Source organism: Tasmannia lanceolata, unplaced genomic scaffold (genome assembly GCF_043159265.1).
Source record: "Tasmannia lanceolata isolate RefF3 unplaced genomic scaffold, GAP_Taslan_0.1 ptg000004l, whole genome shotgun sequence".
NCBI classification, from domain to species: Eukaryota; Viridiplantae; Streptophyta; class Magnoliopsida; order Canellales; family Winteraceae; genus Tasmannia; species Tasmannia lanceolata.
This window is the reverse complement of record NW_027518681.1, coordinates 13,282,917-13,349,279: the sequence shown is the minus strand read 5'-3', so window position 1 is coordinate 13,349,279 and position 66,363 is coordinate 13,282,917. Positions and strand designations below refer to the sequence as shown.

At 38.4% G+C, this 66,363-nt stretch overlaps 4 protein-coding genes and 1 pseudogene across 7 annotated transcripts; 3 read left to right on the top strand and 2 right to left on the bottom strand.

Moving 5' to 3' along the window:
• Positions 1-1,862: 1,862 nt before the first annotated feature.
• Positions 1,863-11,276, top strand: LOC143875569 (putative protein phosphatase 2C 55). Its single transcript, XM_077377160.1, has 5 exons — positions 1,863-2,281; positions 3,085-4,009; positions 5,467-5,791; positions 6,266-6,415; positions 10,324-11,276. Exons 2-5 carry the CDS (start codon positions 3,258-3,260, stop codon positions 10,615-10,617), a joined length of 1,521 nt encoding a protein of 506 aa, XP_077233275.1. The 5' UTR covers positions 1,863-2,281; positions 3,085-3,257; the 3' UTR covers positions 10,618-11,276.
• Positions 11,277-13,057: 1,781 nt separating this feature from the next.
• Positions 13,058-14,288, bottom strand: LOC143875568 (uncharacterized; annotated as a pseudogene).
• Positions 14,289-31,526: 17,238 nt separating this feature from the next.
• Positions 31,527-33,056, top strand: LOC143875663 (scarecrow-like protein 15). The gene has a single exon (XM_077377269.1). The coding sequence runs from the start codon at positions 31,527-31,529 to the stop codon at positions 33,054-33,056; it is 1,530 nt and encodes a 509-aa protein (XP_077233384.1).
• A 2,593-nt stretch (positions 33,057-35,649) lies between these two features.
• HVA22K (HVA22-like protein K) lies at positions 35,650-51,522 on the top strand. 3 transcript variants are annotated; one of them, XM_077377156.1, is made up of 8 exons: positions 35,650-35,880; positions 37,531-37,598; positions 38,020-38,117; positions 39,639-39,690; positions 44,242-44,305; positions 49,889-49,984; positions 50,426-50,498; positions 51,027-51,522. In XM_077377156.1, the coding sequence occupies exons 1-8, from the start codon at positions 35,842-35,844 to the stop codon at positions 51,131-51,133; spliced, it is 597 nt and encodes a 198-aa protein (XP_077233271.1). In that variant the 5' UTR covers positions 35,650-35,841; the 3' UTR covers positions 51,134-51,522. The 3 variants fall into 3 exon arrangements, with proteins under 3 accessions (XP_077233271.1, XP_077233273.1, XP_077233272.1); XM_077377158.1 differs by lacking the exon at positions 51,027-51,522 and adding an exon at positions 50,648-50,838; XM_077377157.1 differs by having other exon boundaries at positions 35,651-35,880; positions 37,540-37,598.
• A 1,012-nt stretch (positions 51,523-52,534) lies between these two features.
• On the bottom strand, positions 52,535-63,431 carry LOC143875565 (G-box-binding factor 1-like). 2 transcript variants are annotated; one of them, XM_077377154.1, is made up of 13 exons: positions 63,193-63,431; positions 63,111-63,149; positions 57,597-57,713; positions 57,475-57,522; positions 57,277-57,366; positions 57,086-57,172; positions 56,747-56,922; positions 56,561-56,618; positions 56,401-56,449; positions 56,067-56,323; positions 54,568-54,645; positions 53,323-53,448; positions 52,535-52,953 (listed from the first exon to the last, which is right to left on the bottom strand). In XM_077377154.1, the coding sequence occupies exons 3-13, from the start codon at positions 57,654-57,656 to the stop codon at positions 52,741-52,743; spliced, it is 1,242 nt and encodes a 413-aa protein (XP_077233269.1). In that variant the 5' UTR covers positions 57,657-57,713; positions 63,111-63,149; positions 63,193-63,431; the 3' UTR covers positions 52,535-52,740. The 2 variants fall into 2 exon arrangements, with proteins under 2 accessions (XP_077233269.1, XP_077233270.1); XM_077377155.1 differs by lacking the exon at positions 63,111-63,149 and having other exon boundaries at positions 63,158-63,431.
• Positions 63,432-66,363: the final 2,932 nt, after the last annotated feature.

Genomic DNA, 66,363 nt, shown 5'->3' with positions numbered 1-66,363 from the left:
TCTAGTGTATAAAAAAAAGTATGAAATTTTAGAAATAGTTTTGCTTTCCATACTTTTTCAGAAAATCTTGGAATCCAAACAGGACCTAAATTCCTACAATCCAAATATGGCCTTTGGTAATCACGCTCTGTATCAGAGGCGAAATGAATTCCTTTCTGTATGGCTTTGTTGAATGTAGTCTTTTCAATGGGCCCTACTGGGATAGTATAATCCTAGCCATTTATTAATCGTCGTTTGCCCATTGCACAAATCCAAATGGTTAGTTAGTTTTGTTTTACAATTCATCTTACAGGTTAATGAGTTCTTAGGGATTTGCTACGGATCATGTAGAAGGTATTTTGGGGCTGCCTATTGCATGAGAGAGCAGCACATAGGCTTGGATTTTTTTATTTTTTTTTAATGGTAGCAAATATCCTTCGTAAGAGATAAGAGATGACCAAGGAGGTCATCCCCAAAAATACAAGAGAAGAGCATACAAAAACAGGAAGCAACAGAAAATACACATAGGCTTAGATTTTTGTCTTATTCATTTATTTCATTTGAGGGTTGCTGCAATCTCATGCAACAGCTGGCCCGCGAAATGCCTTCTGCAACTGTCCCTTGCAAATCCCGAGCTTTTATATGGTGCGTGGGCTGTATAGATCAGAGGGTTAAGATCATCTACAGTAATTCTTGAAAAATATTGGGCTATATTGCCACACACCATATAGAATCTCTGGTTTAATAATCGAATCGGTAGGATTATTTGATCCTTGAGATTTCATATTGCCAGCCTTATCAAGTGTGTATTATCTGAAGCATACATTTAGTAGGACAATTGTTCATGGACTATTTCGAACAATCCTACCCTTTGGATCGTCAGCCCGAAATATACTATCAGTATGATCAGGACCTTCATCTCGGAGGCATCCAATCAGATGACATCACCTTAAAATCACAACAACTAGACAACATTGATGATGATCCGGAAATGGATGGCTAAGAAAAGTTGCCCACATTGAAATACTCTGATCGAATGATTAGGATTCTTTGATCAAAGTGATTTTAGGGTTACATGGTGGGTACTCTTAAACAATGATCAAAACACAAAAAGCTTTGATACCACTTGTGGAAAACAAAGATCAAAGCACTAAAAAGCACAGACCTAAAAATACAGAGGCAAAGGAGAGAGAGAGAGAGAGAGAGAAATTTTGCTCTTGAATATTCAAGTTTTACACATGTTTTTTCACGTTTTACACCTCTATTTATAAACACAAAAAATAGAAAAAAAAATAAAACAAAACCTAAAACCACCTACGATTCAAACTCCACTACCACATTCCCATTCTAACAAGGGCTCTAATGCCTAACCCATCTCTACTCAAACCATAACGTTTCCTCTTTTTAAGAGAACTCAACTAGTTTCACCCAGTCAGACAAAAACAAAATCCCAAACAAACTACACTTCCTAGAACTAGAAGTCCTGAAGCTATTATGATTCCTATCAATTTAACTGCTTGTTTTGGGGTGATTGTAGGAATTTCAAATGCATGAGATCTCCCGGAGATCTGGAAGCATGTTTGGTTGTCATTTACACCTTTGACTATTAAACAACTTCTAGACATCATTATTGATTTTTATCTGGTAGAGATGACCCTCCCCTCATAATCTCCTCCCCTTTTTTCACCAAAATGGAGAAATTTGTTGGGGGAATTAGGAGAAATTCTTGTCTCATACTTTTTCTCTCTCTTCCACCTATATTTTGATAATAACACCCTACATCTTCCGCTAATTTCCTCGCGCAACCAAACATTACTCGCTAATTTCCTACATCTTCCATTCTGTTCCATTCTTATCAAATTCTCTTTTGACTTATTTTTCTCATATTCTCCCGGCCATCTACAAGCAACCAAAAATAGCCCGTTCCTAAAATAAAGTCCAAGTTTAACTAGGAATCCACCTACTTGGGCCCGACATCCAAATATCTAGCCCTCGGATGATTGGAATTCCCGTAAATTTATAAAAACAGAAAGCCAATTTCTGGAAATTTTGTTCTCACAACTAGGGTCCCTTTATATTTATATTTTCCCAAAGTTTCGGTATACTTCGTGTTATTATAGAAAGAAAAAAACTCGTGTTTGCCACCTAACAGATTCTCCCCTCTCTCTCTATCTGTCTCTCTATATATAAAAGAAGCTCAAAAGAGAGGTCGCAGAAAACCCTAGAACACGAATTACGGTTTGCTCTTCTTCTATTGAGGGTTAGGGTTTCGAGCGACAGATACCGTGATTCTCCAAAGCAGGTAAAGTAACTATGATTTTTATAGTTTTTTATTTGTTTTCAAGATTTTCTATCTTTTTTTATGATTGTAGGTTTTCTAGGAACTATTTTATTTCTTTCTTATTCGCAGTAGATAATTTTTTTTATATATGTTTTTTACCGAGAGAGATATCGTTGGCGAAAAATCAAATTTTGATTTTGTTGTTGTTTTTTTTTTTTTTTTGCTTATTGGTGGGAAAAATTTCTCTGGACTTGAATGAGGGATTTGATTTTGGTACGATTTGAGGTTTTTTTTTTTTGAAACAGTTCTTGTTCTTATTTAGAGTTTTTCTTTCTCTGATAAAATTTTTTCTTTTTTATTTTTCTTCTGTGGAGCCTGTCTTATTGAAAAAAAGGAGATTTTTAGTCTTGTCGTGGGTTATGATATGATAAGTAGAGGTTCTTTCATGGTTTGATGTTTTGGTTTGTTATTTTTAGGTTTCTTTCGGCTTGTCTGCTTTGTTTATTTAGGGTTTCTTATCAAGATTCAATCCTCTTTTTTTCTGGATTATCAGATTAGATAGGTTTTCTGGCTTGATTGTGTTCTAGGGTTTCAGAGTTAACCAACATTAATAATTTTGTTTTATAGAAATTCTAAGACAGTTAGGGCGTTCTAACTTTGTTTTTTTTTTTTTGTGGAATGTAATGGGATTTTTTGTATGGATGAAGTAGTTATTGTTTTATGTAGGAACCACATTCTTTGTTCTTGTTTTATTTTCTTGTTTTTATCTTGTTACACTTGTGTTTTGTTTCTCTCTTTAATTTTATGTATTTTATCCTTGTCAGGTTATAGATTCAGCAGATATTACCATAGAAGTCAGAGGCAGGCTTCTTACTTATTGATAATACTTGATGATTTGGGTTATTGAAAGTTATGAGAATTTATTTTATATGTTGTGTTATTGAGTGGCTCTTTTGTAAGTCGAATTCGTCTTTTGTTTGCGGAATTCTTTGTTTACATGGGTAAGATGCCATTTTCACATTTTTCAAGAGTGAACATCGCTTTCCGATCTGGAGTCAAGAAATTGATCCAAGGGCAACAAGGATTGGAAAGTTCAGTAGATATTTTGCTTGCGAGAGAAAGATTGTTTGGGAAGCCCAGATTCTCTCTTTCTCTACCATTTTCGACCGCTGCAGATGGGCATCTAGTTCCACGATCTGGAACCGGGGTCCCGAGATTGGAACCTTGTGCGACTGATCGACGAAGGCCACTATCTATTGTTGGAGCTCTTTCTCGCACATTTTCTATTCCTTCAGTATCTGGTCGTTCTAGTCAGACTTGCTTATATAACGTAGATAGCGAATCTACCAGAAATCCCCTTGATAATTCATTTCAGAGGAAACACATGGCTGCCTGTGGTTCTCCGTCAACTAGAGCTGAATTGGGTGCTTCATGTCTGGAAAATTCAGCTTTGAGGCGTGGGACCCACGCTAATCTTTCTTACACTAATAAAAGTCTTGATTATTGCGGGCGAAGAAGCATGAGAATGAGAAATCGAGAACCATCTGGCAGTAATACGGTTTATGGGTATTTCTTTTTTGATGTTATTGGAAGGAGTTGGAAGTCCAATCTGTTCGGTGGTCTCTCATGCGCCAAAGACTTCCATAGTTCATGTTCTACACCACGTTCTGCTGGAGCAGCTCCTGATGTCTCTTTCGATGGCTCTGCACGAGAAGAGCAGCATGGGAGTTCTGGTGTTTCTTCTGACCAGTATGTTCTCTGCACTTGTTTTATCTTTCTTGCATTCATTCTTGTATTTTATTATTGTTAATAGTTTTGGTATTATAATTATTATTTCATTTCCTTCGCATATCCTACCTGCATTCACTAATCCATCTCATTGGTGGTATTCATGATCATTCAGCTTTTTTTTTCATCATAATTTTCAGCACCTCTGATCGTTCAATGCAGTCTGTTTGAAACTGGTGCAAACCCAGGATGTTCGCGGTAACTATAAAGAATTTAGGAGCTCAATGGGAGAAACTTATCGATTAAAGTAGCCAAACCATACCAAAACAAATAACAATTAGATTTAATAAAACGTAGTGGAAAATTTTACTCAGATTAGCTTTTGAGATAATCAACAAAAGAGAAAGATTCTACGTTAAGCATCTGTAGCATATAACAACTCTCAATAAAGAAACAGGGTATCCAAACAAGCCAACTGTACTAAATAAAAATCAATATGCAATCAATCCGCACAAAATAAAATATATCTAGGGCCCAAAATCATCACCAAAATAGGGTAAGGGATCTAAAAGGGTTAGGGTAGTGTAGAGGGATCGATCATAAGGGTAAAAAGGTGGTAAAAGGTATGAAATAAGGCTGATATGATAATGGAAAGGTCTCACCCGAAGAGAAGCAGTCCTTACGCCTCAAATCTGTGCGAAAGACTGAAAGAGGGCCCAAGAGCACTGGGGAGAAGCCTGTGGACACGATCCGTACAAGTGGACAGCAGCGACCTCCGAGATGGTATGTGATATAAAGAAGTTGTGGATAATAGGAGAAGAATAAGGGAAGTAGGGGAAGAAGGATAAATATAGGAGGTGAAGAAGATGAAGGACAAGAAGTTTTTGCAATCTTCGAACTTAAGGGTTTTTCTCCCCCCCTTAGCCCTCTTTTATATGTATTCTTCGAATAATCTTGTAGTTTTCACCCAATAGGATTCTTTTCTCACTTAAGTGATGGTGAAACGACCTCAACGCCCTCTTCTGCAATAAGAACAAATAATAGTTTGAGAGGTAAAATAGGCCAACTAAAAGGGGAAATGAAATATGGGAAATAGGAGTGGTGTGTGCATGAGTCCTCTAGATGATGTGGACAATCCCCCATATCTAGATCCAAAATAATGTCCAAATGTAATCAATTAACATGGGAAATAAACAAGGTATCAACTATAATAAAAAAATCCAATGGTCGGATCACATCAGAAAGTATTTTGACTATCTACCTTTTGCGATGTGCCGCTTTGATTCTTAAATTTATTATTTGTCCATTATATTGCAACAGCCGAATCTACGAACTCAGCTATATACATTGTGCCAAACTATGTGTTGTAAAATTTTTGATGGTAACACGCCTAGGGATGGTTGAACTTAAACATCTTACTGGTTTGACAATCTCCATCATATCAACAAGTCTTTGTTGCTTGGCATTTTTAATTGCAGGAAGATTCTAGGTGAGAGGGCCTTAAAGCTTCTTTCAGGATCGTCTTACCTACCACACCCAGATAAGGAGGAAACTGGTGGGGAGGATGCACACTTTATATGTATAGATGAACACGCCATAGGTGTGGCTGATGGTGTTGGTGGTTGGGCTGATATGGGCGTCGATGCTGGACACTATGCTCGAGAACTCATGTCTCATTCGGTAAGTGCAATTCAAGAGGAGCCAAAAGGTTCCATTGATTCTGCTAGGGTTTTGGAGAAAGCCTACTCAAGCACCAAAGCCAAAGGATCCTCAACAGCATGCATTATAGCGCTTACTGACCAGGTATGCAATTTCTTGATTCCCCATGCTCCTGTAAAAAGGGCTATTCAGATTCATTGTGGTTTTTTTATGCAATGGGCAAAGGAATTTTGCAATAGCTGATCTATGAAAAACATGGCAAACCTTGGAGCATCACCCGGTATGATCGAGAGTTGGATGGTCATGGCTCACATATAACACCAATCAGATGATGCTAATCTCCGCATCAATAGATTTTTGCCATTGAATGTTGAACCTCATGGCCATGCCACTGACTGCAATGGTTAGGATTGTCTGATTGGTGTGTTTTTGGCTTTGACCAGCCAAGGTGGTTGTTTAAAAATTCTTTAATCCACATTTACTACATGATTGAAACCTTGTGTGTGACCTTTGGAAGACAACTTGCTATTTCCATCTCTATCTATTGTTGTTTGCCTTGTTACCGTTTTTTTTTTTGAAAATTACTGAGCTCATGCTCATTTAATTTTTCTTATGCAGGGACTTCATGCTGTAAACTTAGGAGACAGTGGGTTTTTAGTTGTTAGAGATGGATGCACCATCTTTCGATCCCCAGTACAGCAACACGATTTCAACTTCACATATCAACTTGCATGCGGCAATGACAGTGATCTTCCGAGTTCTGGCCAGGTCAGTTGATGCACTTCAATTTCCTCTTTCCTTTGCAGGCTACATCATGACTAACGTAAATTATGGCTCTGATGAGTGGTTCCTAAATGTTTGAGGTTTCTAACTAATATGAGTATCTTTTTTGCTATCACACAGATATAATGCTTAATTTTGTTGATTTTTCAATATAAATTAGCAAAGCTTGCTTTGAAGAACTCAAAGAAAGAACTTCAACGCTAGTATTAGTATCTATGGCACCCTGTGTATGCTCCTGCAGACATAGAAAATTGTAACAGATTTGAACCTATGATTTGTGGGCACAGACACGGAGTGTTGGACATGGCAACCCCCAAAAATTTAGGAATGAGGACATAGTTAAAACAGAAAATACATATAATCATGATTTGTGAACACGGGTTCGTGTGTCGCAACTCAACATGAATACATGGTGTCTGACATGCCAACCCCTAAAATCTAGAAATTGGGACACCCATATACGTACACATAGAATTATTGATTACTGTCTTAATTTACAATAATATAAATATGGTATTCATTTAACAAACTAATAACGGAAAATGATATCAACACAACCATATTTTGATATTTTCACAAACCAACTTGTCTTTTAGTATTTAAAGAGCTGTCAAAATGGTTATTACATTTCGGAGCCAATTAAAGAAGAAAGGACAGGTGGGTTTGTGCAAATATCAAAACATGGTCATGCCGGTAACATTTAGGATTAATCAACTGTAATCTAGAACAAACGTGGGACAATCAAATAACGACAAGTTCATCAATTTAATATAAGTTCTCCTCACTCTCCGATATGCAGCGATAAATGGAGACCTATATGATACAATGAATATAATAATAGAATAAGAGTTTATTTAGGGTTTTAGTTTATGGGAGGGGATATAAGAGCAAATATTAGTTAAAGAAGAGCTAAAAGAAAAGTCTATAATAAAAGAAGAGTTAAAAATAAAAGAGGTAAACACAGTATTCAATAGTAAAAAATGTCACACTTGACACGGAGCAAAAAATGTGTTGACACTCCCACATTTGTCTGGCGGTACATTTACAAGTGTCGACACATGTTGACACGCGTGCCAGTGTCAACACGACATGTGTGTCAGCAATTAATTCAAATTATTGGGTAAATCATAGATTTGTACGCGAACTGGTGTTAAGTCTAGTTGCTAGAAGCAGGGGCGATGGCACTTGAAATGGAAGGGGGACAATTGCCCCCCTTAATTTTTTGGGAAAAAAAATATACCTTTATTTTTTATTATTTTTTTATACTTACCCCCTTCTTAAAAAAAATATGCCCCCCTTTCCAATCATCCCTAAGATAGAAAATAAGTTTAAAATTTTAATTTTACTATTGTAAGATGTCATTTTTGTTTACCTCAATGTATGTTGGTGATGGAATATATATGAGGGTTTTTTTCGGAAACTATAATATTGCTTTCATTTGTTTGGAGAAAAAAATTACTATAATTTTTGCCCCCCCGTGCAAAATTTATGGCATTGCCCCTATCTAGAAGCTTCCCTTTTCTTTTTTTTGAATGGTTAGTTGCTAGAAGCTTCCTAGTTGGGTAGGAAGCTTGCTTCCAACGGAAGCTTGTTTCGAAGGGTAAATTCTTCATGCTTTGAAAGCCCGCTTCCAGCCCGCTTCATCTTAATTAAGAGTACACATCTAGGGTTGGACCTATAACTCCATGGTCGAGGGCTTGAGGCTTTGTATCTCAACCTTGAGGTCGTAGGTTCAATCCCAGCTTACCTTAAAAAAAAGAGTACACTTCTTATTTGGGTTATTATTTTTTCCTAATAGAATGTTTTCTCCTCTTGATAACTTTGAAGGAGTTTTTATTTTTATTTTTTAAAGGAGTTTTTAAAACTTGAAAACAAATCTTAAGTTTCAAGTAAAACTTAAATGGATCTTATTTTCAGTAACTTTGTTTTTGATTGACCAAAACATGTAAAATTATAAATCCCAAAAACTTGTAATTCTAATTAGTTTCAAAGTCCTCTTTTCTACGTGTAACTCTTTTTCTACATTAGCCATTCCTCCCCTTAACTGATATAACCCTAGGGCTGCAACAGGGTCGGGTTGGGTCGGGTTTTTCAAAACCCTAGCCAACCCTGGATCCCATTATCTCGGCCCTGATCCGCCCTGACCCTGAGTCAGGGCCGAAAAACCTCAACCCATTGCTCGCCCTACAGGGCTCAGTGCTGGCCCTGGCCCGCCCTGATTGGCCCTGATTGGGCAGGGCCGGCCCGGCCCTAATTGACCCTAGTGCAAATACCTGTTAAGAGTGCCAAAAATAAAGCAACCACTTATCATATAGAACAAAATGATCAATAAACAGAGAAAGGGAACAAAATAAGACAATATGAATTCAACAAGAAGACGGGCAACAGAGACAATTAATAATAATAATCTAAAGAAACATCAATCCAAGATAATAGAAAACATTAGCAAAAGAAACATGCACAGATGGTTCAATTCTATGATACAAAACTAAGGGTCGGGCCGGGTCAGGGTACCCGAGGCATTAACCCAGAACCCGACCCAACCTGAGTCAGGGTCCAAAAAAATGAACCCTGACCCGCCCTCAGGGTTGGAAAATCCAGCCCTGACCCTGTTCGGGCTCAGGGCGGGTCAGGGCTGACAGGGCCAAACTTGCACCCCTATATAACCCTATCCCTTTAATATGCTTCTTGTTCGCTTCCTATTAGGTTTATTATGTGTTTCGTGTTGAGTTTTTATGATACTACATACATTTTTTCGCTTAAAATTTCCTTGGATTTCACTTCTCACATTTATCTTTTTAAACGTCCTTTGGAGATATTCGCTTCTCACATTTATCTTTTCTAGACCGCTCCCTTCCTGTTTCTCACACTTTCTTTCAACTCTAGCAACTGTGGTCAAGTCAATTCCAATGTCACTGGGTTTTTTATTTCCAGAAAATTCTAATTAAGTTTTTTGAGTTTCCAACAGAGTTTTGCAGTGTCTTTCAAAAAAAAACAGAGTTTTTCAGTTCTGTGTTGAATTTTATAGTTTCTACCTGGTCTTTACTGAGTTGACCTGGTCAACCACATGTTGGTTTGTTTGGAGAATGATAAGTCATAGTTGTCTCTGCACTCCAACATTTTCAATGCAGCTCTCCAATTTCTTAATAATGCTTTAGAGTTTTTTACTCCTAAGTCTTAGTAATTATCTACTCATTTCAAATTCGAGTATCAACTGACTTCTCAAACTGGAGATAAAATTTCAGATCGAAGCTGGTGGATCTAACAAATTGACATTGTCTTTTGACAGAAAATGTTATTTGCTGCAAAAACTTGCTGTTCTTTTATAACTATCTTGGCCTTGTTTTTTTAGTGTTCCTTTTCGAATAGTCTTTTACCATCTTTACTCAGCTCAACATTACCTAGATACGATATGGGTATGTCATGTGGCTAGCATAGGTTGTGTGACCCTCCAAATTTTATCATGTTGTACTTCATTTGGAAGGATCTGTGAGAAGAATTCTTTATCTAAGTATTCCATATTTGATATTATTTGGACTACATGCTTGAAGGACATTAACACCATACGCAGCTTGCTGATTTTTTTTCTCTAGGCCCTGTCTCCTGTCTGTTTTGGATTTTGAGTATTTAAGTCCAAAACTGATCACTGGACGTGTTTAAGTCCAAAACTCATTACTGGACTTGTTTAAGGCCCCTTTTGTTTTGGATTTTGAGATCCGATTGTGAGTTGAAAACTGATTATTGAAACCAAAATCAGTTTTTTTTTTTTTTTAGGACGGAGGACACAAAATCAGTTAACATAGCTTTTTTTTTAATGGCTAAAATCAGTAAAAATATCTTACGAAGTTAAAGCATCCTCTGATCTGTATTTTATTTGTATATTGTAAAACCAGGTATTTACAATCCCTGTAGCGTCGGGGGATGTGATCATCGCGGGAACAGATGGGCTGTTTGACAACTTATACAACAATGAGGTGACAGCCATTGTGGTTCATGCTATTAGAGCCGGGTTGGGACCTCAGGTGACAGCACAGAAGATAGCAGCCCTTGCACGGCAGAGGGCACAAGATAAGGACCGCCAGACTCCATTCTCTACAGCTGCCCAAGATGCTGGGTACCTCTATTATGGTGGCAAGCTCGATGACATCACTGTGATTGTCTCCTATATTACCAGCTCCATCGCATGAGTAAGAATTGTCTTGCCCATCTTCCTCCCTCCTCCCTCCTCCCCTGTATATTTTCTAGTTTGAGAAATAGAGATTATAGGGTGGGAGCTTTTGTCTTGCTCAAATTTCTGGTCCAGTCATATCAGGGAGCATTGATGTATAGGATATGAGAGCAAACCTTCATTGTATAGGAATTGTGGGAGTGTTTTAGATAGGCTTGCCAATGGACCCTGATTGTTCTATTGATGGTCCGACAGATCCTTTGGATCGACTCTAAATAGGTGGGACATGAGACAGAGATACAACCCTTTGGATCGACTCTAAATTAATTAGAAGAGACCTAGACACTTGAAAAAGTCCAATGAAGTTATACCAGATCTGAATATATCTTTTCATGGTATGAAGTTACCCTTCAATTTTTTTACTTTTAGAGGAACATACAATGCAAAGTTTTAGTATATTAACATGATAAAACTGAAAAAGTCTCATTCGAATGAATACTCTCTTGTTGAAGAACCCCAAAACTCATTTCTTAGTCGTTAATTCCATTGACAGGTCAGTGGCTGTTATGCTCCTTTGATTTCATTCAGAGCAGCCTTGTGATTGTGTTTGTCAATTCACAAATTTGCTGTTGCTTGTTGATTGTGTGTCAATTTACAAAATTGTTGTTGTTTGTTGCCTGGATTGTTTGTCGCATGTCCAATTTTTTTGCTGTATAACACGGAGTACTAGTTAATTCCCATTGAACATACAAAATGAAAAAATCAACTTCGTATAAAGTTTAATTGTGTAAAACGATAATAAGATCTGGGATAAATGAGACTGAAAAACAAACACACAACTAAAGTAAGACTCGCGGAACTGATTTGAGTATACCTAGCTGAGTTTTTTTTTTTTTTTTTGCGAAGTAACTTTTGTTAAATGCATCAACGAACATTACAAAGAGGGGACAAGAGGTCCCCAGAGGAATTACATAAAACTGTTCATACCCCCAGAACTGAGTGATAGGAATGTTCACCCCCTCTTTTGCCAGAGTATCTGCCAAGGAGTTCGCAGTTCTCCGCCGATGTTGTAATTGAGGGTGTAGGATTCTTACTAAGTCCCGAATCTCATCCAGAATCCAAATTGAGTATCTGAGTTTTTTTTTTTTTTGATTAGTAGAGTATCTGAGTTTTGATTCAAATGAATTGTATAAAAGATAGGTGGATCTGATATAAATTGGGTCATATAGACTTAGGATTCAAATGGATTGTGGCAGAGACAGGTGGTGGTGGTGGTAAGAGTGGGGGTCACCTATCCGAATTGGGTCCGTATGGACTTAGGATTCAAATGGATTGTGACACAATTAGGGTTTAAATGGATTGTGACAGAGACCTAGATGAAGAGTTAATGTTCAAATGGATCGTGACATAGGTGGATCCCATCCGATTGAATTGGGTTCGCTAGCAGCTGTTGTTTGGTGGAGAAAGTTGCCCTCGGCTTGTATTTCCTTTTACACTTTTAACGTGACCAGATGTTCTCTCATTTCATCAGTCTAAGATGTGAGTAGGCTGTGTTGGTAAGAATTCCAATTGGTATAACACTAGCAGTTTGTAGAAAGAAAGCGACGCATGCGGAACTGTCTAGATAGAATTTCTACCCAGCAGGATAGGGGTCCCAGCCAAACCCCAGCTTTAAAAAAATTCCCTGCAAGAGGCACATACCCTAGTTTTGTTTACTCTTTTCTTGTTAGATGAACGAATTCTGAAATACCCATTAGCCTATGACCGAATACATTATATCTGATGGGGTATTCATTACATCTTCAGCATTGTAACAAACCCTAAAAAGCTAATTAAGTGACCAGTGCCATTATCAAAATTGGGTGTATACGATGCTGGACCTCTTCATTTATTGGAGGTGATATGAATCTTATTTGGGCTCCACCTGATTATTGATTCAGAAAGTTAATTTGATTATAGCATTAAAAGAAAAAAGTTAATTTGATTTTAACATTCAACAGAACACTGAAACATTTTTTTATATTTCCAACACAAACTCCTTTCTATAGAGCATTTGGTAATAATTCTCTTGGCCACTTGCTCCTCTGAACACCAAAAAGGAAACAAGAAAAAATACATGAAAATTTGATATTACTAAAACGAATCGTAATGAAAGATTGGCAAGAAGGAATTTTGGTTGGATTTTTTGGGATGTGTCAGCCTTGTTCCCTTCCTATAATATCCAAGCTAGAATTCACAAAAATTTGATATCATTAGGCCTGATTACTGACATAACATGTGAAATTAAATGCAGCAGTTATGAAGCTGAGCAAAACACAATTTCAGTGACAGTTTTCTGATATAAAATGTTCCTCTATAGAACATTTCCAAAACTAGTTATGAGTTACATGAGATGAACTTGAACTCATTGAGGTCAAGCTTTGTAAAAGCTATTTGAATGGAAGCATGCCACTCTCGAATTCAGAAACTGATGTGCAATTATTCAATTGTAGTTCGGCATCGAGAGACAAGCACAGGCTCGTCATTGTAGTTCCATTAACAATAATAGCATGCATCTGCACGCCCATGATAATAAACTACAATTGCACATCTCATCACATGTAAATGTCCATTTACGAACAGAACACAGAACATGAAATGAGATTACACTCACGAAAACTAACATGGAAAAAGCAGAAGACAAAGTTTAACTCAATGCTGTAAAAGGAACCCCATATCAGCTAAGGCTGTTGGGATTTCCACAACTCATCAGAGAGAGACCCTACACTATTCCATCCCTTTATTCTTTAAGTACCCATTGCCTCATTCTCCCATCCCCATTTCAAATTCTCTATATTTCCTTGTAAGCTCTTCTTGGTTCCCGTCCTCCTCCTCCCTTTTCTTCTCTCTCTTCCTCCTCTCTCCTTTTGGCCTCTTCTTCTTCCCTCCTTTCCCTTTTTTGCCTTTCTTGTTCCTCACTTCTACCCTCTTCCTCCTGCCTTTCCCTTTCTTCTTCCCTTCTCTCCCTTTCTTGCCTCTCTTGTTCCTCTCTTTTAGCCTCTTCCTGCTGCCTTGCCTTCTCTTCCTCTTTCCTTCTCTCCCTTTCTTGCCTCTCTTGTTCCTATCTTGTATCCTCTTCCTCCTGCCTTTCTCTTTCTTCCTCTTCCCTTGTCTCTCTTTCTTGCCTCTCTTGTTCCTCTCTTTTAGCCGCCTCCTCTCTTTTCCTAGCTTCCTCATCCTCCCTCTCTTTTTCCTCATGCTTTTGCCTCTTAATTTCTTCCTCCATCATCCTCTCTTCTTCCTCAGCACAAGAATTGCACTCCAATATAATTGACTCAGCTTGAGAAGATAAAAGCGTCTCTATTGTTGTGTTAGGAACATTGAAAGACATAGCCAAGATCTCTTTATCCAAGGTTTGAAGCACTGATCTCTTCCCAGATAGGAATTGAGGGCGATTATTCCTCGCCATGGTGCTAAATCCCATGAACACAAACGAGTCATTACTAAAGGACATCTGAGCCATTGGGTGGAACCGCGGCACGGCGAACACATCTCCTTCCTTAACTGTGAACCTTGAATTCTGGCACTTGTAGGCGCCGTCTCCTTCGCTCGCTGGTTAGCATTGCTGGGGCAAACCACTCACCATCCCTTGCCCATGTGTTACAATGGCAATCTCAGATGCCCTTGGACTCCAATGGGGACTCATCATAGACCCCTACAAGTTGCAAAATCCATATCATGTTAGCAGCTTATTAATCATCTACTTGAAAGCATAGTGAGAAAATGCGAGGATGAAAATATTCGAAAAAATCAGGAATGCTTGGGGGAAATCGAGAAATAAATTTGTTCCAAATCTACTATCTATACTTCTTTTCTGTATAAGAATTAACAAATGAGCATAAAACACAAGTTACGCAAAATCAGGCTTTCAATAATTTTGAATTGGTGATGAGATTTATAAATAATATACGTGAAATTTAGGACTTATTCATGTATCTCGGATTTGGAACTGGTTGGGATGAATTTCATGAAAAATTCAGAAATAATATACTTATTTTTCCAAAGTAAAAGAGGCTTTCGGTGGTAATAAATGCATGTGTTCTCTAGATTAAAATCATTGAATGTGTTCTCTAGATTATATCATATCTGCCGTTATGTATCCATGTACGCTAATATTTTAACCATGATCATAGTAATACAGGGGTCTAGAGATGGTTCGATCTGGAATTCATTTGGGGTATTCACTTTTAAGTCATTCTACAACTATCTAGCCTCTTATCTTCTATCTTCACATATGGCTAGAGTGTAGAATATTCCAACCCCACCAAGAGTGTGAGTTTGGGTGGACAGCCCTCCAGAATAAGATTTAGAGCGTAGGTCACCTGTGTTTTAGCTAGATGCATATTATTGACCATTGTTCCTTATGTATTAAATCAGGAGAAACAATGAGCCATATTTTTACATTGCACTTTAGCAGAGATATCTGGTGTTGTATTCTCTTGATTAGGCCTAGTCAGAGATGATCATAGTGTCTGACTGAATGGGCCTTGTCTGGTCCAATTGGGATAATGGATTCTAATGAAGCGGAAATGAGAACAATCTTCCAAAGGCATTAGAATCATTTGGGAAAGTAATTTAAGAAAGTTGATTGTTGAGGGTGACTCGATCAATGCCATCAGATGGATGGGTGGTAGAAATCCCCAACCTTGACTATTTGGGGACATAGTAGATAAGATCTAGGACTGAGTGACAGATTTTCATGTAAGCTTCTAACATGTGAAGAGGTGTGCGAATAGTGAAGGGGACATGCTAGCTAGGGAAGGCATTAGTAGAGAATTGTTGGAGATGTTTCATTATCTTCATTGAGGGCCTATACTCTTTATCTTTGCACTGTTTTTTAATTTCCTTGATCAGACCAACTCAGTTGTATACTCAGTCTTCTTCTTTCTTTTAATGAATTTCTCTTTACCATTAAAAAAAAAAACATAGAGCCACAGGAAGGTCCTTTTATGTACTTTCTCCACCTTTTTTATTCTATGATAGAGAGGCAAGGTAAATTTAGTAATTTACTAATCAGGAAAGGAATTGAAAATGAATTCATTTCAAATAGAAAGAGAATTGATACAATTTTCTAAGTTCTCACCTTAAATGCCATTTGAAGCGTTCTCATGTCAAACCCAAGAACCAAGTCGGATAGATTGGTGTAAGCCCCCCATAAATGCCCCCATATTAAATGAAAACCATGCAGAAATAAATAAAAAATAAAAGACTGGCAGCAGAAGAAAAAAATTAAGAACAACTACATAAAAGTAAGATGGCAAAGAAGACTCATCTCTTATGGTATCCCTTAAAAATGGCCTATGTTCCTTCTCTTATAGGCCATTCTAAAGGCACCCCATTTCGAAATACTAGACCAAATCATGCAATTCAAATTATACAATTATAACTATTTTTCTTGAATTAAACTTGTGAAGATAAAGAAATCAATGAAGTCACAATAGAACAAGTGAATTTTCCCTGATTTGATTCGTGAAAAAGGCGTATATCCTAAGCTTTTCTCTTGTAGGGTCTGCGTGGCTTTGCAGATAAAACACTGAACCCGATTGAAGCCCATAGATATCGCCTCGAGCTACCTCCATGCCATGAACTTTCAAAAGATTATATCACCAAAACGCCCTAAATTCAAAGCTGTTCCGCCTTGAAAAACAGTGTTTGGGCATTTCCATAGAGAGATGAATCTATAACAGGACATGCATTCATGTAGATTATCCAAAAGTAAATTTACTATTATACCCTTCATCTGAGTTATAAAATTAGAGGAGGGGGTGTTAATTAGGGCTTTTGGTAGTTGTTTATACCGTAGGGATCTACTAAGGAAGATCGCACCATTCACCATCACCATCTTAGTAAAATTATTGGGTATTTTGGTAAAGCTATTGAGAGGAAATAATTAAGGGATAATTACATTTACACCCCCTCTAGTTTCTGACACATCCACTTCCACCCCTATAGTTTAAAACGTGACAAATACACCCCTGTAGTTTCAATTTGTTTAAGGTTTGCCCCCTCAGCTGAAGGTTCGTCCATAGATTGAAGGGTTAGGATGATCCGATGGAGCTATTTTTTGGGTACACCCTATCTATGTCAGGACCCATCAAATGAACGCTTTGGATCATCCAAACAATGTGGGCCCACATTATTTGGATGATTTTTTGGTAGTGTTTGGATTCGGGTATGGGTCCACATTATTTGGATGTGTTATCAATTTTGTCTTTCTGCATGTTGATGTAATTGATATCATGGAAGGCACTAAATTTTCTAGAATTAAACGAAATACACTTGATGGGGAGGGCAGATGTTCATGAATTATTATTATTATTATTATTATTTTCTTTTCTTTTCTTTTTTTTTTTTTTGAGAGAGAGAGAGTATACCTGTGGAGAGAGAGAGAGAGAGTATACCTGTGGGGAGAGAGAGAGAGTATGCCTGTGTGGAAGAAAAACACCATGTCTGCATGGAGTAGAACAGGAAGAAACAGTGAATTGGGTTCCAATGTGACGAATTGAATGTGATAAGGCCCTCTATATCCATCGTGGATATCAAAGGCCGAGATCGTCCCGGAGTCTGTCAAAGCAACGCTTCTCCTACTTTCTTTTGTGACCACAAGGTTGATCTTAAAGACATCATCATCAGATTTCAGAGCAATTCCATGGATAGAACAGAAAAGGAGAAAGAAGAAAAGAAAAAAATGAAAGCACATTCCATGACTTTCTCAACATATTTTTATGCAGTAGAAATTCTCTCTCTCTCTCTCTCTCTCTCTCTCTCTCTCTCTCTCTCAAATTGTGTACAGAGCTTAGGCTAGAAGGTTTGTTTTATATGTGCAGTTAAGCAGCTACGTGGGAATTTTACTTGGTTCAAATGGCCACGTTCAAGATGGTGCTGTCACACGTGTTATCTTCTTTCTATCGAGCAGTTAAGATTCTCTATCTCATGCATCCCTGTGTCTCTTTCTTTGTAAATTTATCATGAGATTTTGGTGTTCTTGTTGGTCTTGTCAAGAGACACCTTAGACAACATGTCTAAGATTATAGAACACAAGCTTCCACCCAAAAGAGAAGAAGAAGAGTGCATAAATGAGAAAAGTATATAACTTCTATTCAACTCGAGAAAACCACAACTTCAGAGCTAAGTTTCTCTCTTTAACTTCTTGAGAAGAACCTCATAAGCAAGGAGGTTTCCAAACCCATTCTAGATCATATATGTTCTCTGCGTTTATAACAGTCTTGATTGAGTAGGCTACATGGGACAACTAGGCTAGATTGGGATCCTTCTATCTTTATTTCTTTCTATGTTTATCCTTTGCTCTATTGTTAAAGTATTGATGATTAAATAACATCAACTCTCTAAATATATAAAAAGTCCATCCTCTACTTGACCCAAACTCAAATTGCTTCCACTTGATCCTCATTGGCCCCAAAAGAAACAAAAAAATAAATTAAATAAATAATTAACATAATTGATGTAGGCTACTGATATTGGCACTACCATGTTTTAATAATTGCACAGAATTAATGTTTAGTAAAGAAAAATGAGAAAAGAGTGGATGGTTGGCCAGAGAAAGTCCAAAGTTAAGTTGTCTCATTCCAAATCGTGGCCACCAAAACCCAAGAACGAGACAAGTAGAAAGGCAACTACCCTACATGTTCTGCCACTCGTAAACAAAAACAAGAAAAATCAAAGGAAGACATAATAAGGAAGCTGCGTATTCCTCATCCAAAACAAAAGGGAAAAAAGGAAAAAGAAAACAAGGGAAATCTGAGCTTTTTATTTAATGGGTTTTGGTCCCATTTCGATTTAAATAAGAGGGCTATGAAGAAATTATAAGGTGGATAGCCCAAAATTACAGTGGGCCCACAATATTATATTGAGTTTTAAAACGGACGGCACGGTATAGAAACCGGGATTTGGATCATTCTATGAAGAAGATTTTCTAGGCACACCTAATCTAAGTCGGGGCTCAACAAATGAATAGTTTGGATCACCAAATACTTTGAGCTGCACGCACGGCCGTCCACCATATAAATTCTGAGGACAACAATGCTGGAAGTCACATTGCTTATCAATGTGAAATCTAGACGGTTGATCTGGAGAAACATCATGAGCAACCTATGCGATGTCTTGGTCCTATCCCGAACTAACATCAATTAATATAAAATCAATGGCTAATCTTATCTTGATGGAACCCGAAACAGTGCTTGAAGGATCAATGGCTAGGATCATCTAATCAAGGCTTTCTTAGAGTAGTTTGACCAGATTTTTCGTTGCCGTTCAGATCAACGGATCTTATCACTAACATGAGGCAGAAATGAGGCCCAATAAGTTGCTTTTAGGAAGAAGCATAAAAGTGACTTTCTTTTCAGCAGTTTCTTTCTTTAAAGGGATTTGCTAGCGTCCATCGCAAGAGGCATTTCGCTGGTGGCCTGTTGCATGTGAGAGCAGCCACCCGTCTCTTAGTGCTGTGATAAATTCACCCCTTTCTAGGATAAATCCACCCATACTTTACAAATTGGACTGTACAGCCCACACCATAGGATGATGCAAACCGTCCATTTGATGGGCCACATGTAAATAGGTTGTGCCCCAAAAATCATTTCCAAAGGATGATCCCAACCGTGCGATCCATTGAAGTTTCCATAATGTGAGCCTCTCTTTGGATCGGAGGGTTAGAATCATCCTATGGATATGATTTTTTGGGCACAACCTATTTACGTTGTGGCCCATTAAATGGGCGGTTTGGATCATCCTATGGTGTGGTCTGTACAGTGAAAAATATGGGAGTGAATTCATCCTAAAATAGAGTGAATTTATAACGGCCCTTCTTTTAAATATTTAGTGACCGGCCGCCGCACTTGTCACTTGACGATGGACCCCAGTGATAGCGATGTGGCCCAGAGACTTGGAACCACTAGAAAAGCGTGGGACCCACATGACAAACGCGTGGAGCCCACGTGACACCTTCTGTCGCCCATGGACATTATGTTAATATGCATGTGTTGCATGACTCTGTATAAAATGAGCGCGTAGAAATTACGCTGACGAAGAAAAAAGGACAAAAAAAACAAAAGGTTTGGCGGCGAAATGAGAAAGAGAGAGATCGAGAAGAATATGTTCCATGTCGCCCCATCATGCACCCACACATCCATCCATCTATTTCTAATCCAACGTACGAGAAGGGAGCAAAATATCCTAGCCTTTTTCTGGGGAGAAAGCAAAATCCTTTTCAAAGTAAGAAAGGGATACTAAGACCTACTTTTAAAATAGTTTTTAGGATACGTAGCTTCGAAGTAAGAAATTATAGTATTAAGCTTAAACTATGATTTATTTAGAAAACCTAACGAACCCAAGATGTGTTTAAATAAAAATGAGGAATTTGCTAGGCACTTTTGCATAAAGCCATTTCGCAGCTGACTTTTGCATGATGGAACAGCCACATCAGATGAATTATATGAATTAGACAAAATCTGCGAAAAAGTGAGCATGTGTGGCTATTCTTTCACGCAAAAGTCGGCTGCAAGATGGTTTTCTACCAAACTGCCTAGCTCATCCCTAAAAATAAAATAGCATGTGTTACTTTGGCACATTGTAGCAAGACAAATTGAGCCCTCGGAGTGTCATCCCATGAATCTAGTGATCCAAGCCCTATAACCTATTAAGATTAAACAAATACAAATGAATTTCCCTATATGTTTGATTAACGGAATCGCCCTAATAGTCTATGTGCAGAATTTATATAAACCTAATTATATCTTGATGCATTGAGATTGATGCATAAGGTATCATTAAGCTCTTTTTTATACTAAATTAGGCCAAGATATTTTAAAGCCTAACACACCAGCATTATAATAATGGATTCCGCCAATTTTTCTAGCGAGGAAAATGAAAAGTGCTAAGAATTCCGCCAATTATTCGGCGCGCATTTGATGAAAAACCTTAGTAAACCAAATTACTTTAAGTAATTCGATCATAAGAGGGTCATGAAAAATATTTTGGAATCCATCATAAGATACCAAACTGAAAATTTACAAAATTTTCATAGATTTTGCAATGTTTTTATAATAAATCTTTGAAGAATTTGTGTTGGGGAAAACTCATTTTTAGTTTGAATATGTTATTAATAACATTTCTGACTATTTTGAAGAATAAGCTTTTGTTGACTTTAGTTTTGCAGCCAGGATTATGAGCTAATCAGGGTTACGTATTGAAAGGGATAGGCACACGGGTCTGACACTGAGAGGGGGCTTGTGGAATACAAAAGAGAGTTTTGAGATTCTAATTTCTATCTGCAGAAAAGTAGGCTATCATAACCCACTCCAAAAAGGCATTTTTGGAGTAGTGGAGATGATTTTGCCAAGTAAAAGCGTATCTATCTTGGAAGCAACCTGCTATGGTTCCAAAGAAAGATGGGTGATTCTTAGGATATGTTGGGTATTGCTTTGGACTTCCCCCTTGATTCACTTCATCTTCTTTAGAGCCCTTATATTCTTATTCTCGTGTCAATCATTCATAGTTTACATATGGCATTTGTACATGGAGAGAGAGAGAGAGAGAGAGAGAGAGAGAGAGAGAGAGATTACTTACTATGGCTTGAGTACATCTGCACTGAACAAGATAGAGAGCATGATCACCAATTTATTTGAAGTGGGTTTAGTTTATCCTGCATGCATTCGGGTTCATGAACCTTGGCATATAAGGGTCTCTTGTCTTCTAGGCCTTGTTTGTTGGGTTGCAAGATTTTTCTGGAAAAGTTTAGAAAAGAAAATCTTTTCCCCAAATTTCATGCTTTTCCTGTGTTTGATTACACCTGAAAAAAAAAAAGTAACACGAACCACCACAGTTCAAGATTTTAGTTACAACAATACAAAACAAAATCTTTTTAGAGGATTACAACACCAATGCCCTTAAAATACAGCTCTAATGCTCTCTTATAGCTAAGTCAGTGCAACAATCTTGCCATTGCATTGAATATAGAGGAGGAATAAACTCATCTGATGGAGTTTTTGGTGAATTAGGGTTTCTTATGGAGGTTGTTTTGACCTTAAAGAGGACTTGTGAGTGTGACGTCCTAGACCTATGACCTCAGGTGTACTTTATCCGGTGTCTCTTTCATGTGCACAAACCAAAAGAAGTGAAGTGTAATCCACGTGATCGCCACAAGAAAACCCTTAAAGGCAAGGTAACAAATATTCAAATATTCTTTCATGTCATAGCTGTTACAGGGGTTCTTTTATGTTTACTACTTTATAGAAGCTACTTCAACTAAAACCCTAATTATTTACAGGGACATCCAAATGGGAGAAAAGCATTCACTTTGAACACTATAAATGAGGTTAAATAACTAGCTCTCTTAATGTAATAAGGTCATTGTTAGGGGTAAAATCCGCACTCCCTATAAGCACACGACATGTGGCACCTAATTGAAATAGGAAATCGAACTTACCTCATAGAGTACGAGTGCATGTGGGATTCTCCATTTCTCCGGATTAGGAACGTCTCCTAAAGCAGGAAGGCGCTCCAAAAGAAAAGTCCTGATTGAGGATAGCTACTCACCTACAAGATCGGTAGACCGATATAGAAACCAGTTCCAATGAGGAAACATGGTACTTATCAAGATAATAATAGAAATTAACTCCAAGGGAAGTCAACTAATAAGGAACGACGCCTACTAACGCAAGTCTCCTAAATTGCCTTAGACTCCTCCTCTATAAAAAGACCCCACGCTCACAGGTATGCATCTTCAATATCTTGAATCATCTCCATAGCCTTCTGGTTTCATTTCTTGGTTCTCCCATGTGCCGATTTTTTACTTGAGCATTAGAGTAGTCTCCCGTAGTGCACACTCCAGGACCCCTAACGCGTGTTATGTGAGTTGAGGTTAATCAGAGATTGGAGCTCTACCATTTATCAACTTGTGAACCAGATTTTGGCAACAGTCTTGATTTATTAAGGGTGAGATTTTATTTATATTTTAAGTCTTATAATCAATGGTTGAGATTCATTAGAGAAGTTCATACGATTGGACTCCTGTAAACCTTATATGGTGAAATTATTTATATTGTGTCTGCTTGTTGTTCTATCATTGGATTAGCATTTAGTTATTAACATACGAGAAATATAGAATATATATTCATTTCACCTTTGAATCAACATTTAGATCCAAACATTTTTTGGTGGTTTGGAGAAATTAGTATGGGGAATGATGGAACTAGATGTTGGGACCCGAGTCAAACTCACCCTTAAAGGCTAGCCGTTAAGGGGAGGGTGCCCAAGTCCTAATAAGCCCATCCACATCCATTCACTTTTCTGATGTGGGATCTTCATTTTTGCGTGGAGACCCCAACAATCTCCCCCTCCACGCTATAGCCATTAAGGGGAGGGTGCCCAAGTCATAATAAGCCCATCCACATCCATTCACTTTGCTAGTTTGGGATCTTCATTTTTTGCGTGGAAAGCACAACAATCTCCCCCTCCACGCTGAAACTGATCATTGATGCGGAAGCAAACTTTAAAAAAAAATTCTCCAGAACCTTTGAACTAGGAACGTAATCACGTAGAAAGCCGCTAAGAAATCACGAATGATGATGAGATGGAAGACGATTACGAACCCTGAGGGGGTTTATACGTACACCACTAGGGTGCTTGTAACTGTGCACCCGTTAGATCTGAAATAAGGGTCTATAGAACCAAGAGGGGGGTCAATTGGTTTTATCAAAAATTTATACCATTTTTAAATTCAAGTATTAAACCTAATTTGATTTTTTCTTCTCTTGATTAGATTTTGGTTAGTTCAAATAATATCAAATCAAAAGAAAATGCCAAACCAAACAAAAATGAAAGTGCAAGACAAGAAAGGAACACACCGATGTATAGTGGTTCGGGCAAAGCCCTACTCCACTCTTCTTGAGATCGTCCTCAAGAATTTTCACTATCTGAGACCTCCACGATGCCCGGCTCCGAGGCGATTACACTCCCAAGGGGTATTAAATGAGGATGCCCTTGACACCTTTACACCGACTCTCCTTCTACACCGAGTTCTAAGCGTTACTCCTTAGGGTATTAAAAATAGGATGCCCTAGCCACCTTTACAATGAATAGAAGATGAAGATTGCTTGGCTTCTCTTGAAAGCTTGATGCACAATGAAGTCCCCTTGAGTGCTCTCCACAATAGGTTGCAAATGAAAGCCCTAAATCCAAACTCAAATGATTTGCAAGTGCAAGACAAGTTTGGTGGAGAAGAAAAATAAAGTCTCAAGCTAAAGGGATTTGCAAGTTCTTTGAATGCTTAAGGATGTTTTTCAAAAATGGTTCAAGAGAGGAAGATAATCCTCTTGAATGTGTATTTATAGCCTTTACAAAAGATATGACCGTTTGGGGGTGTGAGTATCAAAAGACACCAAAAACCAATTTTTAATTTTCAACCCAACTGCTCTTTTCTGTGCTGTCGCGATGTTCTCGGAGCTCCGAGAAATTCTCGGAGCTCCGAGAAATTCTCGGAGTTCAGAGAGAACGGCAAGAAGATGGAAAATACTACTAGACCATTTCTCGGAGTTCCGAGAGAACGGCCAGAAGTTGGAAAATACTACTGGACCATTTCTCGGAGTTCCGAGGGAACTCTCGGAGTTCCGAGAAGCCTAAAATCAGCAGACTTTTCTGTTTTGTTGCTATTTGACTTTGGGCTTTTGAAACTCAATTCTTATGATAATTTGGAATGTTATGAGGGTCCCAACAAGTTGGTCCACCACATAACCATTCACTTAACCAATTAATTTTAATACAGGGAGTGTGGTTAGTTTTGAAAAATACATTTGAAAGACTTAGCCTTGACTTATAAATCAAAGAGAGAGAGGATATACAACAAATCTAAATAAGGTTACGCTCCTCTTTGATCTTGGTCTTCATAGATCTTCTATGGTGTGCTTGCATTGCTTGAGTGTGTTGAGGTGAGCTCCACATTGATTGTTCTTCCAAGGTGAGTTGTCTCATGTGGTCTCTAGCTCCTTTGACTCTTATGTGGTACATCTTCAAGCATGACCAAGTGATGTGATGGTTCCTTCTATGACCACCCTACCTTATCACAACACTTCAAGGCAAATTGATTAGTATTCAAGAACATAATCAATTTATGTTTAGAATCATCAAAACAAGATAGGAGAGTAGACCCTTGGGCTTACAAGATCTCAGTCCAATGAAGATGGACGAGTGAGATCGAGGGTGGATGGAAAGATGCTAGGGGAAAAGAAGAAGAGGGAGGAGAGAATTTTTGTGTGTCTGTAGAATGAGCCATAAGCTCACTTATATAGAGAGAGGAAACTTGGTAATTCCCAAATTACGCTCAAAATCTCTACATTCTCAAGGGCAAACAAACAACCCTCCCTCTTCAGCTTTATTACAGTTGTGCCATAAGTAACTCAAGTCACCAAAAAGCCCTCCAAGCTTAATGATAATTACCGACCTGCCAAACCATAGAGGCAGTCAAACCATTGGCACAAAACCAACCATCTAGCAATCTTAATCATGCACGCCTGACCTCAAATACTGAAACCTAATTGGTGAGACCTCATAGACCAATCATCTCCTCAACGAGAGCACCGTACCAAATCTCTATCTGACTAGCACGGCAACATCACAATCCCATCTAGGTTACCCTAGACTCACACGATATACACCAAGATGAACTGCTCTAATCCCAAAGAGCCCCCATCCACCTTAGCATGTACTTGTTCATTGGTCGAGTAAACCAATGCCTTGCAAAATCATTTCCAAAATAAAAATATTTAATTGTATAAATATAGTTAGAAAATAATTTGCAATATGATCGATAAAACTCGATAAAAATGCTGTGGAAGATAAAGAGAAACAAGTGCACACCATAGCCTAGCCATAGTGTAAATATCACGGGATCTTTCCCAACCACAATGTTATTCCGTATCAGTCCAACCGCTTTCCCAGCAATGCACTAGTAGGTCGAATCAATCACAACCGCAGGTTAGCATGCCAAAGTAGTGAGCATCAAACCTCAAGTTCATAGCAAAGCGAAAAGTCCTAAGGGTACAAGGATTACCTACGGAACCGGCTCCTCACACACGGTGCTAGGTAAAAAGGATTAATCATGCACCTGTAGATAGTGGTCTCAAGCACGTGTCACACCCAGTGCAGATGCCATGGTGTAAATCCGGAAAGCACGTAGCTATCCGGAACTAGATATATCGTCATGCAGTTACACCATGAAGGATCAGTCCTCAATGACTATAAGGCTCATCCGACTCATCTCGAGAATACATCATCATGGCTCTGAAACAAGTCAATTATCCTGATCTCCTATGGAATCAGGGAGGTCAATTACCTCCTGGCACATCTTAGATGTTGAGGTGGTGTATCGCCTCCTCGTAATCGGCCTCATCCCGCACATCCCAGATGTCGGGGCCGGTCTATGCCGTGTGAGTAGCAGACTGTACATGTTGACGATCATTAATCAATCTCAATGATTAATTAAATCCATCTAGTTAGTTAACATGCATCTCCACAATAATGCAATAATAATCAAAAACAAGCTTCTGCATATTAAGCAAAAATAATCACAATTATTATCATGCTTAAAATAGCTAGCATTCAGTATATCCAAGAAAAATTGATTAAAAGGCCACACCAATGTCTAACAGAAACAACGTGGACAATCTTGCCCCTCCATGCGGGAGCAACGTGCAAACTACGTGATCTTTCCCGAGGGATTTTCTCCATCCTCGAGGGGACACCAGTTTACTAAGATCTTCCCAGAGGGGTTTTTTTCCATCCCTAAGGGTACAATGGGGTTACCACACCCCAGCTCTGATACCACTTGTTGGGACCCGGGTAGAACGCACCCTTAAAACTAGCCATTAAGGGGAGGGTGCCTAAGTCCTAATAAACCCATCCACATCCATTCACTTTTCGAATGATGCACCCAGGTACTTCAATCAATTTCAGATTTGTTAGACTTATTATTAAGTTGGGATATGCAAATACTTTGTTTAAGAGGATTTCTACTTAATCTCATAATAGAGAAAATTGTGTCTTGATTGAATCTTTTGTTAAAACCACACACTATCATTAACTATATATTGAGACTCATTTATTTTTATCATGGTATTACTCATGCTTAATTACTGTGAGGTGGTGTTTGTAATGAGAGACCTTCCGATAATTACTATTTATGATGTACTAGGGTTTCATTTAAGCCAAGTTATTTATATGTATCATTTTATTATTTTAACATGGTCTAATATACTCATATACACTGAATTTTCTTATAAAGAAAGAATAAATGACCAAGTAATGAAAGGAAAAAATTAGCAGGATACTCTATACTTGAAAAAGATCGATTTAATTTTTTCCTAAATCCCAATATCTTAGTTATATTAGATATGCATTAGATCTGGTTATATAAATAAAAGTAGGTAGATATATCTTAATATCAGAAATCTGATCTCCCAGCTTGATCTATCGTTGTCTGGCTTGATCTAAACCTTGTTCAGCTTTGAATCTTCTAACGGAAAAATCTCATGAACCCATAGTAATGGCTCTCTTTGAATGCTAATCCTAATAATAGCTCGAAGCCAATGTTGACTTCAAGAGATGGGGATGAGAGAAATCAAAGAGAGATGCAGAGTACTGGTGAAGTGTGTAAGTAGTAGGTCTCTCTCCTTCTCTCACTTCGCTTAAGTAAAAGAGGGGAAGGGGAGCCCTCTCCCATGCCTTCTCTCACTTCAAATTTGAAGAATGAGTTCTTCTTGTCTATTTGCTCTTATCCCTTGGGTGGATTTCTTTGGGTGGCGAGCTGTTTCATCTTAGTTTTTCACTTGCATTTCCTCCTCAATTTTCCATTTGTTTGGTGTCAATGATATTACCCTTCACACAAATTCTTCATTTAACCATTAGTTGAGCCTCATACCAAGTTGGGTGTTGGGAATGGGGGGACCGTGGAATACCGATGTAGCGTTCCCCCTACAGATTTGGTCCTTAGATCTCCCTTGTTGATGTTTTGAAATGGTTTAAAATTCTTTTAGTTAGAAGATCAAATCAAGATCTTTATCAGAAATTAATCTGATGAAAACTATAGAGTCGCCATCTAGGAATTGGGCCTATGTCCCTTTTTGATAACTCTTTATAATGCTTTGGCTTACCAAGCTTCTAGGTCGTACTAGGTTACGTGAGTGGAAGGTATTAAGCACCACCCCCACCCAAGAAATCCTAGTCTTAGGAATCAGATCTCGCAAAAGAATTCAAAAGCTTCACTAGTTTGATCATAGTTCTGAGATTTCGTATGAAATTATGGTTCTTCTGTAATTTCGTATAAAATGAACATTAATTTCGTATGAAATTTTGATAAAATTTGAATGTTGAAAATTCCCAGGAGTACTGACTTTTTGTATGTATCTTTTGAATTATCGTATAAATATTCCCAGTGATCTACGACCACCCTGTTGCCGATCCGATTACCGATTCATAGGATTTCATACGAAATAAGTTAAAAATTAATACCAAATTCCAATTCTTCGAGAATTTTCACTTGATTCTCTAAAAATTTTGAGATCCAAACTCTAGTGATGTTAGAGGAGTTATTATAAACCTAATCCTAATAAATTACCTACTGGATCTCTTTAGAATTCAAATTATACTGAATTCCATTGAAGATAGTTGAAAATTATGAAAATATTCTTCATAATTAACAAATTCTCTTTGAATTTAAATAGGATTTGCATTTTAGAACCTTATTCCTGAAATCCTAACCTAGATCTAACACATTTGAGGTGAAAACCCTAATTCTCTAGATCTTCACCTAGATCTAGATTGTTTTTAGCTTGAAATTCAAATGAAATAAAATAGAAACATGTTTTGATGTGAAAATAAATGAGTATAAGACGAAGAAATCAGCGGAGCTTTGACGAGAATTCTAGTGACGCTCTGATTCCTCAATCAATCTTCACGGACAATTCAGCGGAGAATTAAAGGAGATCGGACAAGGCCTTTCCTTTGGAATTCTTCCGGCGAATTTCTCCAATCGGATTCCGGCGAGTTTTGGCAAGAGTTTCTTTCTTGGAAAATTTAGAGCGAAAATTTGGAGGGAAGAATTTTGGAGGGAAAGAACCACCCAAAATTCTAACAAAAATTTCCAACCTCTAATTCTTTAGAACTAGGGCATATTTATAGGCATAAAAGGAAGAAAAAATTCCTGCACAAATTTCAAAAAGTGATTACAGATCTAATTTTCGTACGATTGGAATTTCGTATGTTTTGGGAGCATACGAATGCAAATTTCGTGCAAATAAAATTTCTCCAAACTTTTGGAAGTTTGTACATTTCTAAAATGTATGAAATTAAATCCGTACGTCTTTATACATACAAAATTAGTTTCGTACACTTAAGAATGTACGAAAATTCAGCAAAGGTTCAACTGGGCTCAGAAATTGGCTAGCTTTTTGCTATTTTGCTAGTTTTTGGGCCCGATCTCAAGGATCTTAGATATACAAGCACTGGGCTATGGTTGCAAATTGATTGGGTTAAACTTTATGCTAAGTTTGAGTGATATTTGAGATCAAACAAAGGTTTTTATGCATGAATTCTCCCACTCTTTATTATCTATAATAGATCATGGTTCTATTGTAGTCCAGGGAATACCGAAACTCGCAAGTTCTCATGCTGGAGATACTATACCATAAGGATAAGCTTCAATTCTCCTAGCATGGATTCATCATTAGAATCATCATCGCACCAAAAACTATCATATGTCCGAACTTGTAAAAATGGGGTGTCTACAACCGATAATCTCCTAGACCCGCAGGCGTGATTCGAGCCTCGCGATTATTAGCAAATCAAGATAAGTACAGATATATGGGCCTTTATTTTTAGTAACATACAATTACTGTCTTCTGACAATATATCGGTAAAAGATACGGGATAAGATTTCAAATCCTCAATGCATATAGGTTCATTGCTAGTAACGCATTTGTCAAAGATGCATATCTGATAACGCATTTGTCAGAGATGCGTATCTAATAAAGATTTTGCGTATCTTATATTAATTAGCTATTTAAAAGTATATGTTTATATATAGCATGCATGTATGTCCATCACTTTTTTTATGTATGTCCATCACTTTCCATATGCCATGACCCGTAATTATTTCCTTCGATATGGATTATCATGAGAAAATAAAATAAAATAATTGTTTGTGTCATAAATCTAGCTATTCTCAGTACATTACATAAATGTGGAGCCTAAAAGGGTAAACGTTATTTCACACGTGTTTGTTGCAAGTACTATTCGAAATTCAGAAGAGCTATGTGGAAGAGCTATTAAGCTAATCGGAGAAAAAGCCTCCCATCCTCTATTTTATTGATTTAACTTAATAATTTATCTTGCGCGCCGAGGGTAAGTCATTAATTAGCCAAACTATGCATATGAAGACAGTAAAAGAAAATTAAATTAAAATTAAAAAGAAAATCATATGTCTAACTTTCCTACTTATTATCCATATTATAGTGAGATGAGTATAGGAACTTTAATAAAAAAATAATTTTTTAATATTTTTAAATAGGTTTTATGAAAATCATATAACATCCCAGTCTTGATTAAGATTACATTGAGAAAACTGGGATAGATAAACCTCCAAAATCTTAATGAAATTTTATCACTTATAATAGGAATTTGTTTTAATTTTCTTTATTTTTTTCTTACAACAAATTTATCCACTAATTTACCTGGTAAGATCTTTCTAATTACACATTGGTTGTTTGAAGAAATAAAGAAAATTTATGTTAACAGAGACTACAAAGCTATGAATTATTTACAAAAAGAGGTGACAGTGTAAAGCATCATCAAGAGAGGCATTTATGCAATTATATAACATATTCTAACCATGGGATGGGCATATGATTTTAGAAAACTTAGCAAGAGGTGCTAATCAAATAGTCGATAAAACATTTCTTCTTTCATAACCCTCTAATCAATAATGAATACGCTTAATAATTTTAATTGGGCTGCATTCTCACTTAGACAATAAATGTTTAGTAACTTGGGCCTATACCACCTCGCCCATTTTATTATTTTCCTTCCTTGACCTCTAACCATGAAGTATTAATTAAATTTAATCAAACAAGATATCCTTGAAAATGGCACTACTTTTCTTAATTTACTTCCTTGAAAATGGCACTACTTTTCTTAATTTACTTCCTTGAAAATGGCATTCATAAGTCATCAAATCACTTGACTAGTATTTGAAAAAGAGAGGGCTATATGTAATTGAAGGGTTTAGAGTCTTAAGACCCCCTTCAATTACGGGCACCTCAGGCACTAAAATCAAAATAACTGTAAAGGAACACTTCCATTGGTCTACACACTACTCAGTCCTGTCCTTTCTTTGCTTTTGTAATTATAAAGTGGGACCCACTACTGAGTCTGTGGACCAATTTAAAATGCTTACCGTTAATACTTCTTCTTAATCCCACTCAAAAACTGACATAAGCATTCAAAGTTCCTATCTGTACAAAAAGTAAGAGCTTCAAGTACAAGACTCTAATGAGAAAAAGATAAAGCTCCTCACTCGTGTGTAACATGCCATATTTGTCATCCTCTTTACCATCGTCATCCCATGACCATACGCATGACCCCATGCACGCAAACATAAAGGAAAGTGATAGACTCGCCCCTCCTCTACTCTAATTATGTCTACTCTTTAACTCTAAAAGGGGCTGTGCCAGGTAACAAAAGGGGTAAATAAATATATCATTTCACATATAAAAAGCCACCCAAGATATCAACGAAACACCCTCCCAACAGATAAGAAGAGGAAAAATTTTCCTGTTTTCTTCTCCCTGCTTCTTCTAGCTGGGAAAACCACCCAAAAATACAGTCATGGATTCTACTCAGAACAACCTCAAGAGGCAAAAAGCTACTCCAAATCCAAATACAGCTCAGAATACCATTCAAAACCCAACCTCTCAACCCACTCTCTTCAACGAACCCACCTCAGTTCTCGACCCACGTGCGAGCTCCAGCCCCGGCGACGGCTCAGACCCCGTCACCGGAGTTCGGACTGCCGCCGGTACTTCTTCAGACAGTCCACCTCATCTCCCCAGCGAGTGGGACCCCATGTTGTTGAAACTCTTACAAGATGATGATGATGATGATGATGATGATGATGATTCTTCTCTCTCCCTTAATATCACCCCCTCCGAAATTGTTAACGCCACTCTCCCTCCTTTCCCCCCTTCCGACTCCTTCGATTTCAGTCTCCCCCCGAATCAGATTCCGAACGATATCTCCATCAATCCGATTCCGACCAATTTTTCTCTCAGCCAATCACAATTAAATCTGCTCCTCCAAGCTGCTGAATCAGTCGAATCCAAAAATTACTCTCTGGCGTTAGTGATATTGACACACCTCAAGCCAGAGCCAGAATCAGCATTCCAAAATCCACTTCAAAAAGCTGTTTTTTACTTCAGAGAAGCTCTCGAGTCTCTGCTTCTCGGAGGAGTAAATCACATAAACCCTCTCTCTTCCTTTGAGACAATACAAAAAATCATCGCCTACAAAGACTTCTATGACATGTTGCCCATCTCTCAGTTTTCTAACTTCACCTCAAATCAAGCCATTCTCGAAGCCGTTGAAGGTTTTGCTCAAGTACATGTGATCGATTTTGACTTAGAATTAGGAGGCCAATGGTCTTCTTTCATGCTCGAAATCTCGGAAAGATACAAAAGAGCTCGGATCCGGCCACCATCCGTCCGAATCACGGCGATCGTCGGGAAGGAATCGATGGAGACTTTGCTAGCGAGGGAAAATCTCAGCAAATTCGCCAGGGATCACGGCATGCGGTTTCGGATCGATTTCGTGACTGTAGACATGTTCGAAACCCTAGTTTTTGGCGCGATCCAGTTCCTAGACGGAGAGGCGATCGTCGTGAATTTATCTCCGGCGATTTTCAGGCAATTTTCCGGATTCTTCCGGTTCCTCCGCCGGATCTCTCCTCAGATCACCGTGTTCGTAGAAATGGAATGCCGGACCCGATCTAACCTTCCGGTGTCGTTCTGCCGGAACTTCGCCGGCGGGATTGAGTACTACTCGTCGCTGATCGGATGTGTCGAGGCCGTGTCGGATTCGGGCATGCCGGAGAAGATGGAGAGAATCGAGAAGTTTCTTTTCCGGCCGGGGATTTTACAGTGGGTTTCGGATGCAGGGAAGGAGCCTTTACCGTGGCGGGAACTGTTCTTGAATGCCGGAATGGGACCGATTCAGTTCAGCGAGTTTACTGAGACTCAGGCCTTGTGCTTGGTTCGGAGGGCCCCAGTGCCGGGTTTCCACTTGGCAAAACGACATGCTTCAATGGTGCTTGGGTGGCAAGGGAAGGATCTCATTGCCACGTCAGCGTGGAGGTGTTGCTGAGTTGGAAGACCCGCGGTCGTTATTTCTGCTTCCGTAACGTTCTAGTTGCGGGTTTTTTTGTTTTTTTGTGGGTGTTTTTGTTGGCTGTCTCTGTCTGTTTCTTCTCTATTCCTTGTTTTCTCTGTTCTGACTTCCTTTTTCTTGGTTTCAAAGGAAAATGTTTGAGAAACAATAGGACCAAACCATATGAATCAAAAGAAAATAATGAAGGGTAAGTTTTACTTAACATTGCTGCTGTTGTTTTAACCTTATTTCTTGAGATTATGTTCTGAGAGATTTTATACTGTGTACATGAAGTCCCATATTTTTGCTAAAAGTACAGGAGGACCCACTTCATAGGATGATCCAAACCGTTCATTTATTGTGCCACAACGTAAATAGGATGTACCCCGTAAGTCGTCTCCACAGGGGCCTCCAATCTGTAAATGTTTGTATAATGTGCAGTCCCTCTACGATCATCCCATGGAAATGATTTTAAGTGTAGAGCATGTTTGGCCCAACAAATGAACGGGTTGGATCATCTCAAAAATTGGGCACCACTTACTTTTTGAAAAATACCTGGGCTCCCCCTGGATCCATAGACTGTAAATTTCTATGATTTAACGGTCGAGGATTCTATTTTAATTTTTATCTTTTATCTTGGAAATGGATGGTCAAAAGATAAAAGAAAAAGGTTCAGAGCCCGCAATATGTAGATTAGATGCAGCCATGGGGAATTCAAGATGAGTTGGGCAGACTAGATGAATGGTCGAGATTGATGATTGGATTGGATACGTATATTGTAAGATGTGAATTGGTGCATTGGATCCTTTATAGATTTGGGCTGTGATTGTTTTGGATTTTGTGAACCGATGGTGAGTACAAAACTGATTATTGGACTTTGAGTTGGTTCGCAAAATCCAAAAACCTTTCTCAGTTGATGAATCCCAAGTAGATTTTGTCCAAAAATATCTTTTACTTTATCCGTGTACCCCCCATATTCCAATGGTAGATGTGTGTCGTGATTATGGTCTTTGATCTAGTGGCTTAAACTATGTCCAATCCCATGCAAAAGACACCCTAACCCCTTTCAAAAGGGACATTTTTTCTTTTCTTCTTTCTACCTTTTTTTTGGCAAATTTTCACAACCAATTTCGAATTTCAAACATTTGAAAGCATTTATGAAGGAAATAAAAAGCAATGTTTATCGAAGAGCCAAACAATCTTGTACTGTGAGTGGTGGTCCACTAGATCAACAGTGCAACCACAATTCACCTGTGCGTGGCATACAATGGGCTTGCATGTACCAAAACAATCACATTGTTAATTTACTCCTCAGATCACCAGAAATTTGAGAACCGATTGTGAGTCCAAAATTGACTGTTGGACACACAATTATGTTTAAGTTTGGGTTCAATAATCATCAGTTCGAGACTCAACAATCTTGAACTCACAATCTGTTCCCAAAGTTTGGCTTCAATAATCATCAGTTCGAGACTCACTATCTTGAATTGCTCCCAATTTCCAAAGCAAGCAGGGACTTAATTTTGAGTCCAGTTATCAATTTTGAACTCACAATCTGTTCTCGTAATTCAAAACAAACATAGGCATAGCATTAGGCACTTTATGATTTAGATTCTGAGAACTGATTGTGGGTCCAAATCTAATTTTGAACTCAATTTTGGACCTTAGAGATGGCACATGTGGTTAGGTTCAATCCTAGAAAAAAGTCGGATCGGGTTCGGGTGAGGGTGAGGGTTGAGGGTTTGGCCAACCCGGCCTGAGTGAAATCCGGCATTTTTTTTATCAATTATTTTTTGTAAGCTTAAAAACTCAGGGTTGAACTTGCGTCGGGTCGGGTCAGGTTCAGGCTGGAAAACAGATTCCTCGTGTCGGATCGGGTTGAACCTCGTTGGGTTGGAAATCAGTTTGGGCCAGGTTCAGATTGGGAAAAAGGGTTCCTCGGTCAGGTCTGGTTCGCTTCAACCCTACCCATCCCGACCCAACCCGAGTTGCATCTTTAAATCATGCGAGCCTAATGGGTGCGTACGAGGAACAAGCTTAATAAAATAAAAATACAAAAAGACTAATAGTTAGCTCCTTGGTTCTCATGCAGACGTAATTAGATCCGTTGATCCGACTTTGGACCACAACTCTGGCCAATTGTTGTTGACTTCACTTTGATCAACTAATTCTAGCCATCTGTTCCATTTAAACTTATTAAGGTCCGCCCGCCTTGAATAGCTAGACCATTGATTTTGAATCCTTGGAATCTCATACTGATCTACTAGCAAAAGCTTAACCCGGGCCCACCCAGAATATGTTAGCGCGATCGGAACCCTTCATCTGAGGGTCTTACAGACGATGTAAAGTGAAAATCAGTCCCTTCAAACATTTATAACCATTTGATCATGTAGCTTGAACGTGGGCGGTTCGTTATCTTTATCGACCGTCATATTGCGAGCTATTGATTGAAAGGTTGGGATTATCCCAAAAGCACGATCCTCAATTGCCTGAGAAATGAAAGGCGTCGATCACGTTAGTTTTTTATGTGTGTGGGCCCGGATCGGGCCTCTCGTGCGCTTCTCATATCAAGAAATCTTCTCTGGCTTTTGAAGCGTGAAAGGACGAAGAAAAGGGCAAGAGAAACGCAGAGAGAGAGAGAGAGAGAGAGAGAGAGAGAGAGAGAGAGAGGATTAGGGTTAGGGCTAGGGCTAGGGCTAGGGTTTCAGAATTCGGCATACGTTTCTTCACCAGGCATTAAGAAATCGATTTTTCTCATAATCGACCTGTAAAATCTCATCAAATGGCTGCTGCTCTTCTAGGATCCACCATTACTGGCGAGGTGCGCGAATTCCCTACCCTAAATCTCTCTCCCTCTCTCTAATATGATCTTCTTCTTCTTTTATTTCATGCAATCGAACTTTTCTTTTTCTTGATATTAGTGCTTGATCTATTTAGATTTGTGTTTTTTGGTGATCGATAGAAGATCGAATATGAGGTAATGAATTTTCTAGTTTGATTTCAGTTTATTACTGTTTTTTCTTCTCTGGCACATGATTTGTAGAAGCTATTCGATTTCATTAATCGAAGAATGTTTCTATCTGTGCGTGGGATGATGCCGAGGAGAGTTTTTTTTTTTTTTTTTTTTTTTTTCATTTTTTATTATTTTTTTGTGGCCGATGTCTAGGAGATTTGGTCACTGAAATTTTCAATTAAGTTCAATAATTCTTGTCATGGTTGTTGTGCTTATCCATGAAATGTTGAGACTCTTTTTGTTGTCTTTTCTAAACAATTCAAGCAATCTATTATACCTGAATACTTGCATAGGTCAAAGGTGTCTAATCTGAGCGCCCAACGCAATATGATACTGATGCTGGTTCCAATTCTTCATGGTACCACAGATACTAATTCAGTTTTCCCTTCTTTTTTTTTTTTGAAAACTTGTACTTTGAGTTACATATGTGTAATTTAAATTTTGAGTATGTGAGTCTTTGAGACCCTACGGTCAGTATTAGTATTAATTCATTATTTTATAAGCTAATTATAGTCAATATTTCTAAGACCCTGTTTGTTTAAGATTATGCCAACCGATTGCAAGTCCAAAACCAATTATTGGACTCAAATTTATGTTAAATTTTGAGTCCAATAATTGGTTTTGGACTCACAATCGGTTGTCTTAATCCCAAACGAACAGGGCCTAAGTGGTACGTACGTGTAATTTAGATTTTGAGTATGTGAGTCTTCCCGCCCCAATTTTTGTATCTGAATCATAGTTGCCGGAAACTCCATGGGCAGGTGGGAAACCCATTTCCCCTAAAACACGTTTCTCGCGGTTGGGAAACTCGTTTCCCCTAAAACGCGGGAAACGCATTTCAGGAACGTTTCCGAAACATGATACAAAATTGGAGAAATGTTTCCGAAATGCATGGGAAGCATATGAGAAACTTATTTAATCGTGTGTAAACGCGTCTTGTGTTTTTCTATCGTTTCTGAAACACTTCTAATGCGTTTCCGAAGACATTTCTCATTTGATTTTCTATTATTTTCTCGTTTCTCGTTTCCCTTGGGTTTTTTTTTCATGCGTTTCCCGTTTCGTTTCCCGAATTCGTTTTCCACCCCGGTAACTATGATCTGAATATCGTAGTAAGCAAGACTCTCTGAACTGGTATAGGAAGTGTGAGTGTCCCAGTTTTAGAATTTATCTTCTCGATTTATGATTATGGTAAATTACTATGAATGACAGCTGTTCATTAAATTCTAATGTTAGGTGTTGGATGCGATACATTACTATGAATGAAAGCTGTTCTTTAAATTCTAATGTTAGGTGTTGGATGTGATACGAGGTTCAAATCGGTTTGTCTATAAAAACTCTTTATTAAAACTTTAAAAGATCCATATGAATATCGGTTATCCAGAGTTGGTGTACCTTTTGTCCCTGTTTTGTACTATATATAGGCTTTTCCTTTTGTGAATTGTGATGAACTTGTGCCAGCCTGTACAGGTTGGTTTACGGTTGCTGCTTTACCCACTTGGTTCGAACATTGTCATCCGGGCGGCTTGGTGAGTTCTAAACTTCATTTTGTTTGTTCTAGAAATGATGGCTATTGTAGTTTTCTAAGAGAAATTGCATTTCTAAACTTCACTTGGTTTGTTCTAGAAATGATTGCTATTGTACCATAAAAAAAGAAAGAAAAAGAAATGATGCCTATTGTAGTTTTCTAAGAGGAATTGCATTTTACATTTTTCATATTAACTACATCTCGACATCTCGTAAAGGTAAGGTTTTCATGCATATTGCTAGTGACTGATGAATGTGAACCTTTCCATGTATGATTTGGACTTCCATTATTGTAGTTCTGGAAATTTTAATGCTGTCTGCTTATTATCAATGTGAAAAAAGGTTGTTTATCTTACTTTCCTGAAACATAAACAGCAGAATGACTGTATTTGCTTTTGTCATTGGTCTATTTGGCTTGTTCAGTTGTTCTGTTGGGACCGCTTTTCCTATATACTCAACATTCAAGGCTATAGAAAACAAAGACCCGAATGAGCAAGAAAGGTGGCTTTTATACTGGGCAGGTTAGTCACTGACTTAGTTGTGTTTGGTTTCTGTATTTATGATTGGTAATTTTCTTTGTTTTACCTTCCTAAGGGGGAAGAAAGAATCCTTGTAGTAGTTTTTATAATCACTTTCAAAGGCTTCTCTTTGGAATGGTGTAATGCTTATGCTACTCTTGTTTATTTCATCGGCTCGGTTCATAAACCTTGAGCGAGTCAGAGTCGTGGATGCAAAGTTGTCACATAAAAGTGTTAGTCACACTTGTAGTAAAGGAGCAACTGAGATAAAAGATTTTCAGCCTATAAGTTTAACTTATACCTTGTGATTTTCTGCTTATTGTTAGCATAGATTGATCTGATCCCACGTGTTGTGATGTCCACTAATAATTTGGTTTACCATTCAAAAAATAATAATGATTTGGTTTGTTCATATACAAGATGAAAGGGGGTTTTTCTTTTTCCTGCACAAGTTCATAATACTATTAGCAAGTTACAGTGATCTAATATGCTTTTATGAGTATAGACGATAGATGTTCTTTTCATGTCAAATCCAATTGAAATTGATTGAGGCTGTCTTCTCTATGCCCCTTCTAAGAAGCCTTTGGTCCTTTTGTAGAGTAAACATAATCCACTTTTCTTGTACATGGCATTATTTCAGTGATGGGTTTCCCTCAAAATTTGACTCCATGAAAGTGATGTTTTGGAATATTTTGCCAGTAGTACTAAATTAAAGTGATATTTTTATCAAGTTAATTATAGAAGAATTCTAGTTGAACATGTTCTTTATTGTGGGAGATGAAACTCATACTCATGCTTCTTGATTTGCAAATTGTATTGCCTTTATTGTGCTGTTATGATAAAATCAGCACAGAAGCTTGCTGATGTCAGCATGGATGCGCCCAATTTTTTATTCAGTCTGGAAGTATTAATACCTGTTGTAAGCTGGTTTCTAGTTCTAAGCTTAGTAAAGAATTTGGTGTAATTAGGAGATATTTGGATATGTTTTAAGTAAAGAAAGAGCCCTAGATTAATTATTGATAGTAAGTGTGATTCTATTTAGAACTAAAGTCCATGTGTATGTGGAAAAGTGGGAATGAATGGTGCTTTTTGGGTTTTTAGGGTTTATGAATGGTACGCAAACAATGTTCTTATGAAGGTTATTTTTTTCTGCTGTCTACTCTTAAAACGACGTCCATTTTTCTTTCCATCTCTTATGCTCTAAGGTATGTGCTGATCTTGAAAAGGGAAACTAAATTTTGGAAGTTGGATTATCGTGTTTTTCTTTCTGCACCATAATTGGTTCCAGAGCAAGTTCAATCTAAGTAAGGACTTGTATAGCTGTATTGGGTAGCGTGGCTGCATGGAATTGTGCTTATCTTGAATAGCAAAATTAATTTGAATCTGGATTGCTAGTTTTTTATTAACTGCACCAGAAGCATTAAACTTGTTCACCCTACCATTTGCTGCCATCTTAGTTTCAATAACCTGTGCTTTATGGCATTTGATAATGATTAATTCTTTTTCTGTTTTTCATATTTGCAGCATACGGATCTTTTAGCCTTGTAGAAGTGTTTTCAGACAAAATTCTCTCCTGGTACAATTCTAGGACACATTTTGATATACGTTTATCTATTGGGTACAATTCTAGGACACATTTTGATATATGTTTATCTATTGGGTACAATTCTAGGACACATTTTGATATCTGTTTATTTATTGGTTAAGGTGACTCGTGGAAAAGTATTGTGGCCTTTCTTAGTGATTTTGCAATGAACAACCTTGGACTTTGTATTTGGCTAGTGATTGAACATGAAAACATTAGTTTATCTACCTTTATGTTATGGCAGTTTTTTCTTGAATGGTATGTCATGCCAGGTTTGTTGTTTCTATTCTTCATTTGAATTTACATTTTGTTGTGTAACATTAGTTAGTGGGATTTGCTAGCGTCTATCGTAGAAGGGATTTTGTGGATGGTCTGTTGCATCTGACAGCAGCCACAAAGGCTCACTTTTCAGCAGATTTTGTTTCCTTTCAAGAGGTGGCTGCTGTCAGATGCAACAAGACCATCCGCGAAATGCCTTATGCGATGGATGCTAGCAAATCCCTTAGTTATCTGGTGCAGTCTCATGTTTCCATTTATGTTGGCTGAATCCTTCACCTGCTGAATTATTGTGTATGAGAAGCTTCTCTTGAGGATAATAATTTAGCAAATATGTGTAAATCAGTGATATCAAAACTGGGAACAGTGAACATAGGTGAGGAATGACACACCCCCACGCACGGAACCTCTTGACAACGGAATCACTCTTCTTTCCAGACAATTAGGTTCCGACCTTATTTGTCAAAAAAAAAGGGTTCCAACCTTCTGGTTCAATTGCTGGAAGGCTTGCCTATCCTCTATTGTTCGCTCCATATACTTGATTTATGTCATTTTATTCTACTGTGTTGAGGAAAGTTGCGTTATTTCCCACCCACGAGAATTGCTTGGGTGGGAAGGCAATAAGGCAAACTAGAAAGTGTTTATTTTTCTTAGGTTTTCTAAAACCTAAGGAATAGAGACGAGAGGTTTTCTCGTGTGGGCGAGGGGAAGGACGGCAAGAGAGGACGAGCGAGAGGCTTGGGGTGTGACGGCTACCCTAAGGGAGAGAGAGAAAAAGAGAGAGAGAAGAAGAAGGAAGAAAAGGGTTTTTTCTTGGGTTTCTTCTCGGGTTCCTCTTGGGTTTTCTTTCGGGTTTTCTCGGGTTTCTCTTGTGTACGATCTTGGGTTTGAGGAGCAAGGAACAGGTTGCGGGTTTATGGGTTTGTGATTAATCCATTGTAATCCTTGTATTTTGTTTTTCTCATAGTGGAAGATCGTGTTTCTTGCCCGTGGAGTAGGCTTGGCCGAACCACGTAAATCTTGGTGTTCATCTTGTGTCTTGCTTGTATTTATTTTACTTTCCATTTAATTTATGCACGATCGGATTGATTTGCCCGGCAGATTTTCTCAACAAGTGGTATCAAAGTTGTGGTTCGAGCATCGTCGAGTCCGGGTAGAGTGATCATGGGTGTTGTGTTGGATTGCGGTAAGAGCAATTTTTTTGGAGTGGAAAGATTGTCCAGACAGATTCTTGTTCGAGGTGGAGCTATACACCGAGAAATGCGAAGTAATCTGAGATGACGGTAAAATCAAGTTCTATTCAGTTCAACATTGACAGATTTGACGGAAAGTGGAGTTTCACCCTATGGCAGATGAGGGTGAAGGACATCCTAGTTCAACAGGGCTTGGCTAAGGCGTTGAAGGGAAAGGATGGGAAGCCAGAGAAGATGACGGATGCCGAGTGGGAAGACATTGAGTCGAAGGCGATCAGCACGATTCGACTATGTCTGGCAGATAGCGTTATATTTAACATTTTGGAAGAAGAAGATGCGCCTAAATTATGGGAGAAGTTAGAAAAGCTTTATATGTCAAAAAGCTTGGCCAACCGGTTGTATCTGAAGCGGCAATTGTATGGCCTGAAGATGCAGGAAGGCGGGGATCTTCTGGAACACATTACGGTGTTCAACGGGCTTGTGGATCAGCTCCACAAGGTTGATAAAAAGTTGAAAGAAGAAGACAAGGCCCTTTTGCTTCTTACTTCGCTTCCTGATTCGTATGACAACCTAGTGACGACTTTATTTCATGGTAAGGATACAATAAAGTTGGAGAAAGTCACGGCGTCACTCTTATCGACTGAGATGCGGAAGAAACATGTTCTTGGTGGAAATGAAGAGCATGGGTTGGTTTTTCATGGTGGAAATAAAAGAGGAAGGTCGTCTGACAGGGGATCAGGAAAAGGCAGGTCAAGATCCAGGGTCGGCAGAAAGGGTGTGCAATGTTACCGTTACAAGGAATATGGCCACATTAAGCGGGATTGTCCGAAGCGAGCTGACCAGGCGGACAATGGTGCTATGAATACTGTGGTGGCGGTAACGGATGAACAGAACGAAGAGTTTGGAGACGTTCTCACAATGTCCACAGGTATAAACGCTTCTTCTCATGATGAGTGGATTTTAGATTCAGGATGCTCTGTTCATATATGCTCTTGGAGGGAATATTTTGATACGCTCTAGGAGACAAGGGCGGGTGTAGTGTCCTTGGGTGACCAGTCTACTTATGACGTCACAGGAGTTGGGACGGTGAAGATCAAAATGTTTGATGGAGTGGTTCGTACTTTGGGTGGTGTGGCATATGTCCCAAAGATGCGAAAGAATCTAGTATCGATTGGCCGGTTGGACTCCAGGGGTTGCAGGTTTTCAGGTGCAGGTGAAGCCATGAAAATTACACGCGGATGTATGGTTCTAATGAAAAGAGAGAAGTGTGGCGGGTTATATCGTCTGGTCGGGAACACAGTGACTAGTGTTCCTAAGATCTCGATGGTTAGTTGGAAACGGAGTGATAGCGCATGCACGCGTAGGGTCTCTTTCGCAGTTGCTGCAGAGACGAGTTTCCAAGGGTGAGAGGAAGACAGTACCTGTGTTGGGGAGGATGGATCGAGATCCCTCTCCAAGGTTGACTAGGTGAGTCAACGGGTTGGCAGCTACACATGTGCATTGGCTGCGTTGATCGAATCAAGAGGAGTCAGAACCAAGGTGATTCAAGAGTGTGTAGCTGGTACTTCAGAAGGCCAATGACGGTTTCGTGGTGACAATGGACCGGTAGTGACATCAACGGAAAATCTTCAGGTGGCTGGGAAATAAGCCAAGGTGGAGATTGTTGAGAAAAGTTGCCTTATTTTCCACCCACGAGAATTGCTTGGGTGGGCAATAAGGCAAAATAGAAAGTGTTTATTTTTCTTAGGTTTTCTAAAAACCTAAGGAATAGAGATGAGAGGTTTTCTCGTGTGGGCGAGGGGAGAAGGACGACAAGAGAGGACGAGCAAGAGGCTTGGGGTGTGACGGCTACCCTAAGGGAGAGAGAGAGAGAAAGAGAGAGAAGAAGAAGGAAGAAACAGGTTTTTTCTTGGGTTTCTTCTCGAGTTCCTCTTGGGTTTTCTTTCGGATTTTCTCGGGTTTCTCTTGTGTATGATCTTCGGTTTGAGAAGCAAGGAAGGGGTTGCGGGTTTATGGGTTTGTGATTAATCCATTGTAATCCTTGTATTTTGTTTTTCTCATAGTGGAAGATTGTGTTTCTTGCCCTTGGAGTAGGCTTGGCCGAACCACGTAAATCTTAGTGTTCATCTTGTGGCTTGCTTGTGTTTATTTTACTTTTCGTTTAATTTGTACACGATCGGATTGATTTGCCCGGCGGATTTTCTCAACATACTGTATGCATATTTTTTTGGGATATCACTAGCATGGTTTTAAATTTCGACCGAAATCCAAAATTTCGGATTTCGGTCAAAACCGAAACCGAAATCCGAAATTGCCGAAATGTGCCAAATTTCGGCAACTTCTCTGATTCTTTCTACTTGAAAACTGCCCTTTTGGACTCCCTCTTCAGCTTTGTACTGTTTCCTATAGTTACCCTCCTTTGTTTCATCTTCCCAGCCCCAATCTGTTGAATAATCTCCCAGGCTTGATGCTGTCTGTTTTCACGATTTACTACCAAATCCAGACCCATTTGTAACATCTCCATCTCTTCCTCATTGCCTAAGTCCTGTGAATCCCATTTGTAACCTCTTCTCCATCTTCCTCTCTTTCGCCCGCAATTGAAAGGACTTTGACACTGATTTCTAAAGGTTTACTACACACCTTCCTTCTCCTTATCTATGCCACCTGCTGCTAAGAGAACTTTGTGACGATATCCATCATCTCTACTGTAACCCCCCTCTCCTATGTCTTCTTTATCTTTACTGCCATCTCTCCAAAATGAAATTATTAAGCCTAGTTTTTTCTGTTGCCTATGTTATGTACTTCCATATATCTGAACCATGCATTTCTTTAAATCTTACAGTTTTCTACTTTATGGAGCTATATAATTCCTTCAAGTACTTATAAGCACATCTAAATATCTATTTAAAGTCTGCTTTCTGTTTGATGTGAAATTATGCCGCTTAAATAGCCCATTTGTTTCTTTTGTGATTACATTTTCGTTCTTGAGCTTACTGAAGCCAAATCCTCTGCTTGATAATGGTTTCTGGGCATTATTCTTCAGCCTTTGAGACATTGTTTGGGATGTTTGCAGGTTTCCAGTGTACTACTATGTGAAGTTTGCATTTCTCATTTGGCTCCAATTTCCATCTGGTGATGTACGTCTCTCTAAAACAATATGCATTCAAGACATTTTTTCTAAAAAAAGAGATGCATTCAAGACATTGAAGCTAAGCATGGTGCATCTTTTATCAGATTATCACCTGAACATGTAAATTTACAATGAATGACAGCACATTAAACTTAAAAAGATGTATCAGGAATATAAATTGCGTGTGTTTTGTCGTGTCTGTATACATACATTTTTGAAATGCTAAAATCTTTGCTATAAGTTCAACACTATGAGGCTAACACAAAATTTTGTCAAAACATTCACGTCAAAGCTTCTAAGTTGTTGTAACAAGGTTTAATCATCAACATAGAACATTCTGGTGAAACAACAAAGCACAGGAAATAAAGCTTCACCCTAGAATGGTCGCAGAGATGCATCTTGGTGCTATGCTTTTGTCCGTCCATCAGTGTGTTTGACCAAGGTTTAAATTTTGGTTTCGGTTTCGGTCTCCACGGAAATAGAAACGTTTCGGTTTTGGTTGGAAATTTTGGTGGAAATCCTGTAAAATCACGTAAACATATGGAAATATATGCAAATGATAGAATTTAGATAAAAGTCCGGGAAATGCTAGAGTAAGCACAAATACACTCACATAAGCAAGACAACCATCCATAATAGTTTAAAAGTATCGAACACCTAGTGACATAGAATGTCGCGCCTGTCTGATAATTTAGTACATACCAAATTTTACATGCAATTCATATAAATTTTTATACATAAGACATGCACCGCATTTCACATGCAATTCACACTTCCCAAATGGGATTTCGTTCGGAAAATAAAGACGAAAAAGGAATTGACCGACGATTTGGTCAATTCCATTGCTTTTTTGTATTTCGTGGGGATACGAGCTCACTTCCTTTTCTTTTCTGCATGTGTCACACCATGGGATTTTGTCTTTATCTTCCAAACGAAATCCTGTTTTGCTTGCAACCCTCATTATGTAATACATACTGATATAATATACTATTATTACACTTATGATTTTGGTTTATGCATTTCGGTCGTTTCAGTTTCGGTTTCGGTTTCGGTGGGATGGAAACACAAATATTCCAGTCATTTTGTTTCGGTTTCGGTGAAAATTTAATCCATGCATTAGATTACCATGTGTAAATGCAACATCAAGAACTGCAAAGATGAATGGAACTAATTTGATATGCGCCAAACCCTTTTGTTTGTCCCATCTTTTCTTCTTTAGGTCTAGCATCCAAATTATGCCCATAAACTGATTGGATAATGCCTTTTTTTTAGCATTTTAGCTGTCAACCGTAATTGGTGTTTTTGTTCCTTGCATGGTTGTAGAGAAGTTAATTTCCTTCAATAATGGAAATGATTACTAGGAAACCAGTTTGGGAAGAATATTGTTTTCCTAGATTTGGGACTATGCCTGGAAAACGGCTGTGGATAGCTTCCAAAACGCGGTGAAACATGCAAGGAATGTCTTGGAAACTGTCCCCCATCAGAAAATGACATGGCAAACATTAGATTGGTGTTAGGGAAAATGGTGCTTGAATTCATATCGCATATCTGTTCTATTGTTTAATTACTTAATCTTAACAGAAAAATGATTGTACTTGGTCGAGTAGATAAGCTTTTCTACTCGACCGGGCAAAAAACAGTGGGGGCCCACATTGTTTGGGTGATCCAAACCATTCATTTGAAAGGCCCTTACCTATATAGGATGTCCACCAAAAATCAGATCCATAGGATCATCCTAACCTATCCAAATGTGGACGGAAAAATGGGGGGAAATGGACAGACACTGTTTGTCCACAAATCTGCCCATTTTCCCTCCACATTTGGATGGGTTAGGATGATCCTATGGATCTGATTTTTTGTGGACACTCTATCTAGGTATGGGCCTTTCAAATGAATGGTTTGGATCACCCAAAAATATGGGCCCCACTGTTTTTTGCCCAACCAAGTAGATAAGCTTATCTACTCGGCCGAGTACAATCACTTTTCCCTAATCCTAAACTGTGGTTACTTAGTTTCAAGTGTTCTATGCAACAAGTTAGTATTCTCTGTTTACAAACATTGTAATGTTGGATGCCTATATTGCTATAATAATTAATAAGACCTTATTGGTAAATTAAGGTTATTCATTAAAAAACTATCATTTGATCGATGTGCTACTCGCTTGGGAGTAAATGCCAGCCGCCTTCCACTCAAGGATTTCACAAAATTGCCTCTTGAAAGATCTAAATTTATTATTTATTTTTTTTGAAAGATCTGAATTTATTATCTCTTATTGTTCTTCAAAAAATTTATCAAAACTTTCTTAGAAAATGTTTATCCTTTATTTCATCATGGAATTTCATAATCCATGATTCATATCCATGTTTTCATTGGCATTTATTTGTTTTTCATATATCATTTCCATGAGATTCCCATTGTTTTCACATGTTTTTTCCTACGTTCCATTTCATGTCCTTTACTTGATGTCCCTATGATCCATGCTTTTATTCTTCATTCCCCATAATTTTGCCCTTCTTTCCAATGAAATTGTTTAGTTCATTTGAAATATCCTGCAAGCATCACATAGGTGCTAGTTTTGTTCAATGTGTAAAAACACGGACTCGGAAGAGGACTCGGCCAAGGTAAAAAGGAGTCGACGCAAGTGAGTCAATGATTGATGCAGTCAATTATTTATTACCTCGGACAAGTCAAAGTTGTTTTTTATTGACTTTGTATGATAGAACTTGGACTACGACTCAAAAAATAATGATAGAACTTGGACTCGGAGGAGAAATGGCCAAGGTAAAAAGGAGTTGACTCCGGCAAGTTGATTTACTTGGGGATTTTTTAAACAGTAGTGGTTTTATCGATCTTCAGGGAATAAAACTTGCTAGAAGATTGACAAGTTCTTAAATGTAATTTATATATTTGTAGGACTGGCAATTTATTGGTTGGTTGGTAATATTTGGCAGTAGCTGATATGAAAAGGAGGAAGAAGTAATACTAGTAGCATCCATTCTATTGGGAGTCTTTGAGGGTTCTAGGGGTCCAAGGAAAGGAGATCCACTCTTTCCCTTTTTCTTTTCTATTGTTAGGGAAGCTATTGAGTCGGCTATTGGCAAATGCAGAAAGATATAACTTGATTGAAGGGGTGAGCATAAATGGAGTGGGGTTCATCCATGGTTTGAAATTTTGAACACATGAAATCCTGGATTTTTTGGTCAAAATTTCGATCAATTCGGTACGTTTCGGTTTCGGTCCTCACCGAATTTCGGATTTCGGTCGAAAATTAAAACCATGGGTTCATCTCTCGTCTCCAATTTGCCAACGATACTCCCATCTTCCGTAAGGCATTAAAATATCAATTATTCAATTTCCATGTGATTTTGAGATGGCTCTAGGTAGTGCATGGGCTCAACTTTTACTTGGGAAAGAGCTTCTTTTGAGGTTGCAATGTGGAATAGTCCAATCCTCATAGGTTGGTTGAGGAATTGGGGTGCTCAATGGCCACTCTTGTATCCTATGTGGGTCTCCCATTAGGTGAGGTACACCATCGAGCACACTATGGCAGAGGCAAAGAAGAAGGTAAAAAGCTTAAGCATGTGGTGAATTGGGAAACAATTTGCCTCTCAGACTCAAATTGTGGCATTGGTGTCAAGAACCTAGTCAGGAAAAACAGCTCTCTTTGGGGAAATCAGAAATGGCTTTGGCGCTTTGGTGAGGAGAGGGAGGCTCTATGGAGAAAGATCATTTGCAACAAATATGGGGAGTCCAGAGAGGGGTTCGTGGCTAGTATAATTGGTAGAGGTCGAGGCTCAGGAGCATGGAAGTATGTTCGTTCTTTTCTAGGGATTAGGTTTAGCGTGGGGGATGGGAAGAGAGTGAGGATTTGGAGTGATATTTTGTTAGGGGTCTCTCCTTTATCCTATGCTTACGCAAGCCTTTTTAGGATTGCTAGTAATAAATCTGCCAGCATGTTTGAGAGTTACAAATGAGTGGGGGGTTGGATTAGTTTGGGGTATTGCTTTCAATAGGAATCTTAGAGGTCCTTGTTGATTGCTTCATTAACCTGCTTTCTGCTTTGGAAGAGTGTTTCATCTCATTGGATAAGACTGACCGTCGAATTTGGTCCCTGATTCGAGAGGCTCTTTCTTTTCAAGACTCTTGGTCACCCTTCAGCTTCTCCTTTTCTTTGGCACAAGGTTTGGAAACCCCTGGTGCCTACCAAAATCCAAGATTTTTGTTGGGTGGTTTGTTGAATAAAATCAATACTCTTGACAGAGTCAAAAGGTGTAGCATCTCTTTGGCAAATAGGTGTATCCTTTGTTCTCTGGAGGAAGAATCTAGCAACCACATCTTCATCCACTGTGAGGAGGCTTGCCTAATTTTGTCTCAGGTGTTCAATTGGCTCGATATTCAATGGATAGCTTCAGGCTCTGTCAAGAATCTTTGGCTTAGCTGGAACATTACCTTGGGAAAGATTCTTTGTCGTCTCATTCTGTTTGTGGTTATGTTGGAGATATGGCTAGAAAGGAACGCTCGGTCTTTTGAGAAAAAAATGCTTCCCTAAAAAGATCCAGATTTAGTGTGGCTACAGGGGCTCATCAGTACAAACATTTTTGGGCGTAGCCGATGGACTGTATTCTATGGAATTTGAAGGAGATATGATCCTGTTCTCATCCAAAATTGAAGGTTTCAGCGATTCAGAAACCTCCTCCCCCCATTGTCATCAAGCTTAACGTGCATGGTTGCTCACTTGGCAATCTCTGCAAAGTGGGAATTGGTGGGGTGTTTTGGGATCACAACACTGCTACCATCTTCACCTTTCCTGTATTGATTGGCCTAACGGATTCTACAGAGGATGAGGTTCGGGCCTTCCACTTCAGTATGAGCATCTTAATGGATCAGATGGAAGGCAAGTTGGAGGTAAAAGGTTAGTGTTGCCAATAGATTGGCCAAAATTGAGGCCTTGAGGAACTCTTCATATTCAGGGCATTCCTTCCCCCGAATGCAAGTTATCTTTTTTCCTATTTATACAAGTTATCTTGTCTAAAAAAAATCCATTTCATTGATAAAAAAAACTAAAAACTAAATCAGAACAAATACTGTCGTAGGTGGTAGTACCGAGCATGGTTTTAAATTTCAACCGGATTTCGGGGGAGACCGACACAGAAACCACACAAAACCGAAATGGTCAAAATTTCGGTTTTCCCGAAATTTGACACAAAAAATCTGTTTTTTTTTTAATGTTAATTTAATATTTAACCGAAATTTCGGTAATTTCGGCCGAAATTTAATAATGAATTAATTTTTTTTCTTTTTGTACGAGATTTTGACGTAAATTTTGAAATTTCAAGGTCCGAAACCGGTACCGAAACCGAAATTTTAAGCCTTGGTACTGAGTTACCTTGTTCGAATGGCTGCATCTGTGATAAAGCTAGACCTTTGCACTCCATCCTTGGCATCTTGTTGAATTTAATCTAGAGCATTGGGTGTGATGTATGTTTTTTTTAATCAGAACAGACACAAGTGATGTTAGACCCCACAAAAGGATTCTTCTAATGGTATCTGACAGGATTGCTAACTCCACTGTCTTGTTTTCCTCTATCAGGGGTCAAGGCATTTGTACATGAGGCATCTCCGTCCGTTCCTTTTGAGGCATCAAGCTAGGCTTAATCGAATTGCGATTGTTGTTTCTAGTGAAATGGTAAGCCTTTCATGTTTTTACTTCCTCTATGTACTCTTTTTCTTTTCATTTTAGTTTCTTGATCTTTCTTCTACAGATTGTTCTGCTCTTCTGTTTTAAAATGAAATGGTGAAACCCTAATCAAACCAGAACGAGATATTTTCGAGATTCTTCTCCCAGTCTTTCCATATCTCCACGATACATTTTCTGTTTCTAATTAAATTGTAACTGTTTCTGCTAAGACTCAGCTAGGTCAAATTGATTTCTAACTTTTGTGAACATTGGTTTAAAAAAACCCTAAGTTACGTGTATCTTTATATTCTTTGTAATGTGGAACGACTCAATTGCCAGAGGTCAATGTGGAACGACTCAACTGTCAGAGGTCAAATTGCTTTCCAGGAGTATATTTGTGGCAACATTTAGATGACCAAACCAATGGCTAATGTTTTTCAAAACCTGCAGGTAAGATTCATGACTGCGCACCAGGAAGAAATCCAATTTGTAAAGGGTTTACTTGGCAGGTTTGCAATGGCAGGTATGGATCACTCCTTTGTGTTGGGAATTTCTCTGGCTTCTTTAATTATGTAGGCTATCTTGCATGGCCACCCCACTTGGCTTCACTTAACCATGTTTTCTTGGGAGGCTCTATACCCTACTGATGTTCTCTGCTAGATTTATGAACAGAAAGCTCATGAAAAATGCTAAAAAGACACTGGCTGTCAGGCTCTTTCATAACAGTCAGTTATAAGGCCCACATGCCACTCGGGCATGATCGGATTTGTTGATCCCTCCGAAGCTCACAAGTCCAGCCGATCGCCCATTGAGACGACCTTGATTGGAAGGTTCTAACCCCGTCGATTTATCAAGTCTCATTTAGGGTTCCACCCGAGATGGGCATGATCGGAGCTTATGGTAAAAAAATGAGTTGGAATCAACTCGAACCTGAGACCCGATTTTATGGTAAAAGCTCAACCCAAACTCCCAAAAATCGACCCAAGTTGCACGCATGTTTAATGAGCAGTTTGTCTTTGTCGCATAACAAAATTCTGTGTTGTTGAATCAGCAAACCAAATGATGAAGGATGTTATTCAGCCGCGAGGACATGCTACTGTGGGTGGAGGAGAACCAAGGAGACATATCCAAGGTTCGGAATCCGATCACAATGATTGATATCCCCATTGTTTGGCAGATGAAACAGATAAACATACTGTTTCTCAAACTTAGATGGGGACGTTTGATCGGAGTCGCTTATGATCCAACCAGTTCCATTATACCTCCGATTTACCAAGGCATATCATTACTTGGGTTCTGTATCTTCTTTATGTACATGCAAGGATGAACATATTAAACAGGGATGTAAATCTTGATTAGTAAATGCAGCTGGGCTTAGCTGAGGGGATTATGAACAATTGTTGGGACATTTCATTTGTGGATGGCCTTTTTTTTCTTTTCTACTTTTACAAAAGAAAAAAAAAGGCTGTTTATAAAGGATTAGAGATTCCAGCTGGAGTGTAATTTTCTTGGAATAAAATATAAGCATTGAGGGATTTGCTAGGCAATTTCGTGATTCCAAATTCTCTACAAATGAATACGCCATTGATATGAATTTCAACCCAAAGGAAGAAAGAAAATCAAAACTAGACTGCCATTGATAATGATATCAATTTCAACCCAGAAAGAGAAAGAATAGCTAAATCAAAACTATGAGCTAAACCCCTATTATTCAGTTCAACTTCTAGGATCATCATAGATCATTTTGGATTAAGAGTTAATACCTAGTTAAGCCTCAATGGGCTTCGAGCATCGATTATTGGGCATATGTACGCCACTTTAGGGTATTTCTTAATTCATGTTTTATAAAGAGACGGTTTTATACTCTTCCTCTTTTTCAATAATTTTATAATTTTCAATTTATTAACTTTAAATCATGCAAGAAATTCAAGATTAATGAAAGTGATTATAGTAAAAAAAAACTTGGAACTCACATCCTAATCTAGCAAACACTCACACTAAACCATCCTCCAATGCCTTATCAGACATAGATGTCAGATAGCCAGTGTAATCCGAAAATGGTTTTTGTTGAATGTTTAAAACAGGAGAAAAATAGCAATGCCCCAATAATCTGATAATACCATATGATCAATAAAATGCTGCAAAAGCCCAGCAATGATGGAGGACGGTTCCTCATTAGTTAGGTGCTATATGTGCAGTGGAGACTGGAAAATTACCCTTCTGCAGCTATTTGAGCTTTCATCGGACACGGAGAGAACTAGATTAGTTTCCATACATTTGGCTAAAATTTTCTTCCTTGGTCTTTTGTTGACTCGGGCAGTAACTTGGGTTTCCTGAATTGTCTTGCCTGGAAGCATGCTGATTTTATTGAGAATTTACCATAAAAGAAGACGGCCCAAACAATGGATTTCTGATATAATGACAGTAGCATTCTAAGCAAAGTAAATAACAAGGAAAAAACTGGATCAGAATCTACCAATATGATTTATTTATTTTTCTCAATGAAATCTTCATATCCTAAAACAATCCATCATTAACGCAGTAACCCAACACCGGATGTACAAGAAATGAAACCAATTGGAGAAATAATCCAGTAAACACCAAATTTTTGCAGTTTAATTTTACAGCAATGTACAAAGATTTGGTAAGGTTTCAGATCCCGGGAAGACTATATAATACATAAGTATATGGATGAAAAGCTCATAGAATAAAAAGGGGTCAAGGCTCTAAAGTTAGTAACTAAAAAGTGAAAACAAATTTCGTATTCAATTAGAACTGGAATCAACTTTCCCATTTGAACTGGACAACTTTCCATTTGCATTTTTCTGACTTGAACCTGAGTTGCTTCCCCTTGAAGTGTCGTGTGCGTGTGCATGACTGTTGCCTTCACCGTCAACGGGCTGGAAAACTGCTGTGTTTGTGTCGTTAACTTCGAATGTAGATATCACATCATGCCCATACAATTGGGTTAGCTGTCCCTGTTTCAAAAACTCACTTCCGTCACCATAATAGATTTCAACTGGCTTGAAACTTCAGCTTAATGATTAGGTGATGTGTAGTCACTTAAAACTGTTTTTTTTTCTAATGATTAGTCGCTTAAAACCGGTAGCTAGCAATGAAACTTTATTTGTTCAAGAATTGCAATTGGTCTGTGGTTTTCTTCATGTCAAGGCAGAACAATAGCTTGGAGAGATCAAAATGCAACTCATGGATTTGTCAACTATTGACAACTGATGACATGGAAGTCAATGAGAATAAATAGGAAAGTATAGAGATTAAATAGGGGCAGAAAAATAAATGATTTAAGCGTCAGAAACAAGATAAATAGAAAAGGTTCATAAGCCAACCCTTATGGATGTATTTTCAGATGTGAGCTTCTCGCATTCTTCGGCAAGCCGTTGCAGCTCATCCCTGAGTGCTTGATTCTCGCTCCTCAATGTATCCACTTTGACTGCTAGTTGTTCACACTCAGCCTCGTAAAAGTAAGAATTAAAATATAAAATCAGGCTCCATAAATTTATGGACAGAAGCTTCAGTAATATTTTTTTGAATTGCAAAAGCTTCAGAAATATGATCATAATTTTCAAGAAGTGCTTCAATAAAGCCAGAAGCTATGATTTGTGGACACGGGGTGTCGGACACGTCAAACTCCCAAAATTTAGAAACGGCGACACGGCTAAAATAGAAAGTACATATACTCATGATTTGTGGACACAGATTTGTATGCCGAGTTTCGACCAAGTTTCGACACGGATATGATGTATCTGACATGGAAACCCATAAAAAACTAGAAATAGTGTCACACTCATACACATACATACATATAAAGTTGCTAACACTTCTAGCAATACATTTGAAAGTGTCTAAGGAGTGTCAACACGTGTGGACACGGGTGTCGTGTCGGACACGACACGACACGTGTGTCGGCAATAAATTCGAAGTGTCGGCCAAATCATAGTGCCCAGAAGCAAGAAGAAAAACAATAAACATACTACCAGGTACCATTACGAAAGCTCCATCAATATAGTAATAAGGAAGTTCAAATCATCATGACATTCTGAAACTGTCACTAACCAGTCATTTAAAAAAAATCTTGCAGACACAATGTCCAAGCAGGGAGGCACCAAATCGCAAGCACAGAGGCAAACCATGCATATAAGAAAAAGTGAAAAAATCATTAGGATTTCTTTTTTTAAAAAAAATTGTAGGTAAACTAGGATTGAGACGAAGATCTCAAAGGTTGCAATATAAAGCACCTTCACAGCAGGCTCAATCCCCGACTTACTACTTAAAAGTGATTTTGAGTGTAATAACATGTTCCATGCAAACATATTGTGGTTGTGGTGATGAATTTCAAACTAACATCATATTTCAAACATCTCTTGTTGTTTCCCCTATTTACAAGCGAAATTTTAAGTCTTCGTGCAACCAGGAAAATCCTAGTTGTGAGCCCATTAGTACACATGGCATCTGGGTGCGGTGATCGAGATTGTCAATCTTGTGGTCACAACAAGACAAAAGAGGAACACCTATCCCTAACCCGAACAGGGATCATTCTTGACCAAGGTCTACTACAAATAGCATAACCATACCTGCTTGCGTAACCTTGACCTTCTAGCTGACTCCCGATTAGACTGCTTCCTCCTCTGCCTCTTTAGTTCACGTTCATCCTGGAAAGGCAGGAGATATAAGTTACAAACATAATTAAATAACATAACGTGGAACATTAGAGAAACTAAATTGTTGTAGCCAATGTTAATTGCCTTGTTCTGTCTTGGGTTCTGGATTGGTTGACAGAGCAGCTTTGAAAACTTTTACTTAGGCAAAACTATAAAAAAAGGAAGAAAGATTTGCAAATTCGAAATAAACTTCCAATTTTTTCCTATTAATTTGCCACAAAAAATAATTTGCTACTTGTTTTCTGTTTTCATTTTTCAATTTTTCTTCTTCTTAGATTTGAAATAGAAGTTGGAATGCTTAAACCCATGAGTTTTCTTTTGCAACTTTCTCTAAGAAGAATAGTTTTGTAATATACATAAGTATGCTGTGGATTTTATTTTGCTTAAGAATATCCCAAGGTGTCCTTATGGTTTTTTACAACACTTGTAAAATCCCTACCAAGTTGAAGGGAAGTTTTATAAGACAGTTGTGAGGCCAGCCATGCTGTACGGCTCAGAATGTTAGGCCACCAAGAAGCAGCATGTGCATAAGATGAGCGGAGATGCGAATGCTTAGATGGATGTGCGGCCACACAAGGTTAGATAGAATTAAAAATGAAGACATTCGTAAAAAGGTGGGGGTGGCACCAATTGAGGAGAAGATGAGAGAGCACCGCTTAAGATGGTTTGGACATATCCAACGTAGGCCTTTGGATGCTCCGGTGAGAAGAGGCGACTCGTGCCAAATTGATGGAGTAAAGAGAGGTAGGGGCAGACCGAAAACAACTTGGGTAGAAACAGTGAGGAAAGACTTGATAGCTAGGAACATAACAGAGAACATGACCTTGGATACGATAGAATGGAAGAAAATGATCCACGTAGAAGAACCCAACTAGAACCAGGATTAGAACCGGGTAGATTCCTTTCACATTCTTCATGAAATTTTTCTAAAGGATTCATTTAGCCGACCCCAACTAGTTTGGGACAAAGGCTTTGTTGAGTTGAGTTGAGTTGTAGTGCTGGGTTTTTTAAATATCAGTACATTTTCCTACCACATATTTTACATTTTCTCAATCTTTTTTTTTTCAAGTACCAAAAGAGAAAAAAACTAAATAAAAAAGGGAAAACAAAACAAAAACTAACTAAAATTCATGGGGAGTTGCCTCAGGCAATACGTGATATGCCAGCCACAACCTGAGATTACACTGGATAGCATGGTCGGCACCTTATACCACTTTGGCCACTGGCACTGCATGCCCACCCAATAGAGAGTGGTGAAATAGCAAAGGTTGAATGCCAAAGAGGATTCCTCATTCTGTGCCTTGCAAACAGAGGTGGGGTGTTTCTTCTTAACACCCTCTTAAGGAAAAACAAGGTAAAGAAAAAATGTTTGAAGTCACAGTCAAATTTAATAAATCTACAAAACTACCTACATGGATCCATAGGTGTTCAGCCAAAACCCCTTCACGTCCAACCATGGAAGCTGGAACCACTGCCGGTGAGACTCCAGGTGCATTAGGTCTCGCCTTGATGGGTACAGCTCCAGCAGAGGATGTGTTCCAGAGATCCATTCCGATATTCAAATTGGTCATGGACCCAGTTACAGCAGGTTTCCCTGGCACTGAACCTTGTGGGTCTGAGACAGCGGAACCGCTGTACTGCATACTGTTATTGTTCTGTGCATTAGCTCCTGGGAAAGTTCTACAAGTTAAAACCTATAAAATTATTTAAGTTAAAGAACCCAAGTATTTCAAATGAAAATGGTACCATCTGCTAACATTTGATCGAAACTTCTCTTCCTCATTGCTGAAAATTCCTGAAGAGAACATAATTAAGAAAGTAAAAGACTCATTAAAATTTTCAGCAAGTTAAGACAAAATGGATGACAGTGAACTATAACCACATAAAAAAGGAGGCAAACACGTACTTGCTGGTTAGTATTCTCATCACTTGTATCTGACGAACCCTCACTTCCACTATCTCCACTGTTAATAGGCAACAAAATTAAGATTAAGCACGGAAAGAGGATAACAAAGCTCAAATATCAACCAAATCAACATTAGAAATGTCTCCAAAATCAAAATGGTCAAAGATAACTCCAAGATTAGAGGACCATTCCGATGAACCATCATTTGCAGAGCCTGCTGCTGTCTTGCCACCATCCCCAGATTTTCCACTGACCAGACCCATATCTCCTGAACTCCCCTTAGACTTCTTCATTGAAACCCGGTCTTTTCCATTTGCTTCCCTTCCTTCTGTTTCTGTAGGTGTCATTACTGTTCCTTGGGCCTATAAAAGAGAAGGTTATGCAGTACAAGGCAAGTATTGAGAACATCATTATTCAAAAGCAAAAAAAATTACAAAATAACCACCAGCATTGCTTAATCAGGAAACTGACACAAGATTAACCCAAACAATGATCAAATATAAATTTATGAAAAGTAATAATTACTGCAGCCATGGATGGGTGACCATAAATTCCACCAGGAGGATACATGGGATGGTATGGAAGTGGTGTCCCATATGGCGGCATTAAATGCTGAAACCACCAAATACAGCAATCAGAAAAATGTTTGTTGCCGAAAACTCTGATTATCAAAGCATTTTAAGTGGTTATAGAAACACAACAATATTAAATATAACCTGGCCGCCCCACATGTAGGGATGGGGTGTTGGAGAAGAAACAGCAGAGGTGAAAAAGGGAGGAGTAGCAGCTCCAGCACCATAGTATGCCTATTCGAGGTGCAGAACAATAAGCTTTTAAACCAAACAAGGAATAAGAAATCCATGAACCAAAACACTGCAACAGTAAATGAAGGCAACATAATTCCAATAATAAACCTGCATAGGTGTTGCCCAATCAGAATATGAGGGCGTAGTCGGTAATTCCTGTAAATACAAATAGAACATTAGCACATAATCAACATATGGGGGGAGGGAAAGAGGGAGAGAGGGAGAGAGACCTGAGTTTCAGCAGCTGGTTTAGTACGTTTAGCAGGGGTGCTTTCTTCTCCAGACCCCATTCAACCGTTATGCATAAACTCAATAGCCCAACTAGATCCAATCCTTTACAAGGAGATCTGAATTCTCAACAAGCCAGAATAAGATCAAACTAACAGACAACATTGTAATAACGAAGCTCAATATTCACTTCATAACAATAAAAAGTTCAAAACATGAAGACAAATTGAAGTAAAAAAGCATAATTCCAAGACCCAAGTTATTAAAACATCAAGAAAGGATAAAAAAAAGCTAAGCCGCTTCAATCAGCAAAAATAATCATGTAAAATGTCTTATCCATCAATATTACTGTCCTACACATGAGTATGAGTAAATGGTGTTTGATAGAAATGGTTGTAAGGTAGAGGCCTCTTACAACTAAAGGACATTAAAATTTTCTATTCATAGCATTGAATTCTTGCACTCATTAATATTATAAGCATCGGTTTTGATACACTCAACAAACATCACCGATTCCTTGTCAACTTAAACGGAAAAAAAAAACTTAAAAATCATCCATGTTACCAGTTGATCCTAAAAAATAATGGACGTATAATAGAAAAGGAACATTCTCAACAAGGAGTGATGTGAACTTGGGACAGAGGGTTATGTCACTGAAGACTGGTGCAGACATCTAGATGATCTTCTAAATCAAAGGAAGTTATGTGATCAAGATCAAGTAGGACACATATTCATAGAGCATTGCCACATAGGCTGTACATCGGGACCTCTCTCCATGCTCTTCTTCTCTGACTGTTTGTGATCATAACAAGAACAATGACATCTATAAAACATCTAAACAGGTTGTCAATGAAGCAACCAATTATATCAAAGGGGACGTCACTTTGTTCATGAACAGATGGTGTCATTCCATTTCTTATGTTTCGAGGAACATTACCTTTGTCAGTTCTCCACAAAGCCAAGGGCTGAATCCTTATGTTATAGGCAAACAAACAGTTATTCTTTGGTCTTAAAATTCCAATTTGAAGTGGGGATGTGGGAGAACATTTTGTGATTGCATTCTTTTGATATTTTACTTCCCGACAATGATGAGCATGCCATGAGGTCACTCATTTTTAGTTCATATTTTCAATATGTAAACGGGAATCAAACCTTTGACCTTGATGTTGAAATCCCAACTGCAAGGGCATAAAGCTCAAACCCCGAGCTTCAAGACATCAGAATGCATGCGTAGTACAGTAGTGGAGTTATTTAGGATTAGTCTTCTGATTTGGCCCACAGACACCCCCAATCCACCCATGACATCCTTCCGCATTTTCTCTGTTTCACTTTTTAATGTGTGTGTGTGTGTGTGTGTGTGTGTGTGTGTGTGTGTGTGTGTGTGTGAGAGAGAGAGAGAGAGAGAGAGAGAGAGAGAGAGAGAGAGATGGTTGTGATCAGATACCTGTCAGTTAATGTGCTGCTCGCTTCTGATCACATGATAATTTCTAACATCCATATTACTGGCCATTTAATAGGTTTCTAAAAAGTTAGAGCCTTGTATTCTTTATGGATTAATATAATACTGAAGCCTTTCATGCTACAAATGTTTTCAGATATCAACCATATTGACTTCTTCTTTTTTATAGGTAAGCTGGGGTTTGGCGGGGACCCCTACCGGTTTATTGGAAAGACAAAGATATTACAATCAGCATACAAAAGACTAACCCTATCACACAAAAGACTAACCCTATCACAAGAATATGGAATCAGACCAAAAGAACAAAGACAACGCCTATCCTTCGAAGCACTATGTAATCAAAGTGGAAGCACAAAGTAACTCATGAACCACTAATAATCAAGAGCGTCTATCATCCTCTTACTCAACTTTCTAGCTCGCTGGCTCTTCCTCAAATTCTGGTACTACTCACCTCCTGCCATGCTTCATTTTGATTATAGGAAGTCGTTTGAAGTGGTTTACCATAGCTTTCCACAACGTCCATCTATCTCTGTTCTTCGGATTGGGGAGTTTCTATTACTCTGTTCTCTTCATTTTGGGGAGCTTCTTCTACTTCTAGGTTATCTATGAGGCTGAAACTATATTGAACGTTCTTAGTATGTAAAGTTCTATTGCCAAAATCCAATCCATACTATCAAATCAAGTCTTCAGTTCCTTCAACAACTCGTGTCCCCGACCTAAAATACCCAAAAACACCAAGGCACATGCACCAAAAAAGATGATCTTCATAGATAAAAGGTCATAGTATCTACACCACAGCCAGTTAAGGTGCAATTAGCATCGGCTACCAACACATCTATATTCCCATCTTTGCAATGTAGATAAAAAAAGGGCGGCCTAGTGCATGAGGCTCCCACCATTGCGGGGTCTAGGGAGAGCTAGATGTGCACAGCCTTACCCCTGCTTTGCAGAGAGGCTGTTTCCGTGACTCGAACCCGTGACCACCAGGTCACAATAGAGCAACCTTACCGTTGCGCCAAGGCTCGCCCTTGATATGAAGTCAAAAAAACACTAAAAGCCTAAACTTGTAGGGACGATTGAAACCAAGTGTTAAGAAAAGTTAGGTGCGAAGGAAAATAAACACAATACAATATATTCAAAGAAAAAAAGGTTGCCTGGAGTAAGAAGAACAGATTCAAATTACAATTGGATGAATTAACTTTTGTCTAACCCAATCCTACTGATGAAAAGAACAGGAAAAAATAAACTCAATCCTAGGACCTAGCAAAAGAATAAAATAAAAATAATAATACCTAAAAGCTACAAGAGGGCGAGCCTTGGCGCAACGGTAAGGTTCCTCCATTATGACCTGGTGGTCATGGGTTCGAGTCATGGAAACAACCTCTCTGCAAAAACAGGAGTAAGGCTGTGTACATCTAGCCTAGGACCTAGCAAAAGAATAATAAACTCAATCCTAAGACCTAGCAAAAGAATAAAATAAAAATAATAATACCTAAAAGCTACAAGAGGGCGAGCCTTGGCGCAACGGTAAGGTTCCTCCATTATGACCTGGTGGTCATGGGTTCGAGTCATGGAAACAACCTCTCTGCAAAAACAGGAGTAAGGCTGTGTACATTTAGTCCTCCCCAGACCCCGCCATGGCGGGAGCCTCGTGCACCGGGCTGCCCTAATACCTATAAGCTACACTGATATAAATCCAACCATTTAAAAATTTAAAAAGAAAAAAAAAAGAAAACTGATAGAAATAAATTTTCTTATTTAGATGCTTTCCTTATTTATGTTATTACTATCTTATATTAGGTTTCCTTATTTTCTTTTTCCTTTTCTACTGATTCCGGTTTCCTTATTTTGCCTCCCCTAATTTCTATATAATGTAGATGCCGTATGGCTATTCAGCAATGAATAATCACAATTAGTGTAATTTGCATATTGGAGACCAAGTTTCCTCGAATTAAATCATTGGAGGCCTGAGTTTCCTCAAATTAACTCATTCTTTCCCTTTTCTCTATCATCTTCTTCCCTATCTTCTCTTATGATAGAACGTTGTTCTATCAAGTTGGTATCAGAGCGGTTTACTGGTGGATGCCTCTTACTCTTCATCAAAAGAACGAGATTGGTATCAAGGATTTGAAGGCTTATTCCATGGCTACAAGGAAACATGAATGGGTTGTCCCCAGAAGAACTAGCCTTAGAAGCAAAGTTGGATGCAGGAGATGCACGGATCGAAGCACGAATCCAAGAGGTGGAGGCAAAGATCGAATCGAGAATTCAATCCCTCGAAGAGAATATAATGAAGATGTTTAGAGAATTTCTTTCTCAAAATCCCAATCCTCCGCAGGTGATGGCACCGTCACCTGGCGTAAAGTTAGGAGAGCCTCTAAGTGAGGAGTTCAACAAGAGCACCGTCGAGAACGCTTACACAATGAAAAAGAAAAGACGAAACAAAAAAACGAGAGAAATAAATCAGATCAAAGAAAAAGCAAAAAATCCACAAAAGAAAGGGGTTAATGATTATCAACGTTCTCGAGTCCAACAACGTCAACGCTGAAAAATTTGTCATGCCTCTCAACCTTTCCAACGCCATAGAAAAGATCCTCACCTGAAACCATCCGTGAATCAATCTAAAAAAATACATCAAAGAAGCTTTGATGAACGGCATAATAGGATTGGTTTGCAATTGGAGTGGCCTCAACCCTTGATGATGGTGACTAATTACAAGACAAAGAAAAGACAAGAAGGAGGGAGAAAGAAAAAAGAAAAGGAGAACAGAGAAGAAATTTGGAAAGTCTTGCACAAGATCAATCTCCAACCTTTGGGGACAAAGTTGAAATCAAGGGCGGGGGAATGTTAGAAATAAATTTTCTTATTTAGCTGCTTTCCTTATTTTTGTTATTGCCATCTTATATTAGGTTTCCTTATTTCTTTTTTCTATTCTGGTAATTTCTACTTCCTTATTTTACTCCCCCTAATTTCTATATAATGTAGACGTCATATGGCTATTCATAAAGGAACAATCAAATTTAGTGCAATTAGGAGGCCGAGTTTCCTCGAATTAACTCATTGGAGGCATGAGTTTCCTCGAATTAACTCATTCTTTCCCTTTTTTCTTTCATCTTCTTCTCTATTTCCTTTTATAATAGAGAAGAAGATTAAAATCCTGTACGACTGAAGATATGATTGACTCCGTTGTTAACTTACCAACTTCTCCAAAAGCTTAAGCTGTTGGAGAAAGGCATTATTTATCTTTTATACTTCAACATCCATAAACAACAACAAAATTTACCATCCAATGGCAATTTTTTTTGCTAGGTAATGGCAAAATTTTTACAATCAACCAATAGACACTAAGAAAAAAAAAAGACCTTAATAAAAAATAATAAGTAAACAAGCAACATCCAACAGGAGAAAAGAGCAAAATAAATAATAACAAGCTAAAAATCCTATTAATACACAAAATCTACCACTCAAAACCCAAAAACTGCACAACCAATCTGATCTCGTATCATCCTAAAAAAAGCACTATTATCTAGATAAGAGAAAGAAAGAAAAATTTAAAAAACACCAACATAGAGAAGAAATTTAAAAGAGAGGGAGAGAGAGAGAGAGATAAAAACGCAAAATCATCTGCACAAGAAGAAATCAAAAGACCCACAATTATCCACGCAAGGAAAAATCAGAAAACCCACAGCGAGAGACTCCCCTAAAACACGGAGATTCTAACAATTCAAAATCTACAAAATCATCTGCACAAGAAGAAATCAAAAGACCCACAATCATCCACGCAAGGAAAAATCAGAAAACCCACAGCGAGAGACTCCCCTAAAACACGGAGATTCTAACAATTCAAAATCTACCATTAAAAACCCGAGAAAAAAAAAAGAAAAGAAAAAAGAGCATGACCAATCTAATCCTCCTAAAAGATCTACCGATCGATCAGGACTTAGCTACTCAAAAGCACGCAGACTCCAACAATTAAAAAAAATTTCTGAAAACTGACAAACCCACATACGCAAAAACCCTAATCACATAACCAAAATTTAATGAGAGAGAGAGAGACCTGAGTTGGCGCGAGTAAGAGAGAGAGAGAGAGAGAGAGAGAGAGACCTGAGTTGGCGCGAGTAAGAGAGAGAGAGAGAGAGCGTATGAGGTGGACGTCCAGGTCAGACGAATGAGAGTTCGTTAACACAATACTTAGTAGGCCTCGACCTCGTTGCTCCAAAGTTTCAGATCTAAAAGCAGAGACACCCCCCAGAGTCAGAGATCAACGGCTGAAAGATTATCTCGCAGATCTGTACCCGACAAGAGCCTCTAAAGAAACTAGGATCCGATGGATCGGAAAATCTCTCTCTCTCTCTGCAACGTGTCCGGTCTTCCCCTCGTTACCTCTCGTTAGCCGCTAGGGTTTCGGTAATGCCAGCTGTCATCCTCAGAGTTATCCAGCTGTCGGACATTTATTGGATTAAATTAATAGAGAGAGAGAGGTGTGGGCATCCCCGCGTGGTCCACTCAACCGACTCTTATTTCCTTAAACGGTATACTGATTGCAAAACTTTCCCTCTTTAGCTTTTTCCTGTTTTGGAAATTCTGCTAACGTGCGCTTGGTGCGAAGGACGTGCGCTTGGTGCGAAGGACGTGCGTTTGGAAATCAGCTGCCGGCATTAGCCACGACCCAGCGCCCTCTCCAAAACACGTCCTCTTTGCTTTTTCTTTTGGCTGATGATAAATTCGCACCCCGTTAAAGGAGGGTATGTCGTAGACTTTTATGCTTTTAACGTTAAAGGGGAGCGAATTATCCACCCTATGTTTTTTACTTGTACCCATCTCCAAGAATTTTAGTTGTAGCTATAGATTATAGGTCTAGTTGTATCCTTTACTACTCATTATCTTGTCTAAGGTAGTATCATATTCACCCTTATTAACTATTTAATCTAGTTCATTTTCACTGCATTCTCTCTTTCCTCCTAGTATTTACTCTGCCCTGGAGACATGTGCTCGGTGACCGACCAAACATGCACGTTGAACATCGTATATTCTCACTTTGTTAAAACGGTTGTTTCGGCTATCAAACTTTGATAGATGGAGGAAGGCTATAGGAGTAGTACCCAGAACTCTAAAATCGCCAGATTTAGATAAGTGATTAAATTAGCGGCCAATGAATCCAAGGATAAGTTGAATGATTCAAGGAAGAACCCTACGTATGACATGAGTTGAAACTTGAGCGTAGATGATCATCATCAAGTCAACTAGTTATTGAAGTTTGGTGTAAGACATATCACATTTGCTTTCATTTTGGTGGCTAGAAAAGGATTTCGCTGTTAATTATTGCAAACAACGGCATAATTGTTGTTTTTCCTCTAAATAGGTATGAAGTGTATTTTAGTAAATTTGGCTTATTATTTGAGGAATGCTAAACTGAAGGGTGCCTTCTCTATTTATTTACATAAAATTCAGAGGAGGCTTCATACCTAGGGTTTTTATATAGAGAGAAACAATATATAGACACACTTTCATGGAGTCCTTCCTAAGTCCTATCCAACCTTCTTAATATTTTCAAGTTTACTAAAATGTTTGTTATTTTTTTTATATGGGTAATTTGGGGTTAGGCGGACCCAAACCAGATATTATTTTCATTTTTACTAAAATATGTTCTCACTGTGGATGAAGACATGGCTTCCCCAAACGATATGAAGTACAAGTGGGACCGACCTGTTTAATAATCCAAACCGTTTATCTCTTAGGCCTTACTATGGATGGGCCATAAGTTAACACCCACTTCCATCGAACGATTCTAAGCCTCTAACTGAAGGGTTAGGGTTAGAATCTTTCCATTAGAGTGAGAAACACGATGTAAAGGTGATACTTGATCCAACAGCAGCTCCTCAAAAAGTGACCTGCTGCTGTTGGATCAAATATCAAGGATGGGATGTTGAGTATGTGTTTCTATTGCCCTTCATCATATTATTTCTCCATGTTTCTTATCTTAGAAAACAAATTTTTTTTTGAAATGCAGTGGGTCTCATTATCATTTGGGGTGCTTACATTTTATAAAAGAAGATAATATTGTAGTTATTTTGATAATGTCACTCCTTATTAAACACTAATATGATAGCTTGTTGGTAATTGTAAGACTTCACTCTAGCTAGACTCAATTTAACATAGGGCCGAAATTGGCCAGATAACAATATAAATTCCCTTGTGTCCATTTGGATCTAGGCAAAAATTAATTATGAGAAAAAATTCCATGGATAATAAATTCCAACATCAACGTGCTTTGGAATTTTCCTTAAAAACAAGAAAAATTCCCAATTTAGGATATTCTATCCATGAAAATGAGCTAACCAAATGTTGGAAAATTCATTTCAGAAAACACTTCAAGAATAGGATTTTGTTCGGAAAGACAAAAGGGAAATTGACCATAGCTTTTGTCATTTCCAGTTTTTTTTTTTTTTTTGCATTTCGTGGGGTTTCGAACTCACGTCCTTGTCTTCATGAGCATGTGTCACAACATAGGATTTCGTCTTTATTTTCCACACAAAATCCCATTTTGCTAGCGGCCTCATTCATTTTTTATTGAAAAGAAAACTCCAATAAAAAATCCTAAACAAACACCTCTTAGAAGATATTACAATTCTTAAAAAAAAAACAATTACAAATCCTATGTTGTATTATCTTTGTTCCTTCAGGACCACCTCGGTTCTGTTTTTTATATATATATATATATATATATATATATATAGAGAAAATGACCAAAAAAAAGGTCTTTATTATGATAATGACGTGTCCAGAGGGGAGATTTGAAAATGACTAATATTGAGTGATAGTGACTTGTTTGGGTGTTTTAAGACCAAAGTACCCCTCAGTTGAATTTATTTTTTTACTTTGGGAATGAGTAAAAAGATATTTTGACAAAGATATTTTCACCTCTCTCTCTCTCTCTCTCTCTCTGTCGCAATCACCGGCCTCTCTCTCCGGCCTTTCTCTCTCTTTACTCTCTCTCTCTCCGGCACTCTCCGTCGACGGCACGGCACTCTCTCTCTCGACCTCTCGACGGCCCTCTCTCTCGACCTCTCGACGGCCCTCTCTCTCGACGGTACCCTCTCTCTCTCCGGCCCTCTTCGTCGACGGCACGGCACCCTCTCTCTCGACCTCTCGACGGCCCTCTCTCTCGACGGTACCCTCTCTCTCGACGGCCCTCTTCGTCGACGGCACGGCACCCTCTCTCTCGACCTCTCGACGGCCCTCTCTCTCAACGGCACCCTGTCGCTCTCCCTCTCTCATAGGTTGGTACTCTCTCCCTCTCAGTTTTTTTT

Bases quoted from the DNA above. Each gene is read 5' to 3' on its own strand.
- LOC143875569 (XM_077377160.1), top strand. From the start codon at position 3,258: ATGGGTAAGATGCCATTTTCACATTTTTCAAGAGTGAACATCGCTTTC. The intron at 5,792-6,265 runs GTATGCAATTTC...TTTCTTATGCAG, and splicing joins TTATAGCGCTTACTGACCAG to GGACTTCATGCTGTAAACTT. The intron at 6,416-10,323 runs GTCAGTTGATGC...TTGTAAAACCAG, and splicing joins ATCTTCCGAGTTCTGGCCAG to GTATTTACAATCCCTGTAGC.
- HVA22K (XM_077377156.1), top strand. From the start codon at position 35,842: ATGGCTGCTGCTCTTCTAGGATCCACCATTACTGGCGAG. The intron at 39,691-44,241 runs GTACAATTCTAG...GGATGTTTGCAG, and splicing joins TCAGACAAAATTCTCTCCTG to GTTTCCAGTGTACTACTATG. The intron at 44,306-49,888 runs GTACGTCTCTCT...TTCCTCTATCAG, and splicing joins TCCAATTTCCATCTGGTGAT to GGGTCAAGGCATTTGTACAT.
- LOC143875565 (XM_077377155.1), bottom strand. From the start codon at position 57,656: ATGGGGTCTGGAGAAGAAAGCACCCCTGCTAAACGTACTAAACCAGCT. The intron at 54,646-56,066 runs GTAGGTAGTTTT...CTGCCTTTCCAG, and splicing joins CTGAACACCTATGGATCCAT to GATGAACGTGAACTAAAGAG. The intron at 53,449-54,567 runs GTATGGTTATGC...TACTTTTACGAG, and splicing joins GGTCAAGGTTACGCAAGCAG to GCTGAGTGTGAACAACTAGC.
- LOC143875663 (XM_077377269.1), top strand. From the start codon at position 31,527: ATGGATTCTACTCAGAACAACCTCAAGAGGCAAAAAGCTACTCCAAAT.